This window comes from Mchenga conophoros, linkage group LG6 (assembly GCF_057382185.1).
Source record: "Mchenga conophoros isolate Kocher_MC1m ecotype Shallow Benthic linkage group LG6, M_conophoros_male_GT1.1, whole genome shotgun sequence".
In the NCBI taxonomy this organism is placed as follows: Eukaryota; Metazoa; Chordata; class Actinopteri; order Cichliformes; family Cichlidae; genus Mchenga; species Mchenga conophoros.
In genome coordinates, this window is record NC_140531.1 from 5,356,761 (window position 1) to 5,428,849 (window position 72,089).

Consider the following 72,089-nt stretch of genomic DNA (forward strand, 5'->3'; position numbering starts at 1 on the left):
TGTGTGTGTGTGTGTGTGTTTATAATGTACAGGGCCTCAAATGGGTATTCTGCAATTGATACACCATTATTTTTACATATTCACTGGTATTTAGCCCACATGGGATGAATGTGCCACAGGGCTGTGGTACATCGAATAACCAGCAGATATCAGTACTTCCAAATCAGCTGTTGAACAGGGCTTCATGTAATCTGCCTTTTAGCAAAGCAATTAGCAAGGGCCCCTGGAGCATCGGTGAGGGGGCGGGGGAAAACGTTGGTGAGTCCTGAACAATTGCCTGGACGCCGAAACTCCTGGTAGCCAGGAGGATGCGATCCGCCTCTTCCGCAAGGGAGCGGTAATCCTTCGTGGCCAATAGCGGGGAGTTGGCAAGGCCAGTGCGCACTAGAGCCGGCAGCTGTCGGAGAAGGAGGTGGGTGAAGAGAAATCCTCCGTCAGCCGCGCCCGGGCCTGTTCGACGTGACCTGCATGGCACGTTTTACACTGCCATGCAGGTCACGTTTGTCCAATCTCGTCTTATTGTGGAGTTATGAACACTGACCTTAAGTAAGCAAGTAAGGCCTGCAGTTCTTTGGATGTTGTTCTGGGGTCTGTTGTGACCTCTTGGATGAGATGTCGCTGCACTCTTGGGGTAAGTTTGGTTGGCAGGCCACTCCTGCAAAGGTTCACCACTGTTTCTTGTTTTCGCCATTTTTATGGATCTTGTGCTCAGAGCATGTTCTTGTGCTGCCATGATTAGTACCTCTGTGCTGTCTTTTAGTCCAGCTTTATCCAGCCACTGGTAGGACTTCTGGATGTCAGCCACTTCCTCTATCTGCCAGTGGTACATACCGTGCAGGGGCCTATCCTTCCATGATGGTTCCTCCTCTTCATTCTCTTGCTCCTCCTCCTGCTGCCCAAGGTATTCACTGAGGATGCGGTCCGTTCGGGCCATTTTCCTGATGTATTCGTTGATGTTTGTTGTCTCCTCCTGAACTGTGGTACTGACACTCACTACTCTCCGGCTTCCTTCCTTCCACTTAACATATTGTCTCAGGGTGCTGGACTTGGAGTGAAACCCTCCATACATGGTAAGGAGCTTCCTCGTCTTAGATTTCAGTGGCTTCGATCTCCTCCTTTGGCCAGCTTATTATTCCAGCAGGGTACATGATCACAGGCAGGGCATAGGGGCTGATAGCCTGGATCTTGTTCTTACCATTCAGCTGACTCCTCAGGACTTTCCTGACCTTCTGCAGGTCCTTGGTGGTTGCTGCTTTCCTGGCAGCCTCTTCATGGTTTCCATTTGCCTGTGTTGTTCGCCACAACACTAGTGTCGCTTCTGATGAAGGCTCTTAGGGTCCTGTTGATCTTGCACAGTTCTAAGCATTCATAGGCCTTCTTGTAATCCATCCAGCAGTGCACAGTCTTAGCTGGTATTCTTGCCATTTTTTTTGTAACCCCGCTCATGTATTGAGCCATGTGCATGCTCATCCTAGGTGATATGATGCCTGACAGGAGCTTCCATGTTCCAGCAGGTTATTGGGTGGATGGGACTGGTTCTATTCTGGCTGCTCGTGGAGTACAGTCAGCTTCTTCAGCCAGTAGGCATGAAACATGTTTTGGCCTGGTGATTTCCAACTCTTCATACTGGAGAATATCTCCCACTTGATGGTTACTGGAGCCTGTTCAGGGAGGTTGTTGTGGTCTGCACTTAGATCCACTAGCCACTAAGCATCCTGGGTTGCGTCCTTCTCAACCAGTTAGGGGGTTGCGTCCTTCTCCCATATGCTTCCAGTCCTTTTCCAGTCCAACCTTAGTGGTGCTGTTCTCATATTGTTCCCCACTGAGAGTACACCTTGGAACGATCATTGTTCTATCGCACTTGGGACTTGGTACCCAATCTCTGGTGGGCGTGATAAAATTTCCCCCCTGACCTGTAGTTCTGGCTGCTCGTTGCTGTAGCATTTGTGTTGTACCCCATCAATCTCTAGCCGTGAGAGCAGTTCCTTCTTCCGAATGTTGAAACACTGAGCTACTAGTTGTTGCGCCTTCAATCTGAATGTTTCAAAGATTCCATCGGGCCCTCATCCTATTCGTGTAACCCCTTCCGCTGGGGTTACTTGCGTAGCAGCTTCCAACAGAATGTTCAACAATATGATACAGCAGAAAGCAAAAATATTCAGTTCAACCACTAAGGGTTTACAAAATGCGTGTAAAAAAAAAAAAGCACACTCTATACAGATTTTAAAAAAAGAACAAAAAGACAAAAGATTAGAAAAAGAAAAAATATTAAAAAAATAGAAAAATAAATTGACCAATATTACAGGAAAATACTGGACAATAGCAAACACAATATTAAGGGAATATGGGGTATATTGAATATTATTATTAAACATATTTCTGCACAACAAAGTTATCCTCAGTATTTTATTGATAATGGCATCATAGAGGACAATGCTGCTGATGTAGTCAAGAGCTTCAACAGTTATTTTGTAAATGTTGGACCAAATCTGGCATAAAGAATTGCAGAGCCTCTGTTGACTCTATCTAAAGCCTGATTGATAGGAATCCTAACTCAATGTTCCTTACAGCATGGGAAGAATAAGAAATAACTCCTGTCATAAATAAGTGTAAATACAAATCCAAAATACTAAAATTCACTTATCTAGTTCATTTTCACACTGCACAAGTTGAATTGAAAGCCTTTCTTGTTATTATACATAGTATAACAAGATTTAAAACAGCTCTATAAAATTATGTTTAAAGCAATAACCAACCTACTTCCAGACAATATTCTAAAAGGGATGGGAAAATACAATCTGAGGAGGAAAATAAATGTAAAACATCCCTTTATCTGTACGGTTTTAAAAAGTTATTGCATCTTGTATGTGGAGTATACCTGTGGAAAAGACTGGGTAAAAAGATGAAGCAAAATCCCAGTATGACTGTTTAAAAAGAGCCACAAAAATATGTTTTTCACAAAGAAGAGGGAGTATGTAGGCTTGGACCTGGTGCTGTCACCCACTATTCGTGTGTGTGTGTGTGTGTGTGTGTGTGTGTGTGTGTGTGTGTGTAAACATATGTGTGTATACATATATGTGTATATGAGCATGTATGTATTAAATATTTGTAAATATGCATAACTCTTAACAGTATATTGGGATAATAAAACCATGTAACAAATTGGAAGGATTTATGAAAGGATAGGGCATAAACAAGGAGAAAAAGGGATTGATTATTAGTAGAAATATTAGTGGGATTAAATAAGCTTATGCTTCTTCCTAGTCCTTTTTCAACATGTTATTTATTATGATTATCTTGTTTTCACTATGTTTTGTTTTGATTGTGTTCTTCATTGCTGTTATATTATTTTTTAACATGTACAAAAAAATCAGACATTTGGCTAAGTGGTAAAGTTAGCCTGATCCAGACATGTAGCAAAAATTATGTATGTATTTACATTGTGGGTTAGGTTTTTTAAAAACTTAGTTCATCAATCTTTAAATCTTCTGCCTGCTTTGGTGTCTTTGGTTTCAAACGATGCAGGAACGTAGAAACAAAATAAAAATTCATGTTCAACGCATTTTTAATGATTCTATCTTGCTGGTTGATTTCTGTTAGTTAACAGAAATCAATAGTTTTATTAACTCTGTTGCTGTTCAGCGTCCTTTCATAACACAAATACATCACAGCAAAAATTAATTAGTTTGGTTTAAGCAGTGTATTTAAGGTTTGATTCAAAAAGTTTGGAAGGCAGCATTAGACAACATTATCCAGGAAAAAGAAGGTATGCTATATAATCCAACAACTGGAAGTGCGAGCAGTACTCATCAACAACCATAAAGTGCATAAATGTTCCTGGGGTTAATGTTTTACTTATAGTGAACATAACACACAGTACTTTACAGCAGTTACACCCAGCACCTTCTTTACAAAATATTATTTACATTTTGATGATGGGAAGAGTAAATACAACATCAGGGCGCTCACAGTAATAGTAAAAGCAGATATTTGTTTTTTTAAACAGACATGAATTTATTAGTTGAAGTTGCTGTTTAGCTTTAAAGAACTACCAAATGAGTTCAGCAGTGGTTTAGTGGTTTTGGAACAAACTGTATTTTTGATTAATATAAGTTTATTAAAAGGCTTTTTTCATATTTTTAAGTTGAGGCAAAAGTTTGATGCAGGTGGGCTTTAATAATGATATAAGCTCTCTATATTTTCTCTTTAATTACACAAATAAAACAAGGTTGTTATCATCATTTGTCTTTGGACTGAACACAGAACTAAGACAAATGTTTCTAATTGCTTCCCATTAGATTTTTCCTAGTGTACTCCATTTTAAGCCCCTGTAAGGAATTTAACTAATTCAAACACTTTACATTCAAACAAATTACACCGAAACTATGAGATGAAATATTAACAAATGTTAACAAAGAAAAGTCTGGCTCGATTATCTAATTTTCAAGAGTGTCACTTATTTAGTTTATTGCTAAAATCTTTTTTTCTACATTGACCACACAGCAATCATCCATTGAAAAAGTAGAATTGTTTCAAGGAACAAATAAACTCTTTTCCAGTTTGTCCGGGCCATCTTGTTTCTGGGTCACAGATGGGAGGAGGTGGAGAAGCAGAGCTTCAGGGTGAAAGGGCTGGAGCTATCTGCAGGTTGGAGAAAAGATGTTGACTTTATTGTGAAAGACCACTCCTGACATTCAGTTTAACATCACAAACATATGAGACACTTTGTCCTGAAGTTTGAATAATGCTTATCTGTTTGATGGCGTTCTAATTTCTTTACTTAATTTTTTTTACCCAACCTATGTAAAGCCTCATATAATAGTGAACACAAGCTGTTGCTTGTCCAATCTCATATGAGAGGCTGCACTCTGCACTGACCATGCTGAAAGAAAGGGGAACTGAACAAAACATTATACCTTATGTTAGAGTGATTAGGACCTTGAAACCCATTCATCTTGTCTGTTAACGTCATCCTTCGTTCTAGGTAACTAGTCTTAATTTGTCTTATCTATTTTTTCTAACTTGAAGACAAAATAATTAATTCTGATTGTTGTAATTATCCTATTTCAGTAATTATTTTATATTATATGTATGTATATATATATATATATATATATGTATTAGGGGTGCAACGATATTCGTATCGATATTGAACCGTTCGATACAGTGCTTTCGGTTCGGTACGCATATGTATCGAACAATACAACATTTGTAATTTATTTTATCAACTTTCCTTCTGACGATGCTGTCTGTGTGGAGCGCTCAGTGAATCTGCGTTCGACTACTCCGCCTAGGCTGCACTGTCGAGCGCAGATCCACTGAGCGCTCCACACAGACAGCATAGACAGAAGGAAGAGCGCAGGGCACCTCCCCCACCCTCCCCCACCCTCATTCAGATCTGGCGTTTGGAATTATTTTGGTTTTCATGTGACGTATGACCCTGAAGGTAAGCGAGTCATGGACTAAAGTAAAACAGTATGTTGGATGTGCCATGCAATGCTCAATTACATGGGTGGGAACTAGTGTGTTAGAGCAGTTAGCTCGTTAACGTGTTGGCCGTCTAGCCCCATGCACGGGGCGATCGGCGGTAGCTCGTTAACGGAGATTTGCCGTGTTGTGGCGTTAACGTCATTTCAACGAGATTAACCTGAAAGCACTAGTGGGAACACAACGAATATGACTGCACATTTATGCCGACATCATCCTAGTGCAAAGACAAAAACAACAAGCATGCTACTAACTTTAGCCGAGTCATTTAGACAGCTGTCAGCACATGATTCTCCTTATGCTGCTGAGAATATAGCCCAGAAGAAGCGGATAGTATAGCTTTTATTTTGGAAAGAGACATTTCTCTGTAATAAACTATTTTTTCCAAAGATGAGTGATTCCTCAATCAGATACAGGGCTCGCAATATCGCTAGCCCGACGTCCTGGAGCTAGCGATTTTTTTCAGTCGGGCTACCAAAATCTATCTCTGCCCTGCCCGTCGGGCTATTGTAGGAAGGAAAAATATATGTCAATGCTTTTGCATTCTTTCAGAAATGTAGCTGGGTAATTATGTCATTGGCATCGGTGAGACACTGTCAATATGTGACATATTGAAATCGTGTTTGAATTTGCGCTTGTTTTTTTGCTTTCACTTTGCAATCGTGCGAACTGTGTATAGAGAGCGACAGCACTGATCTGTGAGTGATGATAATTTGTGCACCAATTCCTCTGACATCGTCTTATTAATCGTTAGCTTACTATGCAAACATGACAAGTGAAATCTCCCGCAGCAAGCTTAAACATGTGAGAGGTTGATCGCGCAGAGAATCGCTGAGCTTATGTGAGTGCGTGTGTAAAAGCAGCAGGATATATATTTTAGTTCTGCTGAGCCAAATAAGACAGGTCAGGGTGAAGAAGTGACAGCCAAAGAAAAGCTTACCACAAAACGGAGAAGTTATGACAAATCAGACTATAAGGCAAAAAGAAAGTGCAGCTTTATGGTTTCATGGACAAAAGAATTTCTGTGGCTGCGATATGACGAGCTAAATAACCAGGGCTGCACATAAGTGGTCCGCAGGTGCGCATTCGCTGTCAAAATAAAAAACACGCACAAGGGTTAGGGTTAAATTTAAAAACTGTACTTTTGAGTTAAAATATATATTTATAATTTTAATAAATGACAAATTAAAAAGGCATGAACATTTTTTTTGTATCGAAAAAATATCGAACCGTGACACCAAAGTATCGAACCGAACCGAACCGTGAATTTTGTGTATCGTTGCACCCCTAATATATATATATATATATATATATATATATATATAGATATATATATATATTTTTTTTTTTTTTTTTTTTACTATAATAAGCTGTGTCTTGTCATCCTCTTTCCCCTTGTCCTGTGTCACAACAGAGTGTGACACAGGACACTGACAGTGTGGTTTTCCTAGTAACTCTAGTGATCTTCCTTGTGGTTAATAATTTTCAGTTTACCCTTTTGAATTTATGTTTCTTCTTGATTATTGGTACCAGCCGATAAACATTCTGCTTTAAGTCTGACTCAGTCATCCTCTGCATGTCTTGGACCCTCTTTCTCACTTTCTGAAGCAATATCAGAACATGTCTTTAGCAACTGGTTTCACAGGGACTGCCAGCAACCTGCTGTCAGCAGTTCTGAGAATCATTTGAATACTTACTGGGTATTCGGATCTGGTGGTGGTTGAGGACTGTCAGAGCCTCCACAGCTTCAGTCTTACTGTCAAACTCCAACAGACCAGACAGAGTCTTTGAGCTGGCTGCTTAGAGGAAGAGGAAGATGGGGGAAAGACGGAAATGTTTATAACAACAAAAACCACACGTGTACACACTGAATGATATCTCCTGATACCTGGACCTGAGGAGTTATTATCGCTGCTTAATTGGTTAAACTTACGTTTGGCATCAAAAACCTTGAACTTAGAGAATGCTGAAATGTTGTATTCAGTACAGAGCTGTTGGCAAGAAAGATAGAAAAGCATTTTTAAAAGCAATTCCTGCATTTTCTTTTGTTAATATAAAACCAAACTAAAACTTGACAAAAAGTGTTGGTTTTCAATGTTGGTTGTCACTGCTAAAAATAAGTTTACAGTAGTGATCTTAAGACCACAGGCAAAACTGAGTAACTTGAAGATTAAATCTCCCTGAACAAGGTTATTATGATGGTATACTAGGTTTATTGACACCTTAAAATGTCAAGATGTACCGTGTGTAAAATCAAAACATTTACAAAGTTTAATTTACTGTTTATTTTATTTTATATAGTAACAAGTCTATTCCATCTATTTATTCCATAGTAATTATTTGTTGTCTATTCTGTTACGTACACTGAGCAGAAAGAAAATAACTTGAGCCCATTTCTTTCTATGTGTGAATAAAGATGCTTCCAAACAAACAACCAACATACCACTCCTTATCTTTGATCTACTTAGAAAGTTCAAGGCGTGCCACAGTGGAGCGCATACTTGTCTACTTAGAAAGCTCACTTGGAGTAGACATTCAGTCTAGCATTTCTCCATTGAAATAATAAGTCTCATGCAGGTGTGGCCTTGCCTTTTGCAACTGGTGTTGATTGAGGTTTGGTGGGGCATTGTAGAAGTGCAGCACAGTGGCGGGTGGCTGGATGATGTTCCTGCTGCTCTGTGCACTGCTGAAGCGGTTGTTCCTTGTTAGACTAAAGTCCTGGTAGCTGCAGGTGCCGTCACCCAGCTCAAAGACCTGACTGGGAATCACAGCCTGTTGCTTGGACACACTGAGCAGGGTCAGATAAAGGGATGTGTGATAGACAAAGTATTGTAAGGACATGTTATCAGTGTGAGCCAAAATCCTATGCGTCAGTCTGCTTGTTAAGGCTTTTTCTACTTTCTGTACAGTATGATTTCATGGAGGGGGGATACCTTACCAATCAGAAGAGAGTTGGCTTAACATTAAAAAAGTGAACTCAAGTGGCTTGTTTCAGGTAATGGATAAAATAGATCTCCTTTAAGTTCTGGGCAGATAGTCACTGACTGAAGTAATGAAAAAATACAATAATGCAGTATTTCTACAAATTTGCAAAGGCTGGAACAGCCCAACATATTTTATAAAAAAAAAATAGAGGCTAACTGCTGTTATTTATGTAAAATACAAGTGACAGCTTGTAGGAATTTTCAGTCCTTGGAGAGTTCTTGGATATCAGGTCTTAAAAAAAAATGTGTTCCTTTCCTTTATTTAAACATGCACGTTTCTTCTCAGTTTTGACCTATGATCATGACATGAATATCACTAGAGCCAATGTCAGCATCATGTACTTTTAGGTAGCAGTTAAGATATTTTGTTATCCGGTCGTTAAGTCTGACGTCACTAGCCGTGTCTGGGCCTAAACTCCGCTGCAGGTCCATATATCAAACGATCACTATGGCATTACTGAGAGTTGAAAAACTGTCTAAATTCTTTCATCTTTAATAAAAATGATCAGCGTTCTGCTCTACCAGGTGTAACAATTGAGTTTAACATCCAGGCATCCATGAAAACGGAATTTATGACATTTAACGGAGTTAGAAGTTAGCAGGGAGTTAGCTCGCTAGCTTCTATCTAAATACAATATAGCATGTCCTGACCAGAGATGGGCAGGACATGAGATGATTACAGGATATGTAATCCAATTACTTTTTTCAAGTAACGAGTAGAAAAAGGGATTACTATTGCAAAAACGGTAATTCGATTACCGTTACTTTGCCGTAGGAACGCTGCGTTACTGCGTTACTAAAACCGTGACTTTTTTGCGAGAATGTCTCATGACAGTGACGTAAGCAAGTGCGTCGTTCGTGACAACAGCTGTGTGCAGATCAACAATATCGAGTGCGGGAGAGAGTATGAGCGTGCAGCGTTTAAAGCGTGGAAGTACTGATCTTACTTTAAGTTTGATTCCATAAAAAGTGACAAAAACATTAGTGTCCGTTGTGCGTGGGAAGAAAACTTCTATTTACAGCAAAAAAAACCCTAAACTTCCAAGTGAGCACCGAGTGCGCTACAACGTAATGGGAAATTCACAGAGAAACTCACGGATTCTTCAACTGACCGCTGCGGCACACCTGCACCAGAGCACACCTCCGCCTACCCCACTCCTGCTATACAGGTGAAAATAGAGCAAAAGGACCGCTAGTCTTTGACTTTATTTATTTTCTGCTGTGTTTTACTTGCATCTATTTGAAAGAGTGAGTTTAAACACAAAATTTTTTTTGCTTGATGCATGAAGTTAAAAGATTAAAACTAATAAAACAAGTTTTAAAAAGGAACTTTTCCATTTGATTACATTTTGTATGATGGATTATGTAGAAAAAGTAGAATTGGGCTGAAAGATCTATCGCTTTATTACCTATTCAGGTTGTAAATCGTGTTTTTAAAAAGTAACTAAGTAACTATGTAATGAATTACTTTTGAAAATAAGTAATCAGTAAAGTAACGGGATTACTTTTTTGGGGAGTAATCAGTAATTAGTTACTGATTACTTTTTTCAAGTAACTTGACCAACACTGGTCCTGACTGCGGGGTTTTGGAAACAAATTAAAACGTACAGCTCTGTTATCACTTCCAACATAAATGAAGAAGATATACTAGCTGGTATATAATGATGTGTTACGTGACCGCTAGCGACACAGCTATGTTAGCATAATATAAACAAGCTAACTTTTTTTCCACTTGATAAAAGTTAACGTGAGTGTTCTCGGTGGTCAGGAACAAATGTAATCGCATGGCAGGATGCTGTAAAAGGACCAAACTTCAGCCAGGAGAACAACTGAGATAATCCATCCACAATACGAGGTTAGTCATTCATATACTGCTGCATGGGCTGGGCTGTAGTTACATCGTAAGGTTTTAAAAACTGAGCTTAAATAAATGATTAGCGGTAATAAAAGCCGAGGGAGGTCAACAGTGATCACTGACTGTTTTAGGAGTTTTTTGAGATTAAATAGAAGAAAATACAAAACATTAAACATGTTAACAACACAAAACCCATATTAAACGCAGACTACTTTAGGCCCGGAAGTAGGATTCGTCACGTCATCACTTAACGACCGGATAGACTACATCAGACTCCCTACCACAAACCCCAAGTGTCTTCAAGTCTGAAGCATGCATATTTAGTGCTTACCAGACGTTGAATTTCTTGCCAAATACTTTGATACCATTTAGGTGAGTCACAGCTCGGTCCACAGCATACTCATCACCCATCTCTACCAATGCTGTGCCTGGAATGCTTTTCATGAACTTCACCTGCAAACACAGAAGATATTTTCTTTAGCTGAAGAGCTACCATTTTGCAGCATGGTAGCTGCCGATAACTGCAGTATTTATTTATTTTGCATGAGTGTCACCATCCCCTTAACCCTGCCCCTACTCTCTCTACTGCAATTTTTTAAATCATTAATATTGAAACTAAAATATATTCACTTGCTCTGAATATAAAAAGCCATGGGTCACAGGAGAGATGAGATGTTGATTAGCGCAGGCTTGAAATTACATGCTATTGATGCCCAAATCACCCACCCAAACAAACAGTGGATGCAGCTTGAAGGAGAAGCACAGTGAAGTGGATAGCTACAAACTGCAGGCTAATTAGTGTTGTTGAAGACGTGTAAGAAATCAGTACTTCAACTTTTACTCGAGTAGTTTTTAACAGTAGTATTTGCATAGTACAGAATGTCTGTACTTTTGCCAACTCTGCAAAAGACCTTTTAAGATAGAAGCTACTCGCTTTTCTTTAAATGGCAGGTCAGTTGCTCTTTTTTTTTTTTTTAAAGTAGTCCATTTCCATTTTAACTGCCTTACTAATTCATACAATTACAGAGCACCATTCCTCCTTAGCAAACCATTTATGAATGCAGATATTATTATGATAATGATAATAAATATGATTGTGATTATAAACAGCAATGATGCTGTTGCAGTGATAGCTGTACATAGTGAGCAGTGAGTATAGCAGTGACAGTAGTACATGGTGTAACAGTAACAGATGGATAAACATATGTACATTTATAAATGACATACTGAGGAGGTGTAAAGAAATATGTACATGATGACTTAAGGACTTTCTAATACCGTACTAATGCTTAATAGTGGGACATTTTTATAAAGTGCCACCAATACAGTAAATGAACTTCGTAGACAGCTAATCTGTGGCTGTAAAAAAAATTTGAATGCATACCTTATTTCTCAGTACACCATCTGGGGGAACACCTCTTTAATGAATGAATGAATTAATACATGCATGGTTAAGGCATACATGAGAAGTTAATACAGATTGATGATGGTCCATGAGATTTGGCTTGTTTGTTTTTTCTTTTTTTATTAAGTTCGAACTGGCCCTGTGTTCACTGCCTGGCACTGAGGAACCCAACTTGCATTTGATCTCTACAGTCTAGGCAAAGGCACCCTGACTATCCATAGGTATTGAAATTAAATCCTTCACCCATTGTTGGATCCTACACTGGAGTATGGGTCGTAGGTTGGTCTTGGTTCAAAACAATGCCTGCTCTCATATGGCCAGAGTAAACAGGGAGTTCCTAAAGGACACCTCTGTGGCATTATGTTTTGGTCCATTTGACACGTCCCAGGTTGCACCTCAGACTGTTCAGAAGCTCAATGATGTCCTGGTCCAAACGTGGGAGGAGATTCCCCAGGACAACATCCATTGTCTCTTTAGGAGAATGCTCCAACATTGTCAGGCATGTATACAAGCACATGGGGGTCATACAAACTACTGAGTGCCATTTTGAGTTGCTACAAAATGGACTAGTGTGCTGCATCTTTTTTCACATTTTCATTCTGTAAGCTGCTAATTTTCATTTCCATCCAATGATGTGGCATCCTTTTGTTTTAGTATAGCTATCCAGAATTATTTTTTTCCATTGAGATCTGATGTTTTCTTTTTTTGAGCACTGTAAAAATAAACTAAATCATACATACCTAGAACATAAGTTATGATTAAGATGTATTAAAAGAAAATTATAGGAACTATTGTACAATATATGTATTTTCATATCAACATGACCTCTAAAAGTCAGAGAGGATCCTTACACACCTTCTCGACATTGCCGTAGAGACAGAAGAGGTTGAAAATACGGCTGCAGTTCATCTTAACAGGATGGAGACCGCTCACCATGGTGACAGAGCTAGTAATGCTTTTGCCAAGGAAAGAGGAAGAGAATGTGGGGGAGGTCTTCTGGAGTAGCGGGTAAGAGATCCTCTCCTGCACCTCCTCGCTGTACCTCCAGTTCTGGCTTTTAGCAGGTAGAGGCAAGAGGGGCCAGTGTGTACCTGCAAAGATACGCACAGATACTCAGGGGATATTATGTGGTACAGTGGACTCACAGTAATTGCAGTGGAACAAGTGGAAGAGATAACATATTGGCAGCTAGACAGGGAGGGATGAAGACAGACAGTACCACCTCCGTTAGATGGATGCTCTCCCAATATGGCATGACGTTGTCTCCCCTTCCCCCGCTCTGTAACAAACAAACAAAGTGCTCAAATGGGGTGATACAGTACTATTAGGTCTTTAAGATAAGATAGGGCCAGATTATTCAAGAACTTGTATGTGAGGACAAGGATTTTAAGTTTGATTGCAGTTCAAAGAGGGAGCCAGTGAAGAGAAGGAAGTATGAGAGAAAGAATATGTTATCTCTTTCTGGCACCTGTCAGTACTCTTGCTGCAGCATTTTGGATCCACTGAAGGCTTTTCAGAGAGTCTTAAGCGCAGTTGGATAATAATGAATTAGAGTAGTCCAGCCTAGAAGTAATAAATACATGAACTAGTTTTTCAGTGTCACTCTGAGAAAGGATGTTTCTAATTTTAGAGATATTGTACAAATGAAAGAAAACTGTCCTACATTTTTGTTTAATATGCACACTGAAGAACATATCCTCTGGTCAAAAACAATTTTCAAGATTCATCAGAGTGTTACTGGAGGACAGGGTAACGCCATCTAGAGGTTAGATAGCATACTAGTTAGATAACATACTTGTAAGGCCAAGTACAATATACCTTCAGTTTTATCTGAATTTAAAGGAACGAAATTAGTGAATGCTGCCTGGTTTTCAGTCCTAAATATTACTTAAGTCCCGGTACAAGCAGGATTCAGGATTCATTGCACTAATGTTAATGGTAACTTGGTTATTTTGCTGCCTCTTCTTGGTGCTGTTGAGCCAAATAGACTCAGTGTGCTAGTGTGCCAAATGGGATCTCAACTTATTTAATACCCCTAATAAGACAAAAAGTAAATGTGGAGAAACTACTGCTCTTATGTTATTTTTGTAGTGGTTCATACCACTTGAGTCTGTCACCATTTTGTGTATCCAGCCGTTTCCCCTGATTTTTTTCTCTCTCTGAATCTAAAGCACAACGTATGTACCTCCAAGTAAAAATGATGAAAAGCAGTGAAAAGTTTTATATTCAGAAACCTATAAGCACCAGAATGTAGCTGAAAATAGATGTCAATATTTCTTTTCTTTAGTTATTTGAAACATGGAGTATTTTAGTACTAATAGTACTGCTGTGTTTGCATTACAGCATTACATCACATCTATTCTATATGACTTAAAACGGTTAAGATATGGCATGATTTCCTCACCCAATAAAGGAATATTTAGTATATCAGTCTACTCTTCATTTTGACTTTTCTTTTTAGCAATATAAGTAAGCCTTCAGACAAACGCAGTAGTGCCAATATAGTAAAAGAACAATATTTGTCTCATGTCCAAAACAGCCTTATACACTTGTCTTTGAGATGAAGATATGAAGTGATATAGAAATAGAAATAAATGCAACTTGAATCCTTGCTGAAGTTCAGTATTTAAAACTGAGCTAAATTTCACTAATGAGAATTTTAAATCTAATTTATTAATACAAGAATTTTATCTTTATGCATATTATATTTGCAAAGTAAGATGACACTAGTCCCATGAACATTAGCTGCTACTTACTAGCTAATCTTAAAATTAACAGTCACGTTTTCATGGTCTTGTGCGCTCTCATCCTCAGATACTTAAGAAACCAAAAAAATCGCATACACCAAATCCTCAAATGACCCAGCCTTCACGGTTTACATAGGCTGGGTTCTTTGAGGATGCAGCCCTTTAATTGGGACACACCTTATCAGTCTTTTGTCCTTTTAATGTCATCTTAGTGCATTGACATTTCCAAGCTCCTCCTGAGGTTTTCCAACTGAACTGGAGTAAATTTACTCTGTTTATATTTACTCAGATTGCAAACAAAATGTATTGTGCTTTATAAGACACATTCCTGCTGTGTAAAAAGAAGATAATAATGTTCACTAGAAGGAATAAGTAAAATGTCAACATATTAATTTTACTTGACGTGAACCATCCATCTTCTTCCGCTTATCCGGGCCGGATCGTGGGGACAGCAGCCTAAGCAGAGAAGCCCAGACGTCCCTCTCCACAGCCACTTCCTCCAGCTTGTCCGGTGGAACTCCCAGGCCAGCCGAGAGATATAATCTCTCCAGCATGTCCTGGGTCTGCCCTGGGGCCTCCTCCCAGTGGGACATGCCCGGAAAACCTCGCACAGAAGGCGCCTAGGAGGCATCCTTGTCAGATGCCCGAACCACCTCAGCTGGCTCCTTTCAATGTAAGGAACAGCGGCTCTACTCTGAGCCCCTCTGGCAGAACTTCTGAACCTATCTCTAAGGGAAAGGCCAGCCACCCTTCTGAGGAAGCCCATTTCTGCCGCTTGTATCCGCGATCTTGTTCTTTCGGTCACTACCTACTAGAGATGGACCGATCCGATATTACGTATCGGTATCGGTCCGATACTGACCTAAATTACTGGATCGGATATCGGAGAAAAATAAAAAATGTAATCCGATCCATTAAATATCACGAAAACACCTCACAAAACTTGCAACACGCCGTAACTCGCCTCAGAACGTTAGCACGTCGGAGCAGTATGCATCACGTGATAGAGCGGCTGTGGCATGCGGGACCTGTTGGTGGTCTGGATAGCATGTGGAGCTTCGCTAGCAACCCGGCATTTCATCTCTGACAAAGTTATCCCCGAGAGAAGTAAAGCAAGTGTGTAAGTCCATCTCTGAATGTTTGTAAAGCATTCCTGCGTTAAGCTTAACAAACGATATATGGAGCGACTGCCTCTTCTGGCTGCTACTTCAATCATGAAACTGCTTAACGATCAGCTGATCGGCTTTTCTGTTGCGAGTCGTGTCTCTAGTTTGCTTTTGGCCCACTTTGCACCAGAAAGAGGAAACCAGCAGCTGAACAACAGCAGCACGTTTAAGCTTGATCAGCTGTTGTTAGAATTTATTTAATATTACTTTCTACTCGAGGATCTTTTTCTACGTAGCTGACGCTGGTAACTGTGCAGGGGCGGATCTAGCAAAGTTTAGCCAGGGGGGCCGATAGGGCATTAACAGGGAAAAGGGGGCACAAAGACATACTTTTCTTTTTTATTCTCATTTAAAATGTCTAGCTTTTAATAAATAATTATCTGACACCCAAAGTTTTAATTTGATGTAAAATGAATAGAAGTCAATTACTGTATATAGTGACTATTAAGTCTAATATATATACCCTAGTAAGCTATAGTACTTTTTCCTTTGGGAAGGTACCATCTGTGCAGTCTGCAATTTTGTTGAAGAAAGATGTTGAATCTATTTAATATTTCTTGAAAAATAATTGATTTCTGTGCATTTTTTTTCACACTGCATCAAATTAAGGTTGATTACGTCGATTAAGCATCATGAGGTGGAGCGTGAGGGGCGGTTCCCTATTTTTTATTTATTTATTTTTGTTGTTGCTGGGAGTTGGAACCCTATTAGTTAGGTTGCTTAATATTTATGCTAAGTACTCTTTAAAATACCAGAATAGGGAGGATGGTGTAGGTTTAAGTTTATTAGATTGATCAGTATTGCTGAACTATGAAATATTTTTTTTTGCATACAGGTATAACAGAATAGCTTTAGTGTAGTTGTTGTTTTAAACTTGAGTATGAACTTATACAAAATGCAGCAAGATATTTAAAAAAACAGTTTTGTTGATTAAAAAACACTGTATCGGATTCATATCGGTATCGGCAGATATTCAAATTTATGATATCGGTATCGGACATAAAAAAGTGGTATCGTGCCATCTCTACTACCTACAGCTTGTGACCATAGGTGAGGGTAGGGACGTAGATCAAGCAGTCAATTGAGAGCTTTGCTTTTACACTCAGCTCTCTCTTCTCCATGATGGAACGGTACACTGTCCGCATCCCTGCAGCCGCAGCACCAATCTGTCTGTCGATCTCCCGCTCTCTTCTCCCAACTCACTTATGAACAAGACCCCGAGATACTTAAACTCCTCAACCTAATCAAATTCAGCACCAGGTGGTGAGTTGGATGAGGTGGCGGGGGAGAACGCTGGACAGACCTGGTGCACCTAAACGTATAGTGAGGGTGTGCTGGTAATGTCTGGCAGAGGCCCCAGTCTGTGAGATTTACAACGCACACCTCCGGCAGAGCTTCACCAGCATTCCGAGAGAGACTGCGGACATTGAGTCCGAATGGACCATGTTCAGCACTTCCATTACCGAAGCCGCTGCACTGAGCTGCAGCCGCAAGGTGGTTGGTGCCTGTCGTTGGTTAACCCCCAAACCAAATGGTGGACACCAGAGGTGAAGGGAGCCACAAGGCTAAGAAGGAGTCCTATCAGGCTTGGTTAGCCTGTGTGGCTTCAGAGGTAGCTGATATGTACTGACAGTCCAAGCGTGAAGTGGCTCGGGCAGTGGCTGAAGCAAAAACTCAGGTGTGGGAGGAGTTCTGAGTGGCCATGGAAAAAGACTTTCGGACTGCCTCGAAGTAAACTTTAAAGAATATGCTTAAAGTGCTTTCATTGATCAGAGATTAAAAGAGGGAACGCTACCTCGGTGCAGGAGGAAGGGTTTGGTGTAATCCCAGCTGGTGTTGTTGTTGCAGATGACGTTCAGTCTGTTGGGCTGCAAGGGGCAACAGAGCACAGCACCTCTTTTTAGATGTGTGTTCATGTGCATGGGCATGACTGTGTGAGTGTATGTGCATGTGTTTACCCGAGCGTATTCAATCTTGAGTGTGCAGCAGCCAGCATAGATGTCAGCTCCATTCAGAGCCAGTTTGGCCTTCTGAGCATCCTTTACTGACTCAAATGTTAACAAGCTTGTTAAGGTTGACTCATCAGGATCAGCAGAGAAAAACAAGACTACCACAGCCCTCAGGATGATGCACTGTCAGGTTTAATGAAGTGAACTTTGATCTGGCATCAACAAAACACATCCAGTTAGCTATAATCCTCTTCTACCATCCTGTGTTCATTATTTTGTATCCAAACGAGTCTATTAAGCTCTGAACTGGAGCTTAGAAAAATGAAAACGCATGTTGGCATTTCTCTGCTAATCTGTGATATACCCCAAGCACACATGCAATTGTGTGCGCACACACACACATACACACACACACACAGTCAGGATATTCAACCATGGCCTGGATGCCGTTGCGTTTGAAGATGACAATACGTAGGACGTTACCAACTGGGTTGCACACAGTGTACAACACATCCTGAGAGAAAGACAGAGACCACACTGTAAAAACTGCAACGTACCTACTGGTCACCAAGAAAATGGACTTAAGAAAACAGAAATGGAAAATGGGCTTTAACGCTTAAAACCTTTACATTTATGAGCTAATTTTGACTAAAAGTTAAAAGCTTACATTATTTTACAAATAAGCAGTGAGACATTAGCACTAATCTAAATTACAAAGATATTGTTGAGGATGTATACACAGATAAAGAATGTATACACAGAGCAAAGGCACAGAGAGTTTGTTAATAATAGATGTCTGACAATGTAAGCTTGTATCTCTGTATCTGTATTCCTGAGGCAAACATTTTAAGTAATGTACAATGACTGTAATCATTATTAACGCAGGAGCAGGCGTCCTTGAAGGGTAAAAAGAGACCTGGTTAAAGAGTTTTAGCTCAGATAGCAAAAAGTTTCTTTTCTAACACAAGTTGAAGATATGGCAAGAGTCTTAGGTGGGGTAAAGGACTTACAGTGGAAATGGGATACACAGGGTTCTGTATGGACAACAGGAGGACTTTGTTTCCACTGGAGGGGTCGTCTGTGTTGGTGGGTCTGGTGATTCTCTGGCTGGTAGAGAAGTTAAAAAAAGCCTGCTGCTCAGCGACGTAGACAGCGTCACGGGTTCCGAATGACACGCAGCGCTCAGCACTCTCCACGCTGTCAAATTCCACCAGAGCCTGACGCTTGAAAGGCATCATCATTACATAACTGCCGATAGCGGAGACAAATGTGAAGGTTAGAGAAGGTGAGCAAGTAAAGTAAAAGTATGCACATTTTTATTTCTATAGCATCTTTCAACATAAACAACAAGTGCTTCACAAGAAATTACCATAGTGTGCCAGAAGAGTTAATGAAATCCAAGTCGAAAATGATGACTACTGGCACAAGCTGCACTTTGAAATCATTTCAGCGGGTCACGCAGCTATCAACTTTTGTAACCTTGCATGTTTCGCCATTGCTGCAAAAGCAGGTATGAACTGATGTGACTGTGCGATCAGTCACATCAGTGAATATAGATCCAATCAAGAACACTTATTCTATACTGTAATTTCTGTCGTTATTATCTGTGATTAAGGTAAATCACAAAATCTCATGCACATGTGCCAACTGGAAGGCAGCCTGTTTCAGTTATTACCTTTTTTCCCTCTATTCTTTAAACTTTTGTTCTTAGTTTTTTGTCTTTTACTTATTAGTAGCGTGTTAGTGTGTTTCAAATTGTTTTCTCTCAAACATGTGGGTTGAGAAAGCTTTTTTTCACCTTATCGCTGTGGACTGGGGGTACGCATTTTGGAGGACTATAAATACCTTGGACTAAGCACAGATAATAAACTGGACTGGGTAAACAACCCAGTCCAGTTTACCCAATGGTGTCAGACAGGGTGGGATTTTGTCTCCAATTTTAATTAATTTATATGTTGATGATTTCTCCATGTAGCTGAGAGCCTGTAACACTGGGCGTATATTAGGTAAAACATGGATAAATCATCTTATGTATGCAGATGGCCTGGTTGTTTTTAGTCCCAGTAGTGCTGGATTACAGGAGCTTAATATCTGTACTGAATATGGTCTGCATTATGATATAAAGTACAATGCTATTAAAAGTGCTATTTTGATATGTAGAACCAAGCAGGATAAACAGCTAGATTTCTCTGTGTTTAACTGTCCCAAAATAATATTGGGGTTCATAAAAAGGTGAAATACCTCGGTGACTTTATTGTTGATCAAATGAATGATGATGATGACATATACAGACAACGATGCAAGCTCTATTTGCAGGCAAATACCATTGCACGCAAATTCAGCTTTTGTTCAGTTCCAGTTAAAGTGACTTTGTTCAAAGCGTGTTGCACACTGCTATATACTGCCCCCTTGTGGTCATCTTAGAAGCAAAGTAACATGCGGACGCTGCATGTTACATATACATGATGCAATGAGGAAATGTTCAGTGCATAGTAAGCATTGGAATCCCTAGTCACATTTGGTGCTGCGCACCTGTAGATGAAAGAGCAGCCAGGCATGTGACTGTAATTAACTTCCCCGCCACAGGGTGTCATTGCTACACATCCCAATTGTATGTGTGCACATAGTCTACAGCAACATTTTGATGTTTGTTTCTTGCCAAAAGAAAAACTGCCCAAATGTCAAGACCCAAGGTTAATAACAGTGCATTAGCTAGTATATCCTACTTCACTCATTCCCAGGTAAATATAAAGAAACTGATTCACTGGCTGCCTCCTTCCACTTGTCAAAGTTGCTCAGATGTTTGACCATTTTTTTGTCATGAACTTTAGGAAGTTACTGTTTATTTGGTACCTAATATAACCCACCATTTGACAGTGATAACTTTGCACGTCAGTTTTAGTCAGGGATGTTTCCAATTTTTAATGGGTCTTTCTAGTCATTTAACACTAGGAAGAAGGCATTTGTTTCATACAGTTTAGGGTTGCAGCTTGCTAAACAAGCTTTCTAGCACAAGCTCAAAATCATGTCATGCCTGTACATTGCAAGGTGTGCACTAAAAAAAGTCCATGATACCAAAGTCAATGTGCAATGCAATTCCAAGCTAAATGAAAGTGTGTTAATATTTTTTAAATGGCCTCAACAGTATTTAGAGTTAAACCAGGACTACCAGATGTTGCCAAACTTGTCAAGTGCCTCCACTAGGTCCCCTTCCACCACAGCATCGCAAAGTCCTCGAACATGGACAACTGGAGATGGGGGGATGCGACGACTGTCATCCAAACAATCCTGTAGAGAAAATAAAAATGAACTCAGATGTTTTCTTAATTTTACTTTGCACAAAGAAAATGTTTGCTTACTTGCGTAACCGGGGTTCTTTGAAAAGTGAGTTCAGTATCCCACTATGGTAAGCAACCTCTGGCATGACCAGTCACTTCAAGGACTTGCTGACAGGTGTCCTCTACATAAACATTCCTAAAAAGGTCCCATGAGGCAGTCATTCATCTGATGGAATGTGCACACAGCTGCACAAAAGGCTGTGGTCCACCTTGTTGGAAAACTGGACCTCTACCACCCAGTCGGACAACCCCTGGCGAGACATAGACTTACCTTTAAAGAAGGAGTTAAAGCTACAAAGATTTGGTTGCTTTTCCTAAACCCCTCAGTCCTGTCTAGATAATTGCTTAATGTATCGATAAGGCATAGTGAATTAAAGTGGTTCTGGCTCTCATCTGCAAATGGCAAGTAGAGAAAAGCTAATAAATGGAATGGACTGGTTCTTACATAGTGCTTTTCTACTCTACCTGAGCACTCAAACCACTTACAACTCTCATTCATACAAATACCTTTTCTATATGTAGGTGTGTTCTATCTAGCACTCACACAAATCATACTCCAATGGATGTATCAGAGATCAACTTGGGGTTACTATCTTGCCCAAAGATTTTTGGCATGCAGGCTGGAGTTGCCAGGGATCAAACCACCAACCATCTGATTGGGAAAATAGCAGGCAGTACCTCACTGACCCTTTTGGCTGATGCCAAAGTTAGCAATAGGATACTTTACTCAATATACTCTACAGGTGCAAAAGGTAGCTCTGAGTGTGCCTCTAGAACTTTGTGTAAATCTCAGGAGGGAACATAAACCTCATTAGAAGAGGAGTAGCCACAATCTTAGTCTTAATCAGTAATGCTCAGTATTGACATCTATCAATGATCACTGATAGCTATCAGTGAAATTGTTTGTTGCACAGTGTCTAGCACACTGTTGTTGTGGTAGACAGGCAGGTCTGCAACAATATATATTCTTGCGATAAAAGCTACATAATTACTGTGTTACAACAGTTATTTCTATAATCAGTAAAAACCCATGTTTAGGGAAATTTTGCAGTTATTATTTAAGTCCATAAATGAACATGAATTCCCAAAAGAGGGTCTTCGCTCAAAATCACTGGAAAATGAGAAAGTGAATACAAGTTAAAGATGAATGAATTAAAATGCAAAGAAAGAAAAACTGTGCATAGGCAAGGCACAAAAAAAGATATCAATTGAGTGTCATCATCAACAAAGTTGCCCAGCTCACACCAGAAAGTGGTGCATTGCATGATCTCTCTCTCCCTATATCACCAAATCAGGAAAAAAATGTAATGATGACAACCATAATGCCCATGGTTGAAGTCATGGGCCCGGATAGAAATATAACTTTGGTTCAATGACTGTGGCCTGAAAATGACAAGAGAGAAGTTACAAACATCTGCCAGACCCAAAGAGGACAGCAAGGACTTTATTGCCCAATTCCAGTATAATTTATTCAATTCAATTCAATTTTATTTATATAGCACCAAATCACAACAAAGGTCGCCTCAAGGCTCTTCATAGATACAGAGAAAAACCCAACAATCATATGACACCCTATGAGCAAGCACTTTGGCGACAGTGGGAAGGAAAAACTCCCTTTTAACAGGAAGAAACGTCCTGCGGCCATCTGCTGTGACCGGTTGGGGTGAGAGAAGAAAGACAGGATAAAAGACATGCTGTGGAAGAGAGACAGAGGTTAATAACAGATATGATTCAATGCAGAGAGGTCTATTAACCCTTTAAGACCTACCATAGAACCAAGTCCGCCAGAGCTTATATTATATTTCTACATGCTGTGGAGCCATTTTTGGGAGCATTTCAAGTTGCTATACATCAATACAACCATTATAGCCCAGATTTTAATAATATGTATTCATTAAGTGCATTGTAATTACATAAATTGCAAAAAAGTGCAATAAACTACAAAAAAATTGAAAATCGTTTTTGATTTTTTAACATATATTTGTAGTTAGAGAAATTTAAGAGGCTTATCCCTCAAAACTGTAAATACAAAAAAGTTGCACAAAATAGTTTCCCACCACAGGAAATTTATTTTGAGTGTCTTCATAGTTTTATTTTTGAAATACACCAATTTTTATACACTGCAGGAAAAACGAAAATAAATATTATACTGCAAATTTGCAAAAAAGCAGCATATGCATCAAAATAAACTATTTCCAGCAGTGCAATATGAGTCCTAAGCTTCCCAGAAACGACACAGAAAGTCATAAAATCAAAGATAACTTTTAAAAAGAGCAGTATAGGCCCTGAGGCCCTGATCGCAAAAAAGACTACATTTCCGCGAAAATGACGTCACTTCCGGTTTCGGGCAGGTAATGGCGGAAATGCAAAAGTTCGCGCTGACGTCTATTCCAACGTAGGAAGTGTTATGAACAGCTGATCGGATCGGTAAAGCCTGTTTCTGGAATATTATGTTTTTGTTCCTGCAAGCGCTTTTTATGCAGTTTTTGCAAAGCTTTATGTGGAAGGAAACCGTGACCTAGGACAAGCTGATGGCATAAGATGTAAGTACAACTCCTCCGGTTTCATATGCAAAAAAAATTTTTGCGCTAGCTTACGTGGTTGCAGTGCTACTGGGATTTAAAAATAGTTACGCATAACAGAGCGTTCCCGCTCCGATCGGCTCTAAAGGGTTAATACATAGTCAGTGAGAAAGGTAACTGGAAAGGAAAAACTCAATGCATCATGGGAATCCCCGGCAGCCTACGTCTATTGGAGCATAACTAAGGGAGGATTCAGGGTCACCTGGTCCAGCCCTAACTATATGCTTTAGCAAAAAGGAAAGTTTTAAGCCTAATCTTGAAAGTAGGGATAGTGTCTGTCTCCCAAATCCAAACTGGAAGCTGGTTCCACAGAAGAGGGGCCTGAAAACTGAAGGCTCTCCCTCCCATTTTACTTTTAAATACTCTAGGAACAACAAGTAGGCCTGCAGAGCGAGAGCAAAGTGCTCTAATAGGGTGATATGGTACTACAAGGTCATTAAGATAAGATGGGGCCTGATTATTTAAGACCTTGTATGTGAGGAGCAGGATTTTGAATTCAATTCTGGATTTAACAGGAAGCCAATGAAGGGAAGCCAAAACAGGAGAAATATGCTCTCTCTTTCTAGTCCCTGTCAGGACTCTTGCTGCAGCATTTTGGATTAGCTGAAGGCTTTTCATCGAGTTTTTTGGACATCCTGATAATAATGAATTACAGTAGTCCAGCCTGGAAGTAATAAATGCATGAACTAGTTTTTCAGCGTCACTCAGGATATTTCTAACTTTAGAGATGTTGCGCAAATGGAAGAAAGCAGTCTTACATATTTGTTTAATATGTGCGTTGAAGGACATATCCTGGTCAAAAATGACTCCAAGGTTCCTCACAGCATTACTGGAGGCCAAGGTAATGCCATCCAGAGTAAGAATCTGGTTAGATACCATATTTCTAAGATTTTCAGGGCTGAGTACAATGACCTCAGTTTTATCTGAATTAAGAAGCAGAAAGTTAGCGGCCATCCAGGTCTTTATGTCTTTAAGACATTCCTGTAGTTTAACTAATTGGTGTGTGTTATCTGGCTTCATAGATATATAGAGGTGGGTATCATCTGCATAGCAGTGAAAATTTATGCTATGTCTTCTAATGATGCTGCCTAGGGGAAGCAAGTATAGTGTAAACAGAATTGGTCCTAGCACTGAACCCTGTGGAACTCTATAATTAACCTCAGTGTGTGAAGAGGACTCTCCATTTAGATGTACAAATTGGAGTCTATTAGATATGATACAAACCACTGCAGCACAGTACCTGTAATACCTACAGCATGTTCTAATCGCTCTAATAGGATATTATGGTCAACAGTATCGAACGCTGCACTGAGGTCTAGCAGGACAAGCACAGAGATGAGTCCACTGTCAGAGGCCATAAGAAGATCATTTGTAACCTTCACTAAAGCTGTTTCTGTGCTGTGATGAGCTCTGAAACCTGACTGAAACTCTTCAAATAAGCCATTCCTCTGCAGATGATCAGTTAGCTGTTTGACAACTACTCTTTCAAGGATTTTTGATATGAAAGGAAGGTTGGAGCTAAGACTGCTGGGTCTAGAGATGGCTGTTTGAGTAAAGGTTTAACTACAGCCACCTTGAAGGCCTGTGGTACATAGCCGATTATTAAAGATAGTTTGATCATATTTAAGATCGAAGAATTAATTAATGGCAGGACTTCTTTGAGCAGTTTTGTAGGAATGGGGTCTAAAAGCCACGTTGATGGTTTGGAGGAAGTAATTATTGAAGTTAACTCAGAAAAAACAATTGGAGAAAAAGAGTCTAACTTAACATCAATGGTACTAAGAGTAGCTGTAGATAATATTACATCTGTGAGATGATTATTGGTAATTTTTTTCTCTAATGACAAAAATTTTATTTGTGAAGAAGTTCATGAAGTCATTACTAGTTAACGTTAAAGGGATGGTTGGCTCAAGAGAGCTCTGACCTTTTGTCAGCCTGGCTACAGTGCTGAAGAGAAACCTGGGGTTGTTCTTATTTTCTTCAATCAGTGACGAATAGTAAGATGTTCTGGCTTTGCAGAGGGCTTTCTTATAAAGCAGCAAACTATTTCTCAAGGCTAAATGATGATCGTCTAAATTTGTGACATGCCATATCCTCTCCAGCTTACGAGTCATCTGCTTTAGGCTACGTGTTTGAGAATTATACCACGGAGTCAGGTACTTCTGATTTGAGACCTTAGTTTTCACAGGAGCTACAGTATCCAGAGTCATACGTAGTGAGGAGGTAAAATTATTAACAAGATAATCGACCTCTGTTGGAGTAGTGTTCAGGTAGCTGCTCTGCTCTATGTTGGTACAGGGCATTGAAGATGATAACAGTGGGTGGATTGTATTCTTAAACTTAGTTACAGCGCTTTCAGAAAGACACCTACTTTGACAAAGTCTACTCTCCACTGCTGTGTAATCAATTATTGTAAATGTAAATGTTATCAGGAAATGATCAGACAGGAGAGGGTTTTCAGGAAAAACTGTTAAATGTTCAGTTTCTATGCCATATGTTAAAACAAGATCTAGGGTGTGATTAAAGTGGTGGGTGGGTTCTTTTACATTTTGAGAGAAACCAATTGAGTCTAATAACAGATTAAATGCCATGTTGAGGCTGTCATTTTTAGCATCTACATGGATGTTAAAATCACCCACAATAATTATTTTATCTGAGCTGAGAACTAAATCAGATAAAAAGTCTGAGAAATCAGACAGAAACTCTGTGTAAGGCCCAGGTGGACGATAGATGATAACAAGTAAGACTGGTTTCTGAGTTTTACAACTGGGGTGGATAGGGATGGGTATCGAAAACCGGTTCTTGTTGAGAACCGGTTCCCACTGTTTCAATTCCTTGGAATCGTTTGCCACTTTTAAAAACGATTCCCTTATCGATTCCAGTCGCCCCGAATGACGTCATCACGTTGAGTAGCGTCTTTTACCCAGTAGGAAACACGGCGCCTGAGCGGCACAAACGCTCAAAAGTTTGGTTACACTTTATGAGAAAGGATGACAACAGGGCAACGTTCAATACTTGCAAAGTAGAGATTTCATCAAAGGGAGGAAACACTACGAATATGCAAAAGCATTTGCTCAAAAAACACGCGATTGCTTTCAACGAATGTCGTGTTTTTGATCCGCTCCGGACTAGCGAAGCTCAACCCAGCAGCAGCGGTAGCATTTCCACGTCCTCTCCCGTTAATACTGCAGGTAACTAATCAATTAGCATTGCATATTATGTTAGCGCGATTTACCTTATTACAAAACCTGCTATTACTGTGCATCTAGATAACCATGATGAGAGAGACAGAGTCTGGCTCAGATGCTGGCAGTTCTCGCTGCAGTCTACCGGTAGCGTCTCCTTTCAGGCCAGGATAGACGAATGTCACCCAGCAGTGTCTAAGTTTGTGGTCAAAGGCTTGCACCCATTTGCCACAGCAGATGCCCCCGATTTCACTTTGGTAAGTGAATGTGTTTAATTGTAGGCAGGACATTACTGGATATTCTTGTGTAATTGCTACAGAATAATTTATGTTAAACTTTGTTATTGCTACAGAAGAATATTTATTTTATTATTTTACATATACATTTTTTTTTCCTGGGGACCCTGTGACACCCCATTGAAGAGCCGTAGGCTGTGGATCTCTTAAGATCTCACTGTTGGGTTTGTAAGGCCATGTTACTTCTAAATTTCTATCTTGTTCAAAGAGAAGATATAAAACACAGTTCTAAGCTAATCGACTTTAGTGTTCTCCTTTTTTAAAAAAAAAAGAATCGATAAGAGAATCGATAAGGAATCGAATCGTTAAACAGAATCGAAAATGGAATCGGAATCGTTAAAATCTTATCAATACCCATCCCTAGGGGTGGACAAGGCTAAGTATCAGGCTTTCAAATAAATTAAAAGTCTGTCTGGGTCTTTGGTTGATTAATAGGCTGGTGTGAAAAATTGCTGCCACACCGCCCCCTCGGCCTGTGCTTCGAGATTTCTGGTAGTTAGAATGACTCGGGGGTGTGGGTTCATTTAAACTAACATAATCATCCGGCTGCAACCAGGTTTCTGTAAGGCAGAGTAAATCGATTTGTTGATCAATTATTAAGTCGTGTACTAACAGAGACTTGGAGGAGAGAGACCTAATATTTAATAATCCACATTTCACTGTTTTACTCTTTGGTTCTGATGTGGATATTGTATTGTTCTTTCTTTGTGATTGTTTATGTTTAAGTTGTTTATTGCTGGTTTTTAGTTTGTTTTTTGTCTGTTTGGGAGCTGACACAGTCTCTATGGAGATGGGTTTTTGGGGGGGTAGCAGGAGGAGAGAAGCTGCAGAGAGGCGTGTAAGACTGCGACTCTGCTTCCTGGTCCCAACTCTGGATAGTCATATTTTGGGGGGTTTAATAAATTTGTCCATATTTTTAGAAATGAGAGCTGCTCCATCCAAATTGGGATGGATGCCGTCTCTCCTAACAAGACCAGGTTTCCTCCAGAAGGTTTGCCAATTATCTATGAAGCCCACATCGTTTCTGGGACACCACTCAGACAGCCAGCAATTTAAGGAGAACATGTGGCTAAACATGTCACTCCTGGTCTGATTGGGGAGGGGACCAGAAAAAACTACAGAGTCTGACATTGTTTTGGCAAAGTTACACACAATTCAATATTGATTTTAGTGACCTCCGATTGGCGTAACCGGGTGTCATTGATGCCGACGTGAATTATGAGTTTACTGAATTTACGTTTACCCTTAGCCAGCAGTTTTAAATTTCCATCAATGTCGCCTGCTCTGGCCCCTGGAAGACAATTGAATATGGTTGCCAGTGTCTCTAGCTTCACATGTCTGAGAACAGAATCACCAATTACCAGAGTTTGAGCCCCGGCGGGTGTGTCGCCGAGTGGGGAAAAACGGTTAGACACATGCACAGGTTGGTGGTGTACCTGGGGCTTCTGTTTAGGGCTATGCTTCCTCCTCACGGTCACCCAGCCGCCCTCTTTCCACAGCTGCTTGGGGTCTGCCGGGGAACAGCTAGCGGAGCCTACGCTATCTTCGGCTGCACCAGCTACAGGGGCCTGGCTAGCTACGGGTGAATGAAGGGTGCGAAGTCAAGTCTCCAATTCAGTAATCCTGGTCTCCAGAGCTGCAAATATGCTACATTTGTTACAGATATCATTACTGCTAAAGGAGGCCGAGGAGTAACTAAACATCTGACACAATGAGCAAGAAAGTGCAGGAGGGACAGGTGAAGTAGCCATGGTGCTAACGAGTCGGCTACGAGCTAAGCTAAGCTAGCAAAACAGTACAGAGACAGTGAGTGAATACTTTGGCTATAAATTAGGTAGTGAGTACACAGAAATTGGAAGAAGGCGGCTGTCATTCCTATCCTAAAGACAGGCGACAACCGAGAATGTAAAAACTACCGGGGCATCAGCTTACTGTCCATCATCGGCAAGGTCCTTATGAAAATAATTCAATCACGCCTTCAAAAGCACCGTGAGATGACCAGCCGGGAAGAACAGGCCGGGTTCCGACCCGGACGAGGCTGCAGCGACCAGATCTTCACCCTACGTCGACTCATGGAGGAACGAACCTACGATGGCTCGACCAGCCAGGTACGTATTCATGACCAAGTGTCCGAAGAATTCCCCATCATGACAGGGGTCCGGCAGGGCGATGTGGTGTCACCGCTGTTGTTCAACTTCGTCATCGATGCGATAATGCGCAAAGCATTTGAGGGCCGCCGCGGAGTCCAAGCCTCGACCGATCGATTTATCACCGATCTAATGTTCGCTGATGATAGCGCCATTTTTGCCGAAGACGACACCGAGGCAACTCACATCCTCTATGACATCGCCCGGCACTCCAAACTGTACGGCCTCAAGGTTAACGCCGAGAAGACCAAAGTCCTGACCACCGACGGCTCACCAACGATCGTCCACCTTGATGGTGTGCAGATCAAACAAGTCCAACAATTTCAATATCTGGGGTCCCTCGTCGAGGAGAAGAAAGTGGCATCATCAGCGGAGATACGCTCCAGAATTGGGCAGGCGGCGGCAGCATTCGCCTCCCTGCGCTGGTGCGTCTGGAAGAAGAACAACTTCTCATTGGCGACAAAGATCCGCCTTTACCGAACCCTGATCCTGCCCATTCTACTTTACAGCGCAGAGACGTGGACAATGCTCAAACACGACCTGAGCAAGCTCGAAGTTTTCCAAATGCGTTTCCTTAGATGCATTCTCGGCGTGGCATGGCCCTGTATTCAACAAGAGGATGAGACAGCTGTACATTATTAAAACTGTCTCTTGGATGGAGAGATGCCCCCAAATCACAAACTGGGAAGTACATCTGTGGGATTGCTTTGTGTTTAAACCTGTACAAGTACAAGACTAAGTGTAAGCATATGTGTACAATGGGATAGCAAGAATGTCTGAGGTGGAAGAATTTGCCATACATGGAGAATAAAATGGCAAGAAAAATAATAACAAGAAAGCCAAGACTGAAGAAAAAGTCCAAATGACAGAGCTTAAAATGTACAAGTGCCAAACACAGACTACTGCAGAACAAGTGAGAGGCCAGGGAAGGAGGATAAGGTTAGACAGAGACAGAGCTGTTTTCAGTGGAAAGCCACATGTCACTGGGCTAAGGATTGTCCTGAAAAGTAGGAAACTGAGGCTGCTTACTCGTGTGAGAAGGGGAGGGGTGATAAGACACTGCAACAAAAGGTAAAAAAGTAAAACAAGAGACACAGATGCAATAAAAACAAGACAGACATTTGCGCAATGAAACCCAGATTAATGACACACACAATTATTGTGTGCAATGAAGATGAAATGAAGACCAGCTTACACTTATAAACATGGCCATATCTCAGGTTGCGGCTAAAAAATGCCTGACAGACACACCTGTTATCAAAAGCTAAGCCTACTACTTATAAAAACTTGATACAATTTCTGCTCTGGGGTGCAGGAGAACAGGTTGACTTTTGGAAATATGTGATGCTATAGAATCAGTGATCAGACAAGCAGACTGGAATCAAAAACCAAAACTTTTTATTAAAACTGTAGGAACGGAAGATATTCCAGTGACTAAACAATATACAAAAGATTTACAATGCAAAGAAATTGAATGTGGATCTTTTAAACAAACATTCCTGTTGTCGCCATATTGTCCAGTCAACTTGTTGGGTTGAGAGTCTATGTGTTAACTTCAATTTACAACACAATTGTCAGTGTGTCAGGGAAAGATGACTTGATAATAACACAGTGAGCAAAATGTTGCAGATGGTTAAATATCATGCTGATCTGCTGCTGTAAGCGTATGAGTAGAGACTCCAACAGATTGCTGTGTTTCCTGTTTGTGATGAACTGGTGAGGCTTGTACAACAACACACACACATTCATCAGACTACACAGTAACAAGCTGACCTCATGTAACACCACGTGTGTTTAAGGGGGGTTGATGAACAGTTTTTTTAAATATATTTTTTTAATATTTTATTTTTGGCTTTTTTTGCACAGAGCAGTGAACATTAAAGCAGAGGGAGAGAGAGAAAGGGGAAGACATGCGACAAAGCCCTGCAGCATATCGTTCATCCCAGTGAGCTAAACCGGTACCCGGGTTAATGAACAGTTTGAGAAAGTACAGAGAGAAACAGGAAACTGAGAGAGTACAAACAGGAAGTGTATACTGGAAAATACATAAGTGTAATTCTCACTGATGAACAAAACTATTTTTACAGAACAAAAACTGAACAAGATGATTGTCAAGATATGTTGCCACGGTTAAAACCAGTACAACAGTACAAACAATGGGAAGAAACTGACATTCCAGGGGTAAAGCACTGTAATGGGGTGTTTGGGAAGCATCTAACAGCATATGATTGTGTTGTAAGAACTGTTCACCTGCTGAAAAAAAGTTCTCTGTATACCCAGTTGGAGCTATGCCAGTTGGCCCCTGACTCTCCAGAATTGTGTGATATTGCGTAGCACTTATGGGCAAATAGTAAATATGATATGGGGGGAAATGAAAGGCGCTCTTTCATTGGTGGTGACTGGTAAGTCTGAGTTAAGACCATGTAAGCATCACTAGAAGCAGTTAATGCCATGGACTGTGTGTGAGGCAGGCAGGATTGGACCCAAAAAGCAGACTTGGCAGGCAGGACTTAACACAAAAACAGAGCTTTATTGCTGGAATGTTGAAGCAACAAAACTGAACTGGAGAATACAGGAAACTAAACCAACACAGCTGGGTATGAGGAAGATCGCGACCCAGGACAGAGGGAGACGCAGACATAAATACACATGAGGGAACAAACCACAGGAGGGAACACAGCTGAACATGAACTAATGAGAGTGAGGAAACAAAACTGAAATGCACTGAACATGGAACGCAAGACTGTCACAATAAAACAAGAAACAAAGAGACGCAGACTGACATGAGCTTGACAATAGAGCATGGATGTGTGGCCCAGGCCCATAGAAAACAGGTCTGGCCCAGAACTGGCACCAAGCTGGCACTTCTGACTGACTGGTGTCAGAAGTTGCAAGGTCTGGCAATGATGGCACTATTTATGTTCCTATTTTAGTTAGAAGACCCAAATCCCATGTTGCAATACTATACTGCTATGGTAGCCAATGTTTCAAATGCAGGTTTGACAGGTTTGTGAGTGTACACTTTATCCAAAACCTAGTAACAGTTTAGTCATCTTTGCCAGTGGGTGGCAATAGCTGAGGCGGTAGAGCAGGTCACCTACTGATCAGAAGGTTAGTGGTTTGATCCCTGGTTCCTCCAGTTTGCATGTCAAGAGTGTGAATGTGTATCAATGTAGTTAGGAAGCACTCAGTTAAAAGAAAGTGTGTGATTGGGTGAGTGTGGTATGTTGTATAGAGCACTTTGAGTAATCCGGGAAACTCGAAAAGCACTATAATCAGTCCATTCACTGTCTGAACAGAGTTTTGTCATGTTACTTTTGCACTGTTTTGCATGTTCTGGCACATGTTGTTATTACATGCCTTGATTAAGGTACACATTAGGCTGACATCTGGGGCCAGAGCTGAAACTGTTCTGGGCCAGCACAGGGCCTGCAGTGTGTCTACAACTGGCCCGTGGCTCCACACCACTTACAGATGGCCCACATACCGCAAAGAATGACGGCCCTTTGGTGGCCCAGATCAGGTTTGCCAGAGGTAATCCACACATGGACCAGCACAGGACCACCAGTGTGTATACAACTGGCTTTGTGCTGGCCCATGTGTGGGCCACCTCTGGCAAACCAGGTCTGTCCACCAAAGGGCCGCCATTCTTTGCGGTATGTGGGCCATGTGTAAGCACATTGTGTGGGCAAGATCCGGGCCATACCAATTTTGCTATGTGGGTATGTGCTGATTCCACTCAGGTGTGCCAACCTCCCCCATAGCCCCGCCACAGTCACCTATCTGAGACATATGATCACGTCCAACAGTAAGTCACTGTCTCTGAAAAGGATTACTGGGAATCAATCCATTCCAAAACCTCAAAAACTGACAAATCATTCATTGTGGACCACCCTACCACATTCTGTATCTCTGATCCTTCTGCAAAAAACAACTAACTTGACATTTCCAGTAGCACAGTCTGGTATTAGCTACTTAAAAGATGCACTGTGCTACACCATGCTGGGTTTAACACAGTAGGTGTTTTAACCTTGACATTTGACACTACTCCCCACAGAAGCAGATGGTAAACCACATGATTGCATAGTAGCTATATCTGAAATCCATTCGCCTAGATCTACAGGACACACCACTGGCTAATTCTGATCAGGTGGTCATTGTGTATGGTTTGACATCATGCAACCCAATCACTGGTAAAAATCGAGTAGGATGAGTGTGCGTTGATGGGAAAACAACTAACTGTAAGCTGTGTTTAATGCCATGATGCACCTCATTATCAGACTGATGCTTACATGACACATGAGGATTTAAACTCCTGACTGCTTAATAGACACAGATTGTCCACACAATCTGTGTTTTTTTTGTTTTTGTTTAACGCTTGTGCAAAGACTGTCCATGCAATACTTATCCCTTTGCAAAAGTTTTAACTTTCTTTTAATAAAACAGTTTTGATGCTCAGTTTTTTTTCCACAACAGAACACAAACACATACACATGCGCATAAAAAAACCAAAAACAACAAAGGAGTCAGGACAGGAAGCCAGATAGTGGTCTTAAACCACGAGAAAAACAGACAAAAAGAGCGTTCCTATACCCCTACCCCCACCCCATGTTAAAACTTATCATTTAATCTTCTCTGTGCAGCCGTTAGTCCATAGCAAACCAAGATGCAGTAAGAAGCAGCAGAAATCACGTTTGTCACATTGCAGGAGTGTGGCATGTAGCCAGAAAAGATAAGACAAAATGAATGCATTATTTTCTTCTGTATATCACAGCAGTGTGATATGAATCAAGATATCTAAAATTATCACAAGATTCAAGGTCAATAAGTGAAAACAAAACAAAGATACTGCTAAAGTTCGTAAGTGGTCCTGTTGCTCATACTGCTAATAGAAGAAAAATAAATGTTTTGCAGTTTAGCTTATATGAAATTGGAAGTGCATTCTTGTCATGTTTCACACAATATATATATTGTTAGCTTGGCCGTCAAAGAGAAATTTGCCTTTTAAATTTCCCAAATAGTTTTAATTTGATTAACACAGCACAAAACATACATATACTGATAGCAATGTAATCGAAACAAGCTCCACCTCAACGGATTATTTCAGAAGGGTATTTTAGATTTGTCAGAAGAAGTCTTAGCACAGTTGAGTGCAGTTGCAACCCCCCCCCCCCCCCCCCCCAAAAAAAAAAAAACAAAAAACAAAAAACCTGATGCCTACTGTCGGAAAATCTCTCAGTACAGCTTTCTGTCTCAGGAAGAGGTTGAGCAAGCATCACACTTTTTGCAACCTGACCTTTTTTATACTGCAGGTTGAGGCGGTAAGTTTACTGTGCAGGAAACGCACTCAAGGTCTGACTGGCCGCAAGCTGTTTTTAAGTCTCTGAGGGGATGACGTCTAGAAGGTATGATAACAGCATCAGTGCAGCACTTTGCATGCATGGACATGCAGATCTGCTGACATAAAGTCCTTTTCATGTCAGACATGCTACAGCAACAACCTCTCTTGGTCGCCCACATAACACATCATATATATAAAATCATTCACATATTTCCAACATGATTAGGACATGATTAATCTTCTGAAGACTATTCAAAATGGAATTTCAGACAAATTTATTGCTAACCTATTGGTTTATTTTGCTGAATTCATACTGCATTAGAACTTTCTGACAAGAATTCAGCTACTTTCAGTGTTAAAGCATTTACCTTTAAACTGTAGTGCTTCACTAAAAAGACCAGTAGATTTTACTGTTAACTTTGATTGCTGATCAGTTTTACTTGTTGAACATCTTGATGCTTGCTCAATCATCCAAGTAAGCACATCCCAGAAAGTTGATTCTGTACTTCTGGACAAAGTGAAAATACTACGTCCAGATGAATAGAATCAACTTCTGTGATATCTGTTGATTCATTTTTAAAACTTTTTAAGCTATGCTCATTTTGCCTAACAAACAAAACCCAGGATAACAATATAAAAGTCTCTAATTAGCTCTTTATCATCTACTTGAGGAAAAGGTTTGTCATCACTGATACGGAAGTAGGCACAATGTGTGAAATCCTCACAGCTCATTAGCCTTCAGCCCCTGACATCAAAAACAGTTGATGTCAGAAATATTTAAGACTGTGGTCTCAAAATGATGAGTATATGCTCCACTACACCTACAAAGGAATCCGTTGCTCTAGCAACATTGAACAAGAGGCAGGTGGTTGAATTATGGATGGTGTTGGTGAAGTAGGAGAGGTGTTACCAATGTACTCACAAGCTTTACTTTGTGCTGGTAAGAGCACTGGAATGTGGTTACCATGGTGACATTATAGTTAAGATAGTGACAACATAAAGCTGATGACTTCCCTAATGCCGTGGAAACCATACATTTGTTTTTTTGGTGAGTGCATGTGTCTTTATCTAGTGTACGAGAGAGAGAGTGTGAGAGAGAGTCTGAGGCTGAACAGTGAGTGACATGTTGCTTTCCTGCAACAGACTGCTGCATCATTACAGTTCTATGTGACATTGTGCTTGACGTCTCTTAAGCCTCCCCCACCTTTGAGTCCCTCTTCATCACCTCTTCTCTCTTCATTTTCCTCATTTCCTGTTCTTATTCTTCCTTTATATGATAAAGTATATAAAATATATTATCTTGGTCAGTGTTTAACAAAGCTAAAAAGGTCACGGTGATAGATCATTTATATTTGCCATCACACAATCAAGTACAACCTGGATTTACCACAGGAAAGATTTTTGAATATTTTATTATATATTGTTTTCATTTTATCCAATGATGTATCGTTTTAACCACAAAAAAAGAGTTTAAAGTGGATTATTTTTCTCAAAATCAACATTAGATCATATGTTAAAAAAATGCTCTTGCTCTTAGATCTGGTAGCATTCAGGATATGACTTGAACATCGTCACCAGCACAATAATATCAAGCTTCCTGTACATGTGTTTAATTGCTAGATATATAAAGCTGTAACTCTCTGAAGTGTGGTTTAAAGTTTGAACTTTGCTCCAAATACTTGTCACATCTCCATAATAACTTTTTTAACCCAGAAAAATATGAGATTAAAAGTCTTGTTTGCAAAAGTCTCCTGGCCAAGACAGATATCAGCTGAATCAGCAACATGCGACAAAGAGTGAAAATCCATAATTACTACCACATTTTTAACTAATGCATAATCATGGGAAAGAAATGTAAGAGTGTTCATCTATAAAATGCTGAAATAGGAAGCAAGCAACATTTGCAGTGTCTATATAAGGAGTGCCCGTTTACCGCTTTTGTTACAGCGGATACTTCTCTGTAGTCTTTAATAATATGTTGCTGAAGTGTGGTTTCTATTAGAGTACTCCAAATAGCATACCTAGGTGCACAGCCGTCACGCTACACCAGGCAGGAAAACTAAGTACTTTGCTCCAGATAAATAAAAAAGTAGGATCTGACAAAGTAAGAAAAAGGACTATAATATACACATGGAAGGATAATTCAGAAACAGATCAGAGGTGACGGCAGAACAAAGGGGGAAGCAATTAACAACAGCTGAAAATGCTATATGGATGTAGCACTATTACATTGCTCATTGGTTTTGGACTCAACTGGCATTTTGAATATTAATGTTTTGTCTATCATGTTGTTTTTGGATCCAGAATTTATCTTATATGGATGAAAGAAAGGCATCCTAATTTTGCAGCTAATGCTAGTTACCTAGAAAGATACATTCATAAACTGTCACAGACCCGGCTCTGGAGGACTCAGGGGTCCATGAGCAGTGGTTATTATTATTGTTATTATTATTATTATGACTATTATTTGGGGTCTGTGTCGTCTACTGTTTTGTCCACGTTTGTATGTAGAGTGCGTGTGTCTGCTTCTCTCTCTCTCTCCCCCCGTCCTCGGGGCTGTTGACGGAAGCGCGCGTCGTGGGAGAGGCGTGTCCGGGCGACTGTCGTCATCGGGAGTCCCTCTTTGCTCTTGCAGCTGATTACCTGACCAGCTGGTGGTAATCATCCCTCCCGGCTAGGAAGAGGTATTTAACCTGGACTCGTGGCGACAGTCGACGTGGGATTATTACTCTTGACCGGTATAGTCCGTGCTAGGCGTGTGGTCTTGATAGTCGGCTAGCGTGTGTGGCTAATTGTGGTTTTCCCTTCTTCCTCCAGGAAAGTCGAGTGAAGAAGCGAGTTGGGGAGCACACAAACTAAGGGAGCTACAGCACGGGACGCACTGGGAGCAAGGGATGAGCACCATTGGCAAATTACATCTCTGAGTTAATTGTTGGACTTACCTGTCTATTCACTGTAAATAAAGTGCACTGTGGCATCGCAGAGTCCTGCATTTTGGGTCCTACTTTCCTCATCCCCGTGGTCTGCCAGCCAGACCGTGACATAAACTGTATTAGTACAACATGGAAACACAAATATCAACTCATCCTTGAATCTTGAACCTTGAACCATCAGTGAAAAATAATGGATAACAAAACACTAGAATTGCCTTCATTAAAACTGAAGCATAAACGTCTTGGATCATCTGTATTACAAAGAAAATCCACAACCATAAACTATAAAAAAAATGCTCCAAAATATGGCGACAACAGGCACACAGTGATGAGGTCTAGCAAATTTCATTCAAAACATCTGTCAACCAAACCCCTAGCTCAATTATCCAGGAGGATGACTTAGAAAAAAATCAGCCCACTTGGAGTTGTTATGAGGGTCAAGCTACCGCTATATATTGTGTCACAGGCCAGGTGGAAGAAAAGCAAAGCCAAGAGAACTAAAGGTCAATTCAAGCTGTTCTACCATGGTGTAGATATAAAGAAAAATGGCGAAGGGATAATCTTGAAGAAAGAGTATGTGAATTCCATTGTGGAGGTAAAGAGTGTCAGACAGGATGATGAGTTTGAAGCTGGAAATTAAAAGTGTGATGGTAATTCTTCTCCACAAAACAACTGGATTAAGAAACAAACCAAAGGAAAAGATTCTGGAGTGAGTAGGATGGAGTGGTAGAGAGTGTCCTCAGGGGGGAGAGACTGGTGATTGGAGACTTTAATGGACAGGTAGGTGAAAATGAGATGATAAGGAGGTGTTGGGTACACCTGATGCTGTTAAGAAGAAGAAATAAGTGAAGACAGAGCCAAGGACTAAGTAGCAAAAGTTGAAGAAGGAAGAATGTTGCACATACTTCAGTTAGACTCTGGGTGGTAGGAAACAGCTACCAAATCAGTTACCATATCTCACAAACAGCTTCTTCCCTTGGGCCATTGTCAACAAAAACTATCCCCCCATATCCCACCTTACCCCAGGCCACTCATCTCACCAATCGGAGCCATGCTATGAATAACCCCGCTCACAAATTGACTTTATTCAGATTGTCTTCTCTTTGCACTACTTCCAAGCATGTTGCACCTTGTTCTCCAATGTGTGCCTTTCTCTTATTTTTGTATATATTTCTCATTTTGTATGTATACCTCTTGATTGTATATATTTCTCCTGTTTCCTATTTATTCCTGCTGTCTTTCAACACAGTTGGTGTGGAGCACCCACAATGTTACAGTACATGATCAATGACAATAGCTATTCAATTCAATTCAGATAAATTCAATTCAATTTTATTTATACAGCACCAAATCACAACAACAGTCACCTCAAGGTGCTTTATATTGTAAGGTAGTCCCTACAATAATACATAAAGAGATAAACCAACAATCATATGACCCCCCTATGACCAAGCACTTTGGAGACAGTGGAAAGGAAAAAACAGGAGGAAACCTCCAGCAGAACCAGGCTCATGGAGGGGCGGCCATCTGCCATGACCGGTTGGAGTGAGAGAAGGAAGACAAGACAAAAGACATGCTGTGGAAGAGAGACAGAGATTAGAATCTAAAGACACCCTGGTGGTTTGGAAGAAGTAATTACTGAAGTTAACTTAGGAAGATCAACTGGAGAAAAAAAAGTGAAGAGCTAAAATTATTAACAAGATAATCGACCTCTGTGGGAGTAGTGTTCAGGTAGCTGCTCTGCTCTGTGTTGGTACAGGGTATTGAAGATGATAACAGTGGGTGGATTATATTCTTAGACTTAGTTACAGCACTTTCAGAAAGACGTCTACTGTGATGAAGTCTACTCTCCACTGCTGTGTAATCAATTATTGTAAATGTAAATGTTATCAGGAAATGATCAGACAGGAGAGGGTTAAATGTTCAGTTTCTATGCCGTATGTTAAAACAAGATCTAGAGTGTGATTAAAGTGGTGGGTGGGTTCTTTTATATTTTGAGAGAAGCCTAAGTCTAATAACGGATTAAATGCCATGTTGAGGTTGTCATTTTTAGCATCTAAATGGATGTTAAAATCACCCACAATAATTATTTTATCTGAGCTGGGAACTAAATCAGATAAAAAGTCTGAGAAATCAGACAGAAACTCTGTGTAAGGCCCAGGTGGATGATAGATGATAACAAGACTGGTTTCTGAGTTTTACAGCTAGGGCAAACAAGACTAAGGATCAGGCCCTGTGCTTCAAGGATGCTGGTAGTTAGAGTTATTCGGGGGTGTTGATTCATTTAAACTAAAGTAATCATCCTGCTGTAACCAGGTTTCTGTAAGGTAGAGTAAATCAATTTGTGGATCACTTATTAAGTCACAGTAGCATAACCACGACAGACCCGATGACCGCAGGTTCATGCTTTTGAGCATTTCACACATTTTATTCTTCTGGTTGCTGTTCACAAGCTCAGCTGCAGCTCAACAGCTGCAAACCACATACACCACAACAACAACCACACACTCAGGACCCAGTACTATTTATGCAGGGCAGCACGATGAGCCCATTGCAGTGTGTTGGCTTCTCCTGCAGCTGTGCCACAACCGTGCCCCCCACATTCATGTACTAACAGAGACTTGGAAGAGAGATACCTAATGTTTAATAATCCATATTCCACTGTTTTACTCTTTGATGCTGTTGAGGATACTCTATTTTTCTTTCTTTGCAATTTTTTATGTTTAAGTTGTTTTTTGTCAAAGGGGATGTGGTTTAGGGGGATAACGGGACAGAATTTGCAGAGAGACGACGAAGACTTCAACTTTGCCTCCTGATCCCAACTCTGGATAGCCACATTTTAGGGGGGGTTAATAAATTTGACTAGATTTCTAGAAATGAGAGCTGCTCCATCCAAAGTGGGATTGATGCCATCTCTTCTAACAAGACCAGGTTTCCTCCAGAAAGTTTCCCAATTATCTATTCTATTCATTTCTATTCTATTCTATTCTATTCTATTCTATTCTATTCTATTGTACTCTATTCTATTCTATACTAGTCTAGTCTATGAATCATAAGTACATACAGTTGTAGCGCAGAGGGAAACGGCCAAGAAGAGGTACTCAGGTACTCACCGAATAACTAGTCAAAGATTTTGAGTTGGTGATGTGCGTCAAGTTAGGATGATTAAGGACAAAATGGAAGTGTGCTAACAAGCCAATAATGTGCTGAGAAGACTAGGGGTGTGTTTGAGGAGCTGATGAACATAGAAAATGAATGCGAAAGAAGGACAGTTGGTAAATCAAGAAGAGTACAGGTGTAATAGGATAGTTAGTAATAGGAAGTGAGGGCAGCTATGAAGAAGATGGAGAGTGGACAGGCAGCTGGTACTTACGATATACCTGTGGAGAAATAGAGATCTCTAGGAGACAGGACAGTGGAATCTTTGACTAGACTGTTTAACACAATCTTGGAGAGTGAGGGGATATCTTAGGAACAGAGATGTGCGGCAGTACCAATTTTCAAAATCAAGGGTTACAACTACAGAGGGATAAAGCTGATGAGCCATATCATGAGTGGAGAGGTGACAACAACAAGCAGTATACCCTTATGCCAAGAAAAAGCACTACAAATGCAAAGTTTGCCTTGATTGTGCTGATGGAGAAATATAGAGGTGGTCAGAAGAAGTTAAGACGTGTATTTGAGCATATAGACAAAACATATGAAAGGGTTTCAAGAAAGGATCTGTGCTACTGCATGAGAAAATTATTTTTGATGACAGAGAAATACACTATATTTCCAAAAGTATTTTGGTATTCAGCCATCAAAATAATTTAATTCGGGTGTTCCAATCACTTCCATGGGCACAGGTGTATAAAATGAAACACCTATTCCACAGTCATCTGTTAGTGGTGTTGTAACAAAGTGGAAATGATTAAAAAATGACAACAACTCAGCCACAAAGTGGTAGGCCATATAAAGCTATCAATAGCTACAGACCTCCAAACTTCAAGTGACCTTCAGATTAGATCAAGAACAGTGTGCAGAGTGCTTCATGTAATAGGTCTTTTGCACTGATAAAACAAGGAAAGAATCTAGAATTAACATCTGACAAAACAAAATGCTGACATTGACAGGAAAGCACGTTCCTTGAAAAAACGGAAAATTCACAATACATGGACCACAAGCTGTAAAGTATTCATAAAATCAAAGGAACACTGGAACAAGCCAAAGTGTTGGTCATCAGAAACATTGAGGAGCTGGACAAATACTGATGTTCATCTTAAACTAGAGGTATGAATACACATGTGACGTGACACACAACACCCCATATGGCACAGTCTAAAAGATCTTCTTCTGCATCCAGCAACAAAAACAATATAATTCAATGGAATACTGTTTATGATAAACTGAAACTGAGAACATTTCAGTACACAGACTATAATGTTCTGGACTTGGAAAAGCATATAGGCCAGGAAATTATAATTAATAATATATATAATAAATACTTATCAATATACAATAGACACTAGAGTTCAAAGGTTCTCTGATGTCTGGAGAGATGTGCACCTTAATACACAGTCACCGCAAAAACACACTACAACCAGTGCAACACAGCAGGCAAATGAGCTGCCTTTCAATCCTTGCCTACAGATCATCAGAGGAGATTTTGGCTGTAAGATACACACCACAGAGAAGTCAGAAGCCATCAGAGAGCAGACTAATTAAAAAAACAAAACAAAAATAAAGTTGGTAGTAGTTGAAATGTGGACTAAAATTGTGTTTGTCATCAGGAAGAGGTCTATGACTTCATCCTTTACCTGTAAACCTATTAGGAAAAGTCAAAATTGTCTTTATATGCCCTCGCTACCTTGCTTGTCTTTTTATAAAGTGGAAGGAAGCTTCCAGTAGCAAACTCAAAATACAAAAACATGCAAAAGCAAATTTTGCCGAATGTACTGAAGAGTTAAAACATGTTCTGGATGTTTGATGAAAGGAAGGAGGGCCATAACAGGCACAGAAGTCTATTGCATTCATTTATGGTGACCAGGGCTCGCAAAATTTCAAAATCCCTGGTAGACCTTCGGGCAGGGACTCTTCAGTTTTTGGTAGCCCAAAATAAATTTAAGTAGCCCAAAAAAAAGAGCAATTTTTTGATTGATGTTTTGTTTCCTGCTTGGTTTCCTTTACAATATTATACATTAAAGTATAATATTGTAACGGAAACAAAACATTAATCAAAAAATTGTTGAAACACAAATATGGGCAGAAATCTGTACCATCAGAAACTGAATATGAATAAGTTAAATTTGAATTTGAATTGCTCAGATTGACTCTGAATTGTAACTTGAATAAATGTTTTTAAAAACTGAATATGAATTATCCTAATTTGAGGGTACAAGATGACAACTTTGGAATTCTACTAGAAACAGTCGATCATATTTGTTTGTCAAAGCTGAATCCAGGGCAAACTACGCTAAATTAGCGTTTTGAGCTAGCAGCTACAATAAGCATAAAAGTTACCGTACGGCTATCATTTGTTAACATGACGCTTGTTCTTATACCTGTGATACATTTATTACCAACCTGAGAGTTTATCCGCTGGTCATTCGACATGACGAATGACTTCTGAAATCTTAATTCAGCTCGAGACGCTGTAGATTCCTGTCAGTAACACTTTCGGTCCGCTAGTAAAACGTAGTTCTATTAATCTGCGCTCATTACTCTTGAACCGGAACCGGATGTAAGTCCCAAAAAGCTGAATTTTGGAACTGAAACTGAATGGTGAGAAGTGAATCTGAAATTATTCGAGAGCTAAATTTTTAAAGGATAAAATACGGTTTCAAAGCAAATTAATTCATTTTCAAAATATAAAATTCAATTTCAATTTAGTGATGATCATTTTCAGACCAATAAATTCAATTTCAAATTAGGATAATTCATATTCAGTTTTTAAAAGCATTTATTCAAGTTACAATTCAGATTCAATCTGAGCAATTCAAATTTAACTTATTCATATTCAGTTTCTGATGGTACAGATTTCTGCCCATACACAAATTACAACATTGAATAAAAATTACAATCATCAACTCAAATACTTGGTTCTAATTGAACAGAAATTTCTATGAACTTGTAAGAACTGTGTAGGACATGAATCAGTCTGTGTCAGATCCTGAATTTGAAATTTCCACTGAAGTCACGGGTAAGAGGCAAGTGGAACCAAGATCTAGGCCATTTGCTTTTTGAAGTTTGCAAAGACTGCTTTGAAATTTTGCCAGTGGTAGTTCACTCTTTGCAACATAGTACGCTGTTCTAAACAGATTTTTCAGGTTTATTTTTAGTATGTTATTTGCAATTGGTGTTTGTTCTGGGAAAGATATTGCAGACTGAGCAATAATGCATTTCTTGCATTTTTCATGGGTTCTAATGGGGGCCTTTCTTAAAATTACTGGTCCCAGTAACAAAGGCGCTTGTCGACTCAGAAATCGAGGGAGAACCAACAACACACCAGGCAGAACATTATGTTATTTACACGGGTGCACATAAGTGGTCCACATGTGCACATTCGCTGTCAAAATAAAAGACGCGCACCAGATAAGCCTACCACATAACTTTTCCGTTTTGTGGTAGGCTTTTCTTTTCCTGTCACTTCTTCACCAGGGTGAAGAAGATCTATGCCATTTGCTTTTTTGCAGGGTGAAGAAGTGGCTCAGCAGAACTAAAATATATATCCTGCTGCTTTTACACACACACACTCACATAACGCTCAGCGATTCTCTGCACGATCAACCTCTCACATGTTTAAGCTTGCTGCGGGAGATTTCACTTGTCATGTTTGCATAGTAAGCTAACGATTGATAAGACGATGTCAGAGGAAATTATCGTCACTCACCAATCAGTACTGTCACTCTCTATCCGGTCGTTAAGCGATGACGTGACAAATCCTAGTCTGCGTTTAATATGGCTTTTGTGTTTGTTAACATGTTTAATATTTTGTATTTTCTTCTATTTCTAGAGTCACAGCTACGACAGTGCGACTCTAGGAGCCTGTGGAAAGGACTGCGGACTATAACGGACTATAAACGACCAGCTTCTTCAATGATGAATGCCGATGCTTCACTGGCTGATGAGCTGAACACGTTTTATGCTCGCTTCGACGGCGCAGCAATTAAAACAACAAACGGCTGCGCGCGCTCGGAGTGCACCAGTGAAGAAAATGCATTCGTCATCACAGAGCATGCCGTGAGGAACACCTTCAGGAGGGTGAACACCAGGAAGGCAGCAGGACCAGATGCAATCCCTGGCCGGGTCCTTAGAGCCTGCGCTGATCAACTAGCACCGGTGTTCACGGAGATCTTCAACCTCTCCCTGGCCCAAGCTGTGGTTCCCACGTGCTTCAAACGGTCCATTATTGTCCCTGTTCCAAAGAAACAACAGCCCGCTTGCCACAATGACTACCGTCCAGTAGCACTGACTTCAATTGTGATGAAGTGTTTTGAAAGACTGATGAGAGATCACATCACTTCTTCACTTCCTCCCACCATCGACTCACTTCAGTTTGCTTACCGGACTAATCGTTCCACAGACGATGCCATATCTCACCTGCTCCACACATCCCTGAGTCACCTGGACACTGGCAGAGGGAATTATGTTAGGATGCTGTTCGTGGACTACAGTTCAGCATTCAACACAATAATTCCCTCTAAGCTTTTCACCAAGTTGACGGATCTAGGACTCAGCTCATCACTGTGTCAGTGGATCCTCAACTTCCTCACAGACAGACCCCAATCAGTGAGGGTAGGAAAACAAGTCTCCCCCTCCATCTCACTCAGCACTGGAGTGCCTCAGGGCTGTGTTTTAAGCCCCCTGCTGTACTCACTATACACTTATGACTGTGTAGCCACATCCGACACCACCTCCATTGTCAAGTTTGCTGACGACACTGCTGTTGTGGGCCTGATCTCCGACAACATCGAGACGGCCTACCTGGAGGAGATTAGGAACCTGGAGACCTGGTGCCAGGAGAATAACCTCCTCCTAAACGTCAGCAAGACTAAGGAGCTGATCGTGGACTTCACTACAAAGCAGGCGAGGAATTACAAACCCCTCATCATCAGTGGCACGCCAGTGGAGAGAGTGGACAGTTTCCGATACCTGGGTGTCCACATCACTCAGGACCTGTCATGGTCCTGTCACATCAACACCCTGGTTAAGAAAGCCCGTCAGCGTCTCTTCTTCCTCAGAAGACTTAGAGACTTCCATCTGCCACTGAAGGTGCTCAAGAACTTCTACTCCTGCACCATCGAGAGCGTCCTGACGTCAAACATCTGCACCTGGTTTGGGAACAGCACCAAGCAGGACAGACGAGATCTGCAAAGGGTGGTGCGCTCGGCAGAACGCATCATTCAATCAGAGCTCCCTGACCTGCTGTCCATCTACACCAAGCGGTGCAAGTCCAAAGCTAGGAAGATTATGATGGACCTCTCCCATCCCAACAATGGACTCTTCTCACTGTTGAGGTCTGGGAAGCGCTTCCGCTCCCTTAAGGCCAAAACAGAGAGAATGAGGAGGAGCTTCTTCCCCCAGGCTATTCGGGCCCTGAACCAGGTGTAGGACTGGACTCTCCCAAACACGTCACTATAAGACTGGACTCTCACACACGTCACCACACGCACCACCACACATTTCCTATAATCCTATAATTCCTATAATTTATAATCCTTATCTTTATAATCTCTTCTGCTATTTGCACATTCTTTACTGTAAATTCCTAAGTTAATTTGTAAATTTTTGTAGTAAATTGTAAATATTGTAAAACTTTTCTTCTGTCATTTAATGGTCGGGCATTGTACAGCTACAAGCATTTCACCCCCATGTCATACTGTGTATGGTTGTGTGTGTGTGACAAATAAAATTTGAATTTGAATTTGAATTTGAATTTGAATATTTAATCTCAAAAAGCTCCTAAAACAGTCAGTGATCACTGTTGACCTCCCTCGGCTTTTATTACCGCTAATCATTTATTTAAGCTCAGTTTTTAAAACCTTAGGATGTAACTACAGCCCAGCACATGCAGCAGTATATGAATGACTAACCTCGTATTGTTGATGGATTATCTCAGTTGTTCTCCTGGCTGAAGTTTGGTCCTTTTACAGCATCCTGCCATGCGATTACATTTGTTCCTGACCTGAACACTCACGTTAACTTTTATCGAGTGGAAAAAAAAAGTTAGCTTGTTTATATTATGCTAACATAGCTGTGTCGCTAGCGGTCACGTAGCACATCATTATATACCAGCTAGCCAAACTTCAGTAACCCTACAAACGTCACTGCTGTTTAGTTTTCTGTCTTCATTTATGCTGGAAGTGATAACAGAGCTGTACGTTTTAATTTGTTTCCAAAACCCCGCAGTCAGGACATGCTATATTGTATTTAGATAGAAGCTAGCGAGCTAACTTCCTGCTAACTTCTAACTCCGTTAAATGTCATAAATTCCGTTTTCATGGATGCCTGGGTGTTAAACTCAATTGTTACACCTGGTAGAGCAGAACGCTGATCATTTTATTAAAGATGAAAGACTTTAGACAGTTTTTCAACTCTCAGTAATGCCATAGTGATCGTTTGATATATGGACCTGCAGCGGAGTTTAGGCCCAGACACGGCAGACTTAACGACCGGATACATAGTTCGCGCGATTGCAAAGTGAAAGCAAAACACAAGCGCAAATTCAAACCCGATTTCAATATGTCACATATTGGCTCACTGATGCCAATGACATAATTACCCAGCTACATTTCCGAAAGAATGCAAAAGCACTGACATATGCTCCTGGCTGCATGCCAAATATCCTTGGGCAAGATACTAACCCCATGTTTGCCTACTGGTGGTGGTCAGAGGGCCTGATGGCGCCAGTGTCCGGCAGCCTCGCCTCTGTCAGTGCGCCCCAGGGTAGCTGTGGCTACAATGTAGCTTGCCATTGCCTGTGTGTGTGTGAATGGGTGAATGACTGAATGTAGTGTAAAGTGCTTTGGGGTCCTTAGGGACTGACTAAAGCGCTATACAAATGCAGGCCATTTACCATATATTTTACCTTCCTATGATAGTCCGACGGGCAGGGTAGAGATAGATTTTGGTAGCCCGACTGGAAAAATCGCTAGCCCCGGGACGTCGGGTTAGCGATTTTGCGAGCCCTGGTGACTATATGCTGCTTATATCATCTGAATATAAGTACTCAATTAATGTGTTTTTTTACGGTATGAAGCCACAGCTTTGAGGTAGAACTCAATAACGGTATTTTGCTTGAGGAAAATAATGATCTGTCCAGACTAAGTTTGATAAACTGCTAAACAAATGTGTGTAATAAAAAATAGTAATAGTTCTTAGAACGATATGGTCTTCTTAAAAACAACATAGCTTAATATATGAGCAGGGCCCAGAAAGGAACTGACAGAAACACCAGGCGGGCAAAACACCAGCTACTGGTAGATAAAGCAGTCCCTCAAGTGACTGCTGAAAAAGCCGCTAGGAAAGCCTGGGGAGGCCACTAGAGTGGTGGAATATGTACACTACAGTGCAGATTCTATATCCAGGCTGAAACAGCAAAGATCCATGAGTAAATCAGGAATACGGACACTACTCATCATGTATGTTATGATGCAGAGTACACTTGCTGACTGGATGCACGTCTACAAGTTAACATATAAAGATCTCCATGGAGCTCAAAGGAAGGAAGAATGCGAACAAAAAGTTTTAACATATCCATTCATCCATTCATTTTCTTGCACTTATTCAATTCAGTTAATTCAAAAAATGATTCATCTTTAAATAGTTTCTAACCACCAGTCTGGGACATGGTATGGCTGGTGTGCTCATCCTGTTAAAAGTTCTTCTCACTCTCCACATATGCTCATAGCGTACATCTGCGGGTTTTCTATAATATTGTTGGTTTTTAACCTTACAATACAAAGAGAGTGGACTGTTCTGAATTATAAAATCACAAATGAATTAAACTGAGTTAACACGAAGCTCCGGACTGGTTAACTTCCAACACATTTTTCTTAAGCACGTTAGTGATCGTCGTGACGATGAAAACGGGTTACTGCCACTTGTTCCAAAGTTACGCCGTTTATGTAAATAATGACTGATAATAATAAATGTAGAAACTCATTTATATTCCACTCTGACTTTGTACTCTTTCATTTCTCTTGCTGTCTATTTTAATCATTAACATAATTTTCAGACCCTTCCAGTTGTTTGTAAATCGTATGAAAAAATGTTAAATATTTACATTTTATTTAGATACAGAAGGATTAATATTGTGTGCCTCACCTTCCCTCCGCTCCTGCGGTTCTCAGTGCACCCGTTCCCCGCTGCCTCCTCAGCGGCAGAATCCTCCTCCTCCTTCCCGTCCTCTAGCTCTTTTACACCGGTCTCTTGTTCCGTCCGGAGCCGCTTGGCGACCTGGTAATATCCTTCTTTTCTGTCTTCGCTCTCTTCCATCATAGAAGAGAGGAGAAAGTCACAAATTTTCGGTAAAAAGGAAGAAGAGACGTTGCACCTGCTACTCTCGCTGTCTCTCGCTGTCTCTCAGGTCAGCTCCAAAGATCGCCAAAACAGGAAGACGTCTTACATTGCTCATTGCGTGTCATGGTTTGTGTTCTCTTGCAGGCACACTTATTTTCTTACAACACTGGGTGGCTTTTTGTTGTTCTTGTTGTTCTGTTTTTTGTTTTTGTTTTTGTTTTTTTATTGAAACAAATTAGACTTACCATTTTTGTAGACTCACCTTCACATACCCAAGAGGTAGTGATGGGAAGTCTGGGTCTTTTCTAAGATTCGTCTCTTTTGGCTTGCCTGCCTTAAACGCAGATTAAGCGGGTTTATATGTGTCCGTCTTTTCGGTTGCACAGATGGGGGAGAGCGGTTTTCACACGTGCAGTCCCCCAAGATCCTGCGTGTTGCTGGACGCGGATGACGTACACCAGATAACATGTTAATAAATAAATAGATGTTAATTTTTCTCAAGGTCTAAAACTTCATTATGATCAAGATTGAAATGTTAATGCTAAAGAAATCTTAAATAAACGTTAAAAAAGCCTACAGTGCGATAGTAATAACATTGGAATAATACTGATTTATAGTTATCCCGTTATTATTGCTTGTTGATCTATTTATAGTTGGCCAGATCACCACATCAGGTTGAAAAATCATTGATTTATAGTTGAACAAATTAAAGCTGCTATCATTTAGACCAGGGGTGCTCACACTTTTTCCGCATGTGAGCTACTTATAAAATGACCAAGTCAAAATGATCTACCCACTACAAAAATCCAAAACATATACTTATTTATAAATATATTGAGGATTCTTTATATCTACAATGTATATACATGCATAACCGCAATATCCAATATTTCACAACGCAATTAACTATGTAAATTTTTTGTCATTACCTGAGTTTACTCTGATGACTTGCACTGAATTGAATCAGCCAGGGATGCATAGTCCGGACAGTAGCTGCTGACGGCCAGGTTTAAGAGAAAAAACCGAGAGCTAAAAATTGGAGTTAACTCGCTGACTAGCTTGTCAGTTTTACTACACTTCGCGCCGCTGTTTGCGCATGCGCAGCGACCTAAGCGTCAGAAAAAATCTGCTGTCATCTGACTGGCTTCCCTGTATCAATCAAGTGACGGGATGGATGATAGGCTGGCATCTATTTTTTTAATGCCATGCGATCTACCAATACTACCTTTGCGATCGACTGGTCGATCGCGATCGACGTATTGAGCACCCCTGATTTAGACTATTCTGTAGCACCCCTCTCACAGTGGTACAATGTGGCCACAACTGAAAAGTCACTGATTTATAGTTGAGGGGAAATTATTAAGCATAAGCAATTGCCAAGTTGATTGGTCAGACAAGTGGCTGTATCATAGGCTAGTTCACAAGAACAGGATAACCGCAATAAAAACTTTAAACAATGATGATAATAATAATAATAATAATAATAATAATACTTGAAAACCAGAGACTGTAGTTGGATATTTTTAATAGTTTTTAATATGGTTTCACCTCAGCTGATGGTATGTTAACTTCGCTCTCTTTTGGCTGGCTCACAAACCAACAAGAAGATGAGCACGAGTGGCCCACAGACCCGTTTTGTACATACTTTGCACACTACCTCCATCTGACAACAGAGCAGGCAGACGGACAAGACCCTGGAGTAGAGCAGACAGCGAATGCGCACCCTCTGCCTACGCTGCTCTGATATATTTATTCTTCTTCTTTTTTTTTTTTTTTTACCAATTATGTACTCAACCTTTCTGTCTCCAATATCACAGAAATGCAGCCAGTTGCTGCTTCTTTTGTGATCGTCTGCCAAAAAGTGATTTCTGGCGGTTCTATGTGTTTGTGTTTTTTTTATGCCAAATATCTTTGCTTATGTTGATAAACAGTCTGCAGTCAACAGGATTTACAAAGGGACTACATATAAAAAAAATTTAAATGAACTGTTTTGCAAGGATTTTTATGCATCTGCATTGTTGTATTTACAACCGTTTAAATACCGACAATCAACATTTTGGCAAATATGATAAACCACTTTTCGGCACAACACCAAATCCCCATCACTCTTAGCTGCTGGTGTGGCAGTTCTTATACAAGGCCCACTATGTTGATCACATAGGCATACCTAAAGTGCTGAATGTCGTTCATTTATTCAATAAATAGATACATGGAATAATTTAAGATTTTACATTTGTTATATTTTCTGTAGTAAATTTCTGAAAAACCTATTAATCTGCATGTGTAAACACGGATGTTGCACATATGCATGATGGTAAATGGCCTGCATTTGTATAGCGCTTTTCTAGTCCCTAAGGACCCCAAAGCGCTTCACACTACATTCAGTCATTCACCCATTCACACACTGGCGATGGTAAGCACACTGTAGCCACAGCTGCCCTGGGGCACACTGACAGAGGCGAGGCTGCCGGACACTGGCGCCACCGGGCCCTCTGACCACCACCAGTAGGCAAACATGGGGTTAGTATCTTGCCCAAGGATATTTGGCATGCAGCCAGGAGGCAGCCTGGGATCGAACCACCGACCTTCTGATTAGTGGCTGACCTGCTCTGCCACCTGAGCTACAGCCACCCACACCATGATATAAAAGAAAAGTATAAAACTACTACTTTCACATATTTTAAAAAAAAAGATGGAGACAGCTCTGAGGGATATTACGGGGAAGCTTATTTAACTGTCCATATGTAATTTAAACAATTTTATAGTCGCATATAGTGCCCTGGCTCCCACCACCACCACACACATGCGTACTCAGGCAGACACAAACACACACATTCCCAGTTCAAATGGAATGCAGCATTAGATCATAAACTTTGCAAAAATCCATTGATCCAAATAGCCAATATCAATAGAGAAAAGCCCGCAGCCAAATAAAATAAGTAATATATATTGTTGAAAAAAACCCAACCTGGCCTGTACCGCTACACTTGCTAGCTGTGTCCCAATTTAGGCCCACTTCCTTTGCAGGCCGTGTTTAAAGGGTGATTACGTCACAGCGAGGCTACGAAGGCTGTTTTAAAAGTACTGTGGTTAATCTCACTTATTTATTTAGCAATGCAAATTTAGCTCTACAATTAAGAACAATAAAACCTTTGGTGACATATCTGCAAAGTTTCTTAACATTAGTAATGGTAAGGTGCAAATATACCCTCCACACTGGTCTCTTCGCTCACGGCTGCACCATTATTGTCACACAGATGCAGCCATTTATATCCGCTGTTGCAGTATTCTCCTAAACCATAAGTGCTGCCACTCGGACAATATCGTGTCACAAAAACAACAACAACAAAAATGAAAAATACAGAAGAGTTAGTATTACAAGATACACAAAGAGGGTGCACCTTTAAGACCTGTATGACCTGTATGATCACCTATAACATCTCCAAGATTGTGGCTTTGATCCTCAACCCGCTGGTAGGCAGCTCTGAACACCACAACTAGAGCACCCTGGATTTTGTTGAGAAGGGGAGAGATGTCATTATGGAGGCAGATGAAACTATGGTCTCGTACGATGTTACGTCTCTCTTCACTTGCATCCCAGTCACGGAAGCGTTGGAGATAGTTCGTAAGAGATTACACGATGACCCCAACCTCAGCAACAGGACCACCTTCAGCATCAACCTACTTCACATACAAGGGTCAGTACTACAGGCAGAAACATGGGTGTGCCATGGGTTCCCCAGTTTCACCCATTGTGGCCAACTTGTACATGGAAGAAGTGGAAAAGAAGGGTTTGCTATCCTACCCTGGAACACCACCAAGCCATTGGTTCAGGTATGTGGATGACTCCTGGGTGAAAATCAAATCTCAGGACATACCACAATTCACAGATCACATTAACTCAGTGGACCGACACATCAAATTCACCAGGGAGGATATGAACAGTGGCAGGTTAGCCTTCTTAGACTATGAGACTTCCATCAGTAATGGGGGACATCTAAAAGCTGATGTGTACCATAAACCTACACATACGGATCAGTATTTAAGGTTTGACTCTCATCATCCACTGGAGCATAAACTGGGTGTCATCAGGATGCTACAACACAGAGCAAACACCATCCCCACTGACACAGCGGACAAGGAGGCAGAAGAACATCACATCAAGAAGGCCCTGAGTAAATGTGGTTATCCCAGCTGGACTTTTGTCAATGCTGGGAAGGCACCTAAAGAAAGCTCCAGCCGATCCAGGAGAGAAGGACAACCGCTGCCTATGTGAAAACCTGTAGTGATCCTGTACGTGTCAGGAGTATCGGAACAGCTGAGACGCATTTTATCTAAACACCAGGTCTCTGTGGCTTTTAAACCCCAAAACACGCTGTGCCAAAAATTGGTCCACCCCAAGGATCGGGTCCCCCGACACAAATGCAGTAACATAGTGTACGCTGTTAAGTGCCAGGAGGATTCCCAGGATTTATACATCGGGGAAACCAAACAACCTTGGAAGAAGCAGATAGCACAACACAGAAGACCTACCTCGTCAGGCCAGGACTTTCAATGATGAGGACACATCCTGGACAGGAAGGAACGCTGGTTTGAGCGCAGAGTCAAGGAGGACATTTACGTGAAAAGGGAAAGACCATCTCTGAATCGGAAAGAAAAGAGCTCTAATTTCTTTATTGCAAATTTGACAACAGAAATAAAGAAATAAAGAAATAAAATCAAACATTCAGCGGCACTAAGTTCTGTAACTCTTATGTCTATTTTCACCTGTTCAGCAGGCGTGGGACTCCGGTTCTGCGATAGGACCAAAATCTCATAACCATCTCATATAAGACATTTCTCATCCCGATAACCATATATATCACAAAATAGTGTTTTTTCTCTAAATTCTGTGAATCTTGGGCAACTCGAGTTGTGTGAATTTTTTTGAGCTATCGTGTACCTGGAGTCGAGTGTTTTGACCGATGCATGAAACTATATATTTTTAGATACAAGTTGTAAGGGCTGCCATTTTTTGTGAGTATTTATTACGTGGCGTGCGGCGAGGAAAACACTGTTCTAACGTTTGAGTCGAAAGTTTATTTTGAGCACCTGACGGCTCTTTTTTGCTTCTGATCTGTAAACACTCTCCATACTCTTTCACGTAACTCTTGCGTAGGTGGTAGAAGAGGTTTGCCATGTTTGAGTCTGTGGTGGGGACCGGTTTGCGGCAACAATAGATGTTTTCATTTTGTTATCCGATATATTTCATCATATCACACAGCCCTAAGTGTGATAGCCCTAAGTGTTGGAGGTCATGTCAGTGGGGGGATCCACGGGTTTCTCTGTGAATTTCACATTCCTGTGCCAGCTTGTTAGGTGCTCCTTCAGAATTGAAGTTTCATTTCAAAGAAGAAAGAAGTTTTCTTCCCACTCAGAGTGTACACCGGATGCTAATGTTTTTGTCACTTTTTACAGACTCAAACTCAAAGGACTGTCTGTACTTCCAAGCTTGAAACGCTGCATGGTCATACTCTCTCCTAACTTTAACTTTACCAGAGGGACACATCGTGTGCCTCAACCTCACAGGGTGTTTCTGTCTTTTGCCACAAACTGTTCTTTTGGTTTCTTTTTACCTTCCTTGGTTAGGCATAGGGATTAGAGATCTGATCTAGATTATAGTATTGAAATTTTGGGACACATCATCAGTAGCGGACTTTGGATTCATTGGGTGTTTCGATCATTATCACTAGACACTCTGATCCAGGAGGCCCTGCCAGGGCTGATCAGGCCCCGGAGTGTGTCACTGGTTTATGTTAAATTGTTATTTCTCTTCCACTATATTCTGTTTAATTTCCACAATTTATTTTCTTCTATCAATTCACTGCAAAATGAGAAGTAATACTTACCTCTTTGATATTTAAGGAGCCTCACTTCTTTAAAGGGATAGAAAAGGCAATAAAGAGAGAAGTAAGACAAAAGACACAAGATAAGAGAGCTGAGAGCCGATCTGGCATCCCACACCTTCCTGCCGGATCGGGTTGTATGCTCTACCTCCCCACTGTATCCCAGAGAAGAGAAAAAGAGAGGAAAGAAGAGCAGAACATTTTTTTTATTCCTCCGTTAGTTTTCACTGCCATAAGGTTAACTGCACAGCCCCCAGAATGCCCTGAAACAGCTGTACCAGTCAACCGGGGTTTGGGTTTATCATCATAAAATTTCTAGTGTTAGGTTTTCTACCCTTTTGGAATCCTCTGCTGAGGTAGACCCACCGTGGGTTGATCAATCCTTGGCATGTGTCTCACGGTTAGCTGACTGCCTTAGCAGGCCAAGTGATGTCAGCCCTCTTTAACCACAGCCAGTCTTGTGGTCTTCTCAGCAATGTCCTCTGATTCCAATCTGTCTAAGCAGATGCAATGGGACACACATCTTCCAAAAACTTCACCTTTTGTCTCATCAGAAGACCCTTGCCCCACCCTCAATAAAGACCTTTATTTAGAAACATTTTGCATTTTGTGTTTACTTATTTTTGTCTAAAATGTAAATTTGTTTGATGATTGAAACATTTAAATGTGACAAACATACTAAAATAGGAAATCAGGAAAGTGTTAGGGCTGCCATGATTAGTCGACTAGTCACGATTACGTCGACTATCAAAATCGTCAACAAATAATTTAATAGTTGACGCGTCGTTTGAAGGTTTGTAAGATCCCAAAAGACACAGGAATAAGTAGCAGGATTGAAGAGTGTAATAAGAGACTTAAACAGAAGATGGCAGCACTTCATGTACAAAGATGCCAGCTGCTGTTAAACCCCGAAGAAGATGAAGCTGTGTCCCAGAATTCATAGCGCGGCCCAGCTCAGTTTCCAACAATGGCGGCAGGTAGTTAGTTTTAATATTACTCTTATTATTCTTTCTGGGTCACAAAATAAACGTTTAACATACTTTCAGGCGAGAATGTAGCTGTGTAAACCTCAAATATCTGCTCAGTTTATCAAGACACTACATATTTTCAAAAGCGCTCCGACGTTTTCAGAGACGTCTGTTAACCACCAGCTCGATAGCTAGCTGGGGTTCATGGCTCACTAGAGCCGTGAGAACACCCACCGCAGTCTTTCTCTACTCAGGTTAAACATGATATATAAGTCACTTAAAAATGTTATTGTTTGGCTTTTTTCAGTATTTTATTTGTTCCTGAGTAAATCGGTTTGGCTGAGATTTAATTATAGTTTTTACACAGCTGAATAAACGTCAAGCAGACAGCTGATTATCAGAAGTGTGAGATGCTCGAGAATATACTCCGGTGTCCTGTTATATCTTAGATAGCAAAGAGCAGACGGCTGAGTTTATTAAACTTCACCAAAACAACCTGCAAATTTCATTAAAATTTAATAAACTATCATCTTGTCTTTATTTTTAGTTAGCACATACCTTAAACACTTCAAGCTGTAAGCTAATGATAGTTATATAAGAGCAGATGCTGCTGGTGCAATAAGCTGGATGCATGATCTGATTAGTCGACTAATCGCAAAAATAATCGGTGACTAGTCGACTATCAAAATAATCATTTGTGGCAGCCCTAGAAGGTGGCAAACACTTCAAATCAAATCATAATTTATTTCTATAGCACATAATAATACAACAAAGTTGACCAAAGTGCTTCACAGTCGGTCAGAGCAATAGCAAAAGACAGTTCGAATAAAAAACAGTTAAAAGGAGGGCAGGAAACAATATGGGTAAACAACATAACTAGCCACAAAATAACAAAATAGTTTGAATCAAAAGTCAGACTAAATAAGTTTTAAGATGCAATTTAAAAGACTGGATGGACTCGGAGAAGGGAATATAAGGAGGGAGATTATTCCTGAGTCTGGGTGCTACGATAGCAAAGGCCCGATCACCTCTGGACTTCAGACGAGACCTCGGTTGCGTCAGGAGCATTTGATTGGAAGATCTAAGTTCTCTATTAGGGATATACAAATGGAGGAGTTCGCATGGATAGCTGGGAGCCAAATTGTTTAGAATTTTAAAGGTAAGCAAGAGAAGTTTGAAATTGATACGATATTCAACAGGGAGCCAATGTAAGTTGGCTAAAAATGGTGTGATGTGAGCACAATTTCTAGTACAGTGGGGCAAAAAAGTATTTAGTCAGCCACCGATTGTGCAAGTTCCCCCACTTAAAATGATGACAGAGGTCAGTAATTTGCACCAGAGGTACACTTCAACTGTGAGAGACAGAATGTGAAAAAAAATCCATGAATTCACGTGGTAGGATTTGTAAAGAATTTATTCGTAAATCAGGGTGGAAAATAAGTATTTGGTCACCTCAAACAAGGAAAATCTCTGGCTCCCACAGACCTGTAACGTCTTCTGTAAGAAGCTTTTCTGTCCCCCACTCGTTACCTGTATGAATGGCACCTGTTTGAACTCATCATCTGTATAAAAGACACCTGTCCACAGCCTCAAACAGTCAGACTCCAAACGCCGCCATGGCCAAGACCAAAGAGCTTTCGAAGGACACCAGGAAAAGTATTGTAGACCTGCACCAGACTGGGAAGAGTGAATCTACAATAGGCAAGCAGCTTGGTGTGAAAAAATCAACTGTGGGAGCAATCATCAGAAAATGGAAGACATACAAGACCACTGATAATCTCGCTCGATCTGGGGCTCCACGCAAGATCTCATCCCGTGGGGTCAAAATGATCATGAGAACGGTGAGCAAAGATCCCAGAACCACACGGGGGGACCTGGTGAATGACCTGCAGAGAGCTGGGACCAAAGTAACAAAGGTCACCATCAGTAACACACTACAACGGCAGGGAATCAAATCCCGCAGTGCCAGACGTGTTCCGCTGCTGAAGCCAGTGCATGTCCAGGCCCGTCTGAAGTTTGCCAGAGAGCACATGGATGATACAGCAGAGGATTGGGAGAATGTCATGTGGTCAGATGAAACCAAAGTAGAACTTTTTGGTATAAACTCAACTCGTCGTGTTTGGAGGAAGAAGAATACTGAGTTGCATCCCAAGAACACCATACCTACTGTGAAGCATGGGGGTGGGAACATCATGCTATGGGGCTGTTTTTCTGCCAAGGGGACAGGACGACTGATCCGTGTTAAGGACAGAATGAATGCGGCCCCATGGCTACGGAAAATGATCTCTCCGAGAGATAAGATTTGAACCAAGATAAAACTATGCCTTTAAGACCAACCACATGTTCCAGTCTTTGAGATGGGAATGTTGTGGTTGACCATATCAAAGGCAGCAGTCACATCAAGTAAACCCTAAGTAACGTTGTCTCAGTACTATGGTGAGGTTTAAAGCCAGACTGAGATTTTTCATTGATACCGTTAGTATCAAGGAAGGTCTGAAGTTGTTTTAGAACCACTTTTTCCAGAATTTTGGATATAAGAGGGAGTTTGGAGATCGGTCTGTAATTAGTTAGAACACTTTTCACATCACTGTAGCTAATCCGTACACTTTGAGTTCCTTACAGAGAACTCTGCTCCTTATACAACAAGATGGTTCTGAGACCCCTCCAGACTCTGCTAATGTTAATCAGCTCCAGCTGGTTCTCCATTCACTGTTTATAGGGATACTGATTACTCTCATCAATTCTCTGCTCACTCTAATCTGATAAAATTGATCTCCCCTGGTCCAAAAATATTTCTGACTGTTAAAAGGAGAGGTGAAATATGCTGCATGCACCAATTCATTAGGATTTATTTTGCATAAAGCAATGAAAACTTCTCAGGTTCAATAATTGATGGTACCATTAGATTTTTTTCAGTTAATGTAGGACTTAGATAATTTTGTTTAAAATTTTTGTGGAGTGTCCCCACTCTTTTGGAAGCACGATTATAAAAGTCAAAAACATATTCACATTAAAGTGTGTTTTTAATAAGAGTTGTTAAAAAAAAACTATCACACAAATCTCTCTCTGTTTCCTTTACATGTAGGTCAGGTTACCATAGTAACAACACACCTGTACCTCAGCATATGAAGCGATGCACCAGATTTACAAAGGAAATATGATCACTGACTTCTGAAAATGTTACACTGATGTCAAAATCATACTCACAGTTTGAGTTTTTATGTTTAACTTGAAAATATTTCACTGAATACACAACACATAAAAAACAAACCTTATGATGCTTCAGAGATGTGATTTTGCCTTCAGTACTGCCTTGATAACAGACTAGATAACACCAAACATACAATGCCTTCTGCTCCTATCAGTGCAGCGACACAAGCAAGTTATACACATGCCATTATTAGCAATACAGCTTGACAGCAATGATTCAGAGCTCATAAGATCTAATCTTTCGGTATTTTATTGAAAAAAAAAGCCTTTTATGTAGTAGTGAACGTTAATACTGTTCATCACTAATGACAAGTTTCATACTTGTCACACTCATGGAAGACCAAAGAACACCTTCTACCCGTCGGCTGTCAGAACTCTCAGTGCACAAGAACACTGACACTACTTTGATCCTAGGTAATCTGAGTGTGTACGTGCGTATGTGTGAGTGAGTGTCTTGTGCAATATCCTGGCAGGTGTGCAATTATCATCCTACCCAATAGTTCCACTATCCTTAATGACGAAGGCCCTTCCACCCTTACTTATTATATTATAATGCCCTTGTATCCACCCCTACAATGTTTCTTTTAACTTATACATTGTGTATATAGTGTGTTTTTTTAATATTGTTGTTTTTAAACTTATCACTTTCTTGCACCTATGCGGTCTTGCTAGCTAATTTTGCTGTGCAGGCAACTGTACAATGACAGTAAATGAAGTTCTAAGTTCTAAATATTGATCTCATCATTAATCATATTCTTCCACACAGTTTTGTCTCAGCATCTCCAAACATCTTCACATGTGAGTTTTGTGCCTAATCATGATAGTAATGCATTAGTAAATGCATTTGCTTAAAAATTAACAAGCAAACTCCACTACCACAGTGTCCTACCTGGACTTTGTATCTTCACCAAAAATAAATGTTTCAAGTAGGTGCTTAATAGCTATGTAGAAAATGTAACATACATCAGAAATTGTAACAAACTCATGACCCAGGATATGGTGTGTTATTTAAATAGTCTAAAATCAACTAAAAATAAGTTCTAAGATAAAAGGTTTTATCTGAAAAGTAGACAAAAACTGTCACATTGACTTAAGTCAAAGAAGGATGTAAGGGTTCCAAACCACAGTGCATTTATGTACAGTGAATGAAACATATTTTAGAAAGGTCATTGCAGTTGTGAAGGTCCAGTCTCCCCAAGACTTCAACAAAGTCAAAACAAACAACCAGTTCTCTCCCAAAATCCTCATTCGAGTCTGCTGCACCACTGTGAAGTAATCTCCAAATAAACCTGAGCACAGGGACAGGCAGGTCAAAAATACCCTTCACAATAAGTACTAAAACACAACAAAAGTTGGCACCATGATTCACTAACTGTTTTCATGCAACGATGCAGTGAAGACTGACTGCCTACTGCTTCCTTATAAAGCAGGTCATGAGGTCATCATGAGCAGGTGTGTGAAAAAACTGTGAAATGGGAGAGAGGAGACAGAGAACACAAAAACACACAGGAAATGGCAAGTCGCACAGCAAGCACCAAGGGACCCTGACAAAAGTTGAACCATTAAAAACAAAGTCTTCTAAAAACTTACAAACATCTGTCATGTGGAATAAAAATTAAACAAAACAACTCTGATTTACTCAAAAATGTGCATTTTGAATCTATAATATAGAAATGATGCTGGGGGAGTACAAGAGTACAAAATTACAATGCAAGATCACCACCCACACAAAATGCCATAGGGGTTTGGTATGGCGTTATTTTTGTGCCACTAATATGAGCGCATGTAAAAAAAAAATTGCAGGTGCAAGTGTTGCATTTTGAGGAGACACACACACACACGCACACACACACACGCACACACACACACACACACACACACACACACACACACACACACACACACACACAATACCAACATCGGTGCAAATTATAAGTCTGTATCATGATATCTGGTGTTTTCGTGTTTGTTGGTTTGTTTTTATTTTGTTTTATTTTGCGAGTTGGTTATTAGATGCTGCTCCAGTACCTTGGGGCACCAGAAAATCCCCCGCCACCCCGCCCTCTTCTCTCTGCGCTGCAAGCAGCAGGCGCCCTTACTCCCAGCAAATGGGCGATAGAAAACCGATCGGTGCCTATGCCATTCCCAATATGCGCTGGCTGACGTCGAGGCAGCATGAGTACTAGCATTTTTATTTTTTTTGCCGATGCCCGTGATGCCGCCCCCCACCACGATGCCGCCCTGGGTAACTGCCCGTGTCGCCCGTATCTAAAACCGCTACTGGTGCCAAGCAGCATTTATGAAAACCAGTGGTAATGTCTTGTGTATCCACCAGGGGGTGCAGTGCTAATGGAAGTTCATTCACTTACAGCTTTCTACACTATGCGTGCTTTGCATTGATCACGGTGTCTATAAATATAACAACAGCGGTTGTGCACACTGAAAAGGCAAGATACATCAGAAAAAAGTGATGCTTTCATTTTATGTTTATTGCTGAGTAATGTTTCTGAACATGAAAGCATGGCACTGCGATGGTTTTTCATTCAAAAATGAAAATCTAAATTTAAATGCAAATTGATTGTTGGTTGGTCCTGTCAGAAAAGAATGTATTTTAGACGTGATACAAAACAGCAAGTCAGAGATGATAGCAACAACAGTGTATATGCTTTTGCATTCTGCCATAATTAAATAATGTGCGGAAAATACACTACAAGTCAAAAGTTAGGACACGCCTTCTCATTTAATGGTTTTTCTTTACTTTCATCACTAAAGGCTTGCTAGTGTAACGATGTAAAAGAATGGATATGGTTTTGTTGTTGTTAAATTCCTGTTAAACTTGGGATCGCAACCATGGGTTTATTTTGGAACTTTTATTTTGAAAATCCGCAGCGGAAGTCTGCTACTGGTAAACGGGCTACCCCCTAAGCCTATCGTTAGTAGCAATGAAGCTTTCGCTGTGTTTGGGCGGAATCCTGTTGCTGAAACCCATGGTTATTCATGTCCCATGTTATTGCAGGGGAATAAATCACGCCTGAGCTCTACCCACTTCGAGTCCAGAGAGTTTTATTCACACAGCGCTGGAAAGAGAAGCTGACCAGGGGTTACACTAGCAGCCTTCATTTTCACTAAAGGCATCAAAACTATGAATAAACACATATGGAATCGTGTAGTAAACAAAAATGTGTGAAATAACTCAAAACATGTCTTATATTTTAGATTCCTTGGTCTTCTTTTGATGAGCTTCATGAGGTAGTCACCTGAAGTGGGTTTTCCAACAGTCTTCAAGGAGTTCCTGAACACTTGTTGATGCTTTTGCCTTTACTCTGCGGTCCATTTAGTCCCAAACCATCTTGATTGGGTTTAGGTCAGGTGACTAATTGCTGTGCTAGAATTGGCACAGCACTTCCATCACTCTCCGCCTTGGTCAAGTAGCCCTTATACAGTCTAGTGGTCATTGTCCTGTTGAAAAATAAATGACGGTCCAATATTTTTTTTTATAAAGAGTTGTACAAAGAGTCTTATTTTGACTTTTAATTTTGTTAGGCCTGATTTGTCAGTTTTATGCTTAGCTGAGACTAGGAGAGTTTAACTGAACAGCACCATTATATCCTGCAAATAAATAAACACAATGCATCAATTATTTATTCTGGACCATAAAGCTGGAAGTTGGGTGTGACATACTGTTTTCATATCTAAACATCAAAACAGAAACATACCCAAAGATACTGTTAGGTTCCTTTCAAAGATAGGTTCCATTTTGGCAAATAAATGAGTAAAGGTCATGCTCAGGACTAGTGCTTGACTTTCTGTGAGAAATGGAAGGTAAACAGTAGTCTTCACTGTCAAAATGATGAGGTCAGCTGGTCTTTTTCCTATTTTTTTCTTGTCTTTTTTTTCATCTCATCTGTTCTTCCCACTTTCACAATTTCAGTCATGTGGTATTCAGACTCGTGACTAAAAAACTTCCTTCATCAATAAATGAAGGATACAATAAAGAGTAGGAGTTGGCCTTTAGGAAAGTTAATTTTCAAAGTCAGGTGATATTTTTTAGGCATGTCTTTCATTCACTCTACTTATGTGTCTCCTGGGTTTTGACCAACAAATTAGTTTATTGTACTTTGAAATCTCCCATGACTGTCTTTTCGTCACCTGACAGACATCATTGTTTTCCTTGTTATCTTATTGCCTCTGACAACAATGCATCTATCCATGTCATACTTTTTATAAAGTGAAAACAAAATGTGAATATTTTATCTTTTCATGTTTCATCATAGATAATTTAACAGTGTTTCTGATGATTACATAAAGACTTTGAAGATCGTACTTTAAGAGGTACAAAAAAACGAATAAATGAGTATATCTGACATGTTTAAACCAACACAAAGTGACAAAAATAGCAGTTCCTCTAGAGTCCACTTCAGACAGAGTCTTAAGTGTGAAGTCAGTTCCCATTGACAGAAACATTAAGATACCAAAATGAACATAGATTAGAACATAAAACATAGATTAATATGGGTGTATTCACAGCTGCCAGTCTGTACAGTGCCTTAAAGTCCACTTCGTTTTGACTAATGTGATCACTGCACACTGTAAACGGGTCTGTTTTTTGTATTATAGAGTGTCTCCCCACAGTGTATTTATGTTCCGAGTCCCATGTGATGAAGCGCTAATTATCCATCTGTTGGGTCAGTCTGTGGGCCGCATGACACTGAATACATAAATGTGAAATATGTGAAAACTTACTGTGGATTAAAGAGCAGGTTCCAACAAGCAGACGAAGGGGACTCCTTTATTTTGTTATGTACTCCTGGTAAGGACAAGAATATTAAAAAAATTCTACTGTAAAAAAAAACAAGAAACACTAATTTCAACCTTGATGCAGTTGTTTAATGATGTTAACCAGTCAGAAAAGGGAAAACATACAACATACAATACCTACAGCAAGACTAATGTGCTGACTCCAGATTAAATGCACTCCCCCCCCCCCCCCCCCCAAAAAAAACAAAACACTACTATGCAAACTATTACAAACAACAACTTAATTAGAAGGTCCTGTTTTTTTCTCTAATACTTTTTACATTGAAAAGTTAGGAAGAAGAGATTAACCATGCTCGTTCTGCCTACTACAGTTTTCAACAAAACATGCATATATCTGCAACTAACCAGACATGTTCCAATATTTTCTAGTAGTTTTTTCATTGTGTACGTATGTGTAAAGATTGTCTCAGTGTGGCAGAAATGTTAAGACTGAAATTATAGGACTCACTGCCTTCTGAGACCTACAGTACTTACCCTTGCTATTAAGGATGTAAAAAAGTAGTTCCACAACTGGTAGCTCAGAAGATGTGTTAGTTTACCAGCTATCCAACTTTCCTGCTTGCTTTGAATTTAATTTTTTCCAGGGTGTGGAGTTAGTTAGTAATGAAAGAATCACAGTGCTGAAAGTAATCACTTCTCATTGGGTGAACACACATCGATCTGATCTGAATTTTACTTGATTCAACAAAAATGAATCATTTTATAACTATAAACATAATATATTTATATAAATCAAGCTTTTTATATCTAAGTGATCAAACAAATGCCTTAGTTGACTTGTTTACGTAAAATGTGGAACCGTCACACTCAGTGATAAAACTATTAAATGGAATTAAAATGCTTATTGTATGCACTAAATCACCAGATCAACTAAAAGATTTTCTATGGCATTTTAATTAGTTTTTCTTTTCAACAGTGTTGCATTTGACTGGCATATTTCTATGATGTTTAGCGAATTTTGGTACCATTTGATGCATTAGCTGTCACTAATAAGGAAAACTTTGCTGTGGAAGAAGAGTCATATGATCTGTGAAAGGTTCCTTTGTGATTGGTCAGATGCACCCAATGCCAGCCATTTGATGTGAACACGCTGGGGAAACTGTTGATAACCAGCTTCATGTGACTGCTTATCCTGATTGCCAATGTTTGGGTAAGTGAACTGGATATGTTGAACTTGCGTCATGGTATAGGGCTCAGATCAGTGTGATTCATTTATTCTTGCAGTAATATGCAGTAACATTTATTCAATGCAGAGAAAATCAGAGCCATCTTATTCTAACTTTGACTCTGACATCACATAAAACAGAAACTAATCTTTACCTAAACTTACAATAAGCTAAACATACAACATACATGAACATAAACTTGGCCCCTAAGTGTGCATTATCCTTAACCTAAATATAACTTCACATGAACCTAATTTAAAGGTATTCTAATGTTAACAAAGTTTTTTTCTTTTTTTCCAATAGCAAGACTTGCTTCTTCTCCCTGCAACAGTGAATGATTTTACATGTGACATCACACACACACACACACACACACACACACACACACACACACACACACACACACACACACACACACACACAAACACACACACGCACACACACTCTTAAAAAAGCTCTCTCTGTGCTTCATCACCACACGAGAGAGAGACACGGCATTAGATGGAAAGCAAAGAATAACACATTGATTTGAGAACTCTGGAGACACAAACCCTCAGCCCTTCTGTCTCACCATCATGAGGTTTGAGGAGATCTTGGATAATGTTGGTGGGTTCTCCAAGTTCCAGTTCCTGGTCCTGCTTATCTTGTGTCTTCCCCGTGCCATCCTTCCACTCCACTTTCTCCTGCACAACTTCATCTCAGTCATACCATCTCACCGCTGTTCCCTTCAGAGTACACAAGAAAATGAGAAGGACAGTTGGGACTCTGAGGTGCTTTCCCTTAGGATTCCCCGCCAGGACGATGGCTCCTTTAGCTCTTGCAGGATTTACAGTCCCCTTCCAGCCTTTAACATCAGCCAAGGAAACCAGTCTGCACCTTGTCCACATGGATGGGTCTACGACCAGTCACAGTTTCTTTCTACAACTGCCACAGAGGTAAGGATGAAAATCTAAGCTCTGTTAGAGTATTTTATCGCAAATGATTAGCACAAGAAAATCTCTACTAAGAAAAACTTCTACTAATAAGAAGGAAAACATTGATTTTTTTCTCTACACGCTGCACTTCATAACAACTCACTGCATTATATTACTGAGCATTCATAGAACAAAGTTACTGATTTATCCAGAGTCTGTTTCCATTCAAACTTAATCAACAAAGAGAGACAAAACATTACTGATAACACAATAGCTGTTGGTTATGATTGACCAAATCTCACTAAAATCAAATTAATGATGTCTGAATAGAACCAGTAATGATCCAGTCTTATTATTGTTAGATTAACACATTTGAAAGGAAACATTAATCATTTTGCACCACTGTGCCCCTCCTGGGCATCAATTCAAACTGAACGTATAGTGTCCCAGATAGTGAATTTATGCATCATTCATACACAGCAAATCCAGCATGTCCAAATTAACACTGTCGGATTTGATTTCAACACTATTAAAGTGTCTATATGGGTCCACACCAGAGAGTGTTAATTTAACTCTTTTTGGAGAGTTGGTACGTTAACTCTGATTTAGTGTTAAACACCAAATCTGTCTGGAGTTGATAATTTAACACTTGGTGTTAAGAGTTTATATATTAACTCTCAAAGAGTATTTTAGTTTAACTACGTAAGAGTTATCTTCTAATTCATTCTAAAAAGCGGGAATTTTACTGTTCTGAACTTCTAGAAATTTCTTTTGGAAATAAACATTTACTAAAAAGATGCAATGGTTTTTGAAAAACATTTATTCTGAACTGTGCACCCCAATTTCAAAACATTTTCTGAAAGATGTAACAGTATACATGTTCTCACTTTCATTAGAATTTTGTTTATCAAAAGGTCTGACATGGTAAATGCAAATAACAGCATTCTCATCACTTATTTCTTCAATACAATATGCATGTCCTTCATTCATCCCTTTGTGGAACTTCAACGCACTTCTGCTCTCCCCCATATTCCATCTTCACAAGCATATCCTGTGCGGAGATCGAATAAAAATTAGTTGACACTAATTAATGGCACAAATAATCCAGTAAACAATTGCAGCCCAGTAAAAAAAAAAAAAAAAGGAATCCTCTTTGAGCCATTACTTGTGTAAAGTATTTTCCCAAAAGACAAGGACACAGGCAACAGGTAATACTGAACTAAATGTAAAACCTCAACCTTTTTCATTTTTACCTAAACCGTGTGCACAAAACTCTGGAGGGATCTAAATGCTAACGTAGAACCCAGTCAGGACGTCTGCTACTGCTGTTTGCTCGTTTTTTTTTTATGGGCGATCGTTTTCAGGCTTCAAGTAGCACCATTACACCAACATTTCACATTCTAGACATTGTTTTAGGTGTATTTGACCAAAAGTTTGACTGAAAATTCACATGCAAGCTTTTTTTCAAGGCTGTGGTATTTGCCCGCAAACAATACCTTTCAGCTAGCTAAAACAGAATATTATGCTATCAGCGAGCAACATGGCTAATGCCTTTCACACAGCTTTGTCTCAACTCCAAAGAGCCACAGAAGTAAAAGCTAATAACAATTGAAACAATCTTTGAAAAAAATGACTTACCAAGCATGGCAAACAACTCAAATATGTAGAGCAAAATGTTCTGAAACGGCTTCACTTCAGCTTCGATTGGAGCCGTGCTGGGGGCGGAGTCTGTGAATTTACTCTGTTGGTGTCATAGCCCCTCTAGGAGTTCAGAGTTAAGAGGTCAAGAGTTAATGTTTCCATTGTAACACCTCCAGATTTGACAGAGAAACACTCATTTTTAACACTCGATTTTAACTACTATCATTTTACACCTCAGAGTTACATTAAAAGAATGTGACTCTGCTTAGAGTAAAATTAACTCTACTTTTGCAAGGAGACTATTAACACCAAAAAATTTAACACTTTTGAATTTGCTGTGTAGCACTATACTAAACTGTTAACATTTCTATTTATTTGTATTTAGGTGTGGAGGCAAAATCACCTGTCTACAATATAGGGAACAATAAATATTTATCTCTGCTACAAATAAATAAAGAAAAGCTATACACACACACACACACACACACACACACACATATAGCTTTTCTTTGTACTAGTGTAGGGTTTTTACCTAACAATATAAATTGCCTTGTGGCAACTGTTGTTCGGGGCCATATAAATGACATTTAATTGAATTGAACTGAAAATTAATATGGCATGACATTAATTTAGCTGGTAGAAATAACCACTTCCTATTTATGCTTACACTTTTATACTATTATACTGTACTTTCATGCTTTTACTTGAGTAAAGAAGCTGAGAGTATCTCAGTTTTCTACTTAAGTGAAGAATATCTATACTTCTGCTTAAGCTAATATCTGTAGTTTTTCTTCTGCTGGTTTTCAGAGATGTAATGAGTGGTTTTTATGAGCCACTGCTGACTTCCTATTTACTTCAAGCTAATAGGAACCCAGGTTCACCCTTGGGTTTCCTTAGCCAGTGTCAAGTAGGCCCATTTAGCAATGGCAATGCCTATTTTATTTACTTAACACATTTCATTACATGTAAGTTCAATGTACTGAACATAGAAGACAAAAACATAAAACCTCTGTAGGTTTACAGTGCCTTAATGCAATGGAAGCAGAAAAACAAAACAAAAAACCCCAAAGCAAATCAACAGCACGTATGAAGTGTAAGCCTGGTTCAATAAAAAACATTTTGAGTCTGTTTCTGAATATGTGCACAGTTGTAACTGAGCTCATGCCTGCAGGCAGCTTGTTCCAAAAGAACAGGACCACAATAGCTTAAGGCACCTTCAGCACACCTAAATCTGATTTTGGAAACCTAATTCTGGAGATCTGCACCTCATGACCTGAGACGTCTGACTAAACTATAAAAAGTGTGCAAGTCAGTCACTAACAGGATTTTAAAAGTAATTCTATATTGTACTGAGAGGCAATGAAGTGACTTAAACTCTGCGGTGATATCAAATTTAAACATACCATTAAGGATTATCTGTGTTGCATTTTGAATGCAACAAATATTTCTGTCTTGTCAATATTCAGTTCTAAAATGTTTCAAGACATCCAGCAGTTAACATCATCATTGCAACTAACATTTGTACACAAATGAGGAACTTGTCTTGGTGTCATGGTGTAAAAATGTTGCATCCTCTCTCATGGTGTGTTCTATCAGTCTGTTTTGCCTCTTGTTGTTTTTTTTATTATTATCATTTTTGTTGCTGCCAGCTGCCAGTTGACTTTCATTATCTATGCTGAGTTTTGAATTTGGGCCACTCTCTACCACTGCCACACATCTATTTTTATGACATAAAAAGACAGACGGGGAAAAAAGGGGGATTAATGGACCAATGCCTGACCTTGAGGAGCTGACTAAATTTTGTAATGTAAAACTGAAACAAACACTTCTGTATTTAGATAAGATGAAAGCCAATAAAGAACCTGACCCCCAAACCAACTGAGTCTTGGAGCCTTTGAAATATAATTTTATGATCAACAGTTGTTAACAGCAGCTGTAAGATCAAACAGACCTAAAAGTGAAACTCTCACTGTTGATCTTTAGGTTATTGATGATTTTAGGAAGAGTTGTTTCTGTACTGTGATTGGACCTGAACCTTGATTAGTACTTAAGACTGTGAGATGAAAAATACTAATTTAGAACAGAATATATATAAAGTTCCCCTCTCGCCCCTTTGGACGGTCTATCCTCCAAGCTCAGGTCTTGTACCAGAGGCCTGGGAGCTTGAGGGTCCTGCACAGCATCTTTGCTGTTCTTAGGATTGCGCTCTTCTGGACAGATATCCCAGTTGTTGTTCCTGGGATCTGCTGGTTACACTCGCCTTGCTTGGGGGTCACTGTACTGAGTGCTCTGATTACCACTGGGACCACTGTTACCTTCACCTTCCACATCCTCTCAAGTTCTTCTCTCAGCCCTTGGTACTTCTCCAACTTCTCGTGTTCCTTGCTCTTGATGTTGCTATTGCTCGGTATAGCTACATCTATCACAACGGCAGTCTACCTCTGTCTATCCACCACTAGTCTGTCTGGTTGGTTAGCCATCACCAGTTTGTCTGTCTGTAACTGGAATTCCCACAGGATCTTGGCTCGGTCACTGTCAACCACCCCAAGGGGCGTGTCCGATTTTGATCTAGGGACTCCAGGCCTTCTCAGCACAGATGTTTCTGTGTACTATGCTGGCCACTTGGTAATCGTGTTCCCTGTCTGTAAGCATCTTGCCCCCTGCTGTTATGTGCTGGATTTTCTCAGGGACTCATGGATGCTTGTTGTCTCCTCCTGGACAATGGTTCTGACACTCACCAGTCCTTGCCCTCCTTCTGCTTAGCGTACAGTCTCAGGGTGCTGGACTTGCAGTGAAACCCTCCATGCATGGTCAGGTGCTTCACTGTCTTGATATCAGTGGCTCTTCTCCTTTGGCCAGCTTATTATCCCTTATTATTTCTTTGGCTGCTAGTTGGATAGGACCGGTCCCTTCTGGGGATTCTTGGGGATCAGCACTGTTCGGCCTTCAGTTGACCATTCTGGGTGTCTCTCATTGACTACCAGCAGGTTGATTTGTGCTGCCAGACGCTCATAGAGAGCAGGCAGCTTCTTCAGCCAGTAGGCATGAATAATGTTGGTGCCTGGTGCTGTTCACCTTCTCATATTAGAGACTCTTTCTTGGATGTCGCACTCAACGCTCCTTCTGTCATTCTTGGGGCTTGGTACCTAATCTCGGATGGGTATCTGACCTGACATCTTGGTTCCCCCTTGCCATAGCATTTGTGTTGTACCTCATTGATCTCCAGCTGTGATAGCAGTTCTATTGAAATTTTTGAACACTGAGCTACTAGTTGTTTCGCAGTCCCTCTAAATGCTGGATATTGAAGATTCCATAGGTCCCACATCTTCTTCATGTAAACGCTTCCACTGGGGTTTTATGCGCTGTTGTCATGTCTTGCCCATTTTAAGGCTTCTTGTTCCAGTAGTCGACTTCTCATCAGTGTTTCCTGGTTCCTCAACAACTGACGCAGAACTTGTTAATCCGAGTGACGATCAAGCCAGTGGCTTCAATTATCTGTCTCTTACGCATATCTGAGGTAGGTTTGGTTTGCATGGGTGGTTTAGCCTAGGGACCCTTATGGTATACAGATGCCCTGGCCAGGAGAACCCCGAGTCTGAAGTTCTAAAGGCGTGTAGTGTTACCAGTATATCTATCTATCAATCTATATGAATGTGATGGAATTAAGGCATGGCGGGACCACAGATTGTACTTATGAGCCATTTATTTAGCTCACATCACACCATAACACACACCAACCCCTGAGTCCCCGTGTTTTAGCTCGGCAAGGCGTGATTAAGGATGCGTCCGACCTCCCTGCACAGCACCGCAGACCACGCCCCACCACATACCCCCATTGCCCAATCGTGGCCGGGGAGCCATCCGGCCGGACCCCCGCGCGCCTCATGCCCCGCCTCCGGCTGCCGAGGTTCCCCACACAGCTCCTCCACCGCTTCCCCACCACCAGGTTGGCAGCAGTGGTGTCGACCACGCCTGGAGCAGCGTTGCCAGCTCCGCAATTCGCCCCAGGTGGCGCCCAGCCTGGTCCCGTAGCTCTTCCTGTCTGTGGCGTGCCTCCGACGACTGTGGCCGCCATTTCAGCCAGCATCTGGGCCAGCTCCTCCCTTCCCTGGCTCCGGTAAGGACCCACCGTGTCACCTCCTGGGTTTCGGCACCAGTGTGGTAGAATTAAGGCACCGTGGGACCACAGATCGTACTCATGAGCCATTTATTTAGCTCACATCACACCACAGCACACACCAACACCTGAGTCCCCGTGTTTTAACTCGGCGGACGTGATTAAGGATGCGGGCACCACAGACCACGCCCCACCATAATGAATTATTTGAAAAACTTTTTTTTTTTTTTCATTTTTCCAAGTTGTCAGCCTTGTGCTTGTGGCAGGAATTTGATCAGATGTGAGGAAGTGCTAAATAAATTTCCAGGAGAGGCTAAGGAATTACCTCTAATGTTATATACGCAAATAATTGTTTGAGCAAAAAAAAAAAAAAAAGGAATTTACAACAGTGTACTACTGAAGAAACAGAAATGAATATAGTCTCTTGACAGATAAATGTAATTCTCTTGGTGT

At 40.4% G+C, this 72,089-nt stretch overlaps 2 protein-coding genes across 3 annotated transcripts in view; one reads left to right on the forward strand and one right to left on the reverse strand.

Moving 5' to 3' along the window:
- Positions 1 to 3,562: 3,562 nt before the first annotated feature.
- Positions 3,563 to 49,348, reverse strand: LOC146571942 (heterogeneous nuclear ribonucleoprotein L-like). Of its 2 annotated transcripts, none has more exons than XM_085275953.1 (13): positions 48,723 to 49,348; positions 20,763 to 20,881; positions 18,604 to 18,841; positions 18,020 to 18,107; positions 17,603 to 17,697; positions 17,440 to 17,512; positions 12,954 to 13,010; positions 12,587 to 12,822; positions 10,658 to 10,779; positions 8,077 to 8,275; positions 7,421 to 7,478; positions 7,185 to 7,283; positions 3,563 to 4,641 (listed from the first exon to the last, which is right to left on the reverse strand). In XM_085275953.1, exons 1-13 carry the CDS (start codon positions 48,894 to 48,896, stop codon positions 4,586 to 4,588), a joined length of 1,614 nt encoding a protein of 537 aa, XP_085132079.1. In that variant the 5' UTR covers positions 48,897 to 49,348; the 3' UTR covers positions 3,563 to 4,585. The 2 variants fall into 2 exon arrangements, with proteins under 2 accessions (XP_085132079.1, XP_085132078.1); XM_085275952.1 differs by having other exon boundaries at positions 12,951 to 13,010.
- Positions 49,349 to 65,450: 16,102 nt separating this feature from the next.
- The window catches only part of slc22a7a (solute carrier family 22 member 7a), a 22,714-nt gene continuing 16,075 nt past the window's right edge, over positions 65,451 to 72,089 (forward strand). The window contains exon 1 of the mRNA XM_085275951.1: positions 65,451 to 65,899. Within this exon, the coding sequence (XP_085132077.1) occupies positions 65,540 to 65,899 (360 nt within the window). The 5' untranslated portion in view covers positions 65,451 to 65,539. The remainder of the gene's footprint in view (positions 65,900 to 72,089) is intronic.

What these genes read in the sequence shown, in the direction of transcription:
- LOC146571942 (XM_085275952.1), bottom strand. Translation starts at nt 48,896, where the DNA reads ATGATGGAAGAGAGCGAAGACAGAAAAGAAGGATATTACCAGGTCGCC. An exon ending in GCATCCATCTAACGGAGGTG is followed by an intron (nt 12,823 to 12,950) that starts GTACTGTCTGTC and finishes GTATCTTTGCAG; the next exon opens with GTACACACTGGCCCCTCTTG. An exon ending in TCTACGGCAATGTCGAGAAG is followed by an intron (nt 10,780 to 12,586) that starts GTGTGTAAGGAT and finishes CTGTGTTTGCAG; the next exon opens with GTGAAGTTCATGAAAAGCAT.